Source organism: Ambystoma mexicanum, chromosome 1q, assembly GCF_040938575.1.
Source record: "Ambystoma mexicanum isolate Mex_15411 chromosome 1q, UKY_AmexF1_1, whole genome shotgun sequence".
In the NCBI taxonomy this organism is placed as follows: Eukaryota; Metazoa; Chordata; class Amphibia; order Caudata; family Ambystomatidae; genus Ambystoma; species Ambystoma mexicanum.
Window position 1 is genome coordinate 377,925,742 of NC_090922.1, and position 72,089 is coordinate 377,997,830.

The window sequence follows — 72,089 nt, forward strand, 5'->3', positions numbered from 1 at the left end:
GGATCCCTGTGCCAGTACCTACAACATTCAAAAGATTCCAAGATGTCACTGCATGCCTCTAATGTCTACCCTACCCTCATTAGTTGTGATCATGTAATTACCCAATACAAAAATAAAACAATAACAAAATGAGGGCGATGAATACCCCAGAAATAACCAATCAGACTTGAGAATCTAAAGTAAGATGAGTAATAATCTATTAGGAATGACATTAGAAACCAACTCCCAGTGCATGGAATGTAAAAAGGGCTGGGAAAATGTAGAGGGGGAGGAGAGCATACTGGCAGAGGCAGATATGCCTGCTCATGCCCCCTGCCAAAAGAAAAGACTCCTGAAGGAAGGACCCAGAGGGGGAGTACCACATAGACCAAAGCTATAAGCATATGGAGTGAATTGAAATAATACAGACTGGATGCAGCCCATTCCTGGAGATCCTGGAAAGAGAAGCTAACCAGTGTGCCTGCAAAGTCATTCAACAACCTTGATGGAATTACCAGGCCATAGCCTGAGGTCATCCACCAATGACTCTGGGGTAAATGATAGAGGGAATGGACACATGGCCAGAGGATGAACTATTATTGGCTGCCTGACAAGAATTCTAACTGGGGGTTAGCCATTGTTGCTGTTAAGAACCCTGAACCAAGCCACGGCCTTGTGTGACAAGGTCAGTAACCTGGCCATCACAATGGAGTGTGAGGGTAAGAACCCCTCTATACAGGAGGTTGGAGGGGAGTAATCCAGAGCCAATCCTACCCCTAGCGTGGACGGTGGCTGCAGAGCAGGCCACCATTTTTGACCCTCACCCCCTTGTACCACAATATTTCCGTGCAAATCACTTTAAACTAATGTTGTACCTCAATCAATTGCTTGTCAATCTCCTCTTGTCCTTTGTAAAAGCAACATACCTGAATAGGAAAGCTGAAGAGCCAAGAAGAGTAAACCGCTGAAGAACAAGAGAGAAGCCTCCAGAGGTGGACCTACTATATGTCAGAAGCACTGCAACCAGCAGTGGCAGAGAGAGAGAGAGAGAATAGCCACTTCCCAACACGATAGCAAATCTACCAGTCTCAAAGAACTCCCAAACCACACAAGCAATTCCGTGCACCACCAGAAAGGCCCTGTAAACTACTGGTGACTGCAAAGGGAGAAAGACCCACCCTTTCTAGAAAAATGTACCAACTGACCCCATGGAACATGGCCCTGCAACGGAGACACGAACATTGGCCTTTGCCAGGCCACCAACCTCAGTATGGAGCAAGCTTAACCCCCTACTTATGACTTTTATTTACACATACACACCTCAGGAGGACCAGGCAGGGCACGATTTTCCAGTGAAAGTTGTCCATTCCTGGGACAGATTGAGGGTTATAAGGAGGTGGCAGGAAACTGGAAGTGTAGGTTTTTCAGGAGAGAACAGAGGTGGAGGTGGTGGACTACCAAAAGAACAGCTGTAGAAGGAAAACGTGGTGGACTGTGGAGACAAGGTGTGGAGCAGGTGATGTATTGGCTTAGGAGTTAAAGTGGTTTTGCAGTTTTAGTGTTCATGTTTATTTGGTGAGTGTTTGGGTAAAGTAGAGCAAGGAGCGAGTGGGCTTTTTAAGAGGACACTATGCATTGGCTTTAATTTTCCAATACAAGAAAGAATCTGGAAAACTTGGGGAAAGAGTCCATATTATGTATTCCACATGATTTTGGTCCACTTTTAGTCCAAATTATGCAATTATCTATTTGTACAATCCTAAATGCACCCAAGCATACTATTTAATAATTTTATAGCAAGGGGACACACACCTTTGTATAGCTCTAATCTGTTTTATTGGTTCATTAACAAAAAGAGGCTTCATTTTCTGTTGCATTTATCTTGGGTCCAAGCTTCCTCATCTGAGTCACAGTCTCTGTTTGAACCCCATTCCCTACTTTCTTACATATTCTCACTGTTGTGATAACATTATTTGGGGAAAGCTCTTTATGTACATGGTATGAGGGGTGTACTCATTTGTGTGTTCTCCTGTACTCTTCTGGGTTGTTAATCCAGAATTCCTTTCTAGAGTTCATAAAATATTGCATTTCTAACAGCTAATGTTGAAAATATATATTTGTTCACCCTCCCGGATATCATGAATATCCACTTTTTAAAATAAGCATCCTAGACTGTGTCCCTTGGTTCATAATGTTAACAAGGTAATCAAAATGGTCTCTCTGTTTGATCACATGTTGCAACTCTTGCTCCCTTATTTCATTAAGTGACTCTCTGTAAATATTCTAATTTCACCGCATTTCTCCGCATATGCACTCTTGACATGCTAAGTGTGCCACTCCCCGTCAATTCACCTGCCAGTCCAGCTATTCCACTCTGTCTGTCAGGGAAACCACCTTTTCCCCTTATGCATCCACAGTTTGGGGGATGGGAATCAGTGTATCTCACACCCTGTATATCTTGACGGTGTCCAGGAACACCAATTCCACTAACATTATTCAGGAACTATCTGGACAGTGCAGAGAGTATATTACGTACATAGAACATCTGCACCATTCAATTCTGCTTGTTTCTCTTTGCTATTTAGCCATTCCTTATGAAGTCAACAAGTTTTATTTAATTTTGTATTTTAACTTGACACGTGATCCATTTCAATAATCATGTGTTGCTTACATTGAAGTTGTTGCTCTCTAAAATCAATGAAATTTATCTGGCTGGAGTGACATGGTTTATTTTCTTTTTTTAAATCCCCCTGCACGAATTCTGCTTCATACTGGCAGGCATGCATTTCATTTAATGCCTCTTGATTTTTAGATTTCCAGCTAGTTCATTTGTAATTCAACTTCCCTATTTGCTGAAATGCTTAAGTACAATCTTTCAATGCTTTTTTTCACTTTTTCTTTCAATGGAACATGTTTGTCATTAACATTTGCTCACTCTTGTACAGACAACCTGCCTTGACCTCTTTCTGTGCGTGTTTGGGTCAATTGTGGTGCAGCATGGTGGTTTTTAGAGATATGAGTTTCACTGTACTTGGCGATGTGTGTTCTGTATTGTTTTACTACCTTTTAATCATGCAGATGTTAATCAAACCCAGAATGCAAGCCTACTTCTTTATTAATAAGTTTATCATTTCCTTTATTCTTTCTTTCAATTCTATTAAAATGATCTTGTTATTATAAAAGAAGATATTATTGTATAGTGTCTCATAATATTATTTTCATTGTAAGTTGTCTTGTGTTTATAAAAACTGGTTGCAGGTACCCTTATGCTTCGAAATACATATTCCAGCCTGCTGATTGCTTCCATATGTGATTTATTTTATTTTCCATCTGTTCAATGATGCCAACTTCCACTGTGTAATGTAGTTGTTCTATTTCTTATGTTCTCTGATTGTTCATTTTCTGATCATTTATCATTTCTAGCGTGCCTTTTAGTCAGATTCATGGTATGTTTTACTATAAGCCTCTCAATATGCATTGCTGGATATGCCCAACTTAAGGTGAAAGAATAAATTGGCAGAAAGAAGTGCATACATTAGTTGTGCATCTTATTTTGGTAGTGGTTACATTGTGTTATCTCTATCTACTATGCCTGTCTGTCCCAAATGTATATGTCTACATTTGCTATTGTGTTACTTATCTGATCTTTTCACATTGCCACAGATTTTGTTTCATATTTCTTTTCCAAGGTTCTAGATAAAACATTGGTCTGGTTTGCTTTATGGTAGCTAGGCAATGATTGAGACATTTTTACCAGACATACAACTATGGCTCGAAATTAATAATGGCAAATAAAAACATGTATAATCACATTAATAGTCTACGTCCATAATACTCTTTCCTCGCAGTGCATTGTTATTATGCTGTACTACAGTATTGTTTCTGCACAAACACACCGAACCAATTTGAAACTGAAATAATGGCACAAATCAGTACGTTTAACTAACTTCAAACTAAGCAGTAATAATATCAATATGTTTTGATGTATTATCTTTGTATTTGTATTACAACGTTGCTTGTATATTTTGTGAGATGTTCACCGATGAAACCATCAAATTGGTTATAGTAAATGTCCTGCATACACTTGTGATCTTTTGCACAAATCTATATTAAAGAATGTGCTTATGCTTTACTTACACTGCTGTCCCCATACTGGCTGTAGCACTGCTATCTATCTCCCATCTATCCTGAAACAATATTTTGGCTGCACCCTATTCAGGACAATTTAGAATATCACCCTCAAAAAAGAAAGGAACAATAGTTTATCTTACGTACTTTCTGCGGATATCGGTAAACTCATCAAACAACCCTGAATGTATAACAATTCCGCTGCCACCTGCTGGGTCAAGAAGAAAATATGTTTAATAATATTTCTTTTGATTTAAGATCAAAGTGCATCTCAATATAGATCATTGATAGGTATCTGCCATCTCACAATACAAGGAAATTAAACTGTTAACATGGATTTTCAGAATCAAACCTATGGGCAGATTTTGAGAGGCCAGACCATTTTGGTGAACAGGAAAAGACACTAACGTCTAGGCATACTCTTTCAAGGTATGGAACTGTGATAAAATGACTTCTGCCCTGCAGGAGTACAAAGATGAGTAGTGGCTAGAATGCCTACTCAGCCCTAAAACATCTATAAATCAAGAGTGATCCCAATCATAAAGATGAAACAGGCACAGTTAACACATATAACTGCTTCAGCTTTTGTGGTAATGTGGCCAAAGGGCAGGCTGTACTCTTTACAGTGGTGTGGAAGTGAACCAATAGCAACCAAAACTGCAAAGTACAACAGTCCAAAATAAAGAAATGTCCAATCAAATTCTATAAAATAATATATACTTTAATAATACACATCACATGCAAAAATAACTAAATAGAAAATTACAACCCAAACCCACCCCTGGGGAAAGAAAAATAACGAAAAGATGCAGCCCTCTGGCTAATGAAAATGAAGTGACAGGCAATCAAATACCACAATGTCCTTAAAAGGATATGTCCTTGTGTGAAAATGGAATTAAAGGAGACCAACCCAGTCTTTAGGGCCAAAGGTTGGACCAGGGGGAGTTAGGAGCCAATACTGCATTCTTGCTAGACTTGGTGGTTCAACTGTATTTAACCAGGCTGCTCGGTGCTGTGTGAGCAGTTTAGACCAGGCTCAAGTGCTGCGGGGAGCAAATGCCAAGTCAGGGTCAAGCTGAAGTTCTCTGCGGTTTGAAGCAGTGTACAAAGTGTTAAGGATTTTAAAGAGGCGTCACACTCCAGACCAGGACTCTTGCTACTGGCCAGGGACGCGGCACACAATAAAATGCTTTTATGTTTATTTCACTAAGATTCCATTTTTGAGAAGGCAACCAACTCGTCTAACACCCCCCTTAATGTACACCCCGTGTCGCAATGGACCAATAATGAAATAATGTGTAATAATGAAATATGTATTTTTTTAAATTATGAATACAATTAAACACATTCAATATAGGTGGTGATAATTACACAGGAAAATGATAGAATACACTTAGTTTAACATTCTAACCTACGATACATAATGCACAATCGAAAGAAAGCAAGATTACTTTTGGGTAGTGCTTTTAAATGGCACCACAGTTAAGCATTCCCCCTGCAACACTCCCTCATACCCGTGTTAACCACATTTTGTGTGAGTGTAGAGGAGTAGCAAGGAGTCAGGTATATTATGTAAAAATCAGATTGAAAATCCGACCTACCATCCCTGAATGGGAGCACAAAATCGGATTAAGCTCCCTTGAAAATGAACAAAATGTCACTCCGAATTACTGAATGGTTATTTTACATGTGCGGTTGAACGGATAAGGCAAAAATGTGTTTGGCTGTATCAAAGAGGCAAGAAAACTTGCAAGCTACAAGGCAAGGTACTAACCAACAGGCATACAGTTTAGGAAATCGACTTTGGAAGGAAAAGCAGTGCAGCAGGAATCACACGTGGCGAAATTGCTTCGTTTCAAGGGTATAAAATAGCAAAACGGCTTGGAAAATGAGCTAAACAGACAAAATCGGAACACGGTTTTAATGCAAAGATACAGAGGCACATAACAGGTATGATATGAAAGTGAAAGGGTGACTCTGGATGGGTGACAGTATGGGATTCTTAAACAGAAGGGAAAGATCGGACACAGGAAACACTTTCACAGGCAACTCGGTTTTGTAAGAAAAATTATTTGTTTACTGAGACTATTTTAGTGACTATAATTGGTAAATACACTCAACAAAATCGTTATTTTCGAATAGCAACAATATTGAATGTGGATTTTCAACTGGGAAATTAATTGATTTACTTCAAATAATACTAGGGATTTACACAGATAACTGATTGAGTTTGAAAGAATTTAGCTAACACATAGAGGCTACTATGGATTTTTCTAAGGACAGGATACACAGAGGACTCTAACAATTTAAAAAAGTTACTAGGCTACTTATAGTATTTCTTATAGGGTTTCTTATAGGGTTGGACACGTGGCAAGGTAACAGAGTAAAGGATGCAGTGTTTTGATATTGGGGAGGGGTAATACTTACTAAAAGCACTTGAATGGGGTAGTTTGGACAACCAGCCAGGCCCCGGGACACTGGACAAAGATCTGGTCACTTGGGCAACAGTGGGGCTCTCCTCACAGCGGGGCAACCGGGGTCTGGTCATAGTAGACAGTGGGGTGCATCAGCTGGGCTCTCCCTGAATTATTGGGATATTTGTAGGGTTTTAATTCTGGATCAGTGGTTCTGCCTGCATCTGCTACATCTGGCACTGCAATCCGGAATCTTGCAGGGTGAATGTGGGATGTCTGGCTCTCTGGATGTTGATTTTTTAATGAAAGATTCTTAAATGTTGGATTTTTGAATCTCCTGACTCCCACTAAGGCAGTCAGTCTACCATTTCCTTGGATGTATGCACGTTACTATGAACGTATGCAGGCATTTTGATTGATTTATGTTACGAGCTCCGAGTCAGTGTGGAGACGCTTTCTACTGATCGCTGCGTTTAAAAGTTTTTTGCACAACAGGAGGCGACTGCTTAAGAACAGTGGTTCGATTTAGACCGCTTAAACAGCTTCCCTTGTTATAGGGTGTATTGTCTTACGAACACTGACAGCTGCTGAGAAGGCCATTCGTTTTATACAATTATCATCAACAGAACGGCCGGAGCTCGAGTATCCGTTCACATAGAGTGTGTAAGGACAAGGCAACACCTATTGGTGCATTTTAACAACTTGATTTCATTCTTCTCCGAATACTTCAGACTTCAGAACCTCTGATGAATTTCCATAAAAATAATTAATAATCAAGATGGAAAGAAACATGTCAGGTCTCTTTTTGTTATGAACATGTGATAAACTGATATAATAAGCTGTGACTAGGTTCTCCAGTCACTGGGAACATTATATTTAACAGTGTTATGATTTTTTGCTACTGGTTATAGTATGTTTATTTTGTTAATGAGTATATCACTGTGAGAGATTCGTTTTTTTTGCTACATGATATTAATTTTGCAGCTCTGTTTTATGTATATTCTTTTGATTATATTTAGACTAATAGTATGTATATTATGTTATTGATTGAGTGTAGTATGGATGCAGTGTTTTGGTGAAGTGAATGTGTTTGGGTTTGTTAGATTTTGCACTGTGAAGAGGAATATGAATTAATTGTATATTTATGATGTATGTGTTTTTCTAATAATTTTCTCCAAATTGACATATGTTAATAGATTTTATTATCCATATGGGAGTTTTTATGACTAAATAAATCTATTCTTATAAAATGCATATGGAAGTGAATTGCATTCTTTCACTTCTGAACATGAGATGAACGGTTTTACCATTTTTGGTGTGGGTATGTAATCGTTGCTTTTGTTTTGCTCTGCCTTACACCTAAATTGAAGCAGTTGAATCCCGACCTCTTAGTTTACATAATATATGTGTTTCCCAGGTGTGGTCGGGTTTCATTTGAACCTGGGTTTCCTATTTGTGTTTGATGGTCCCCATAAGCTTCCTTCTTTTATAAACCGGGTGACATCAGAGGATTTTTACTATGTGGGCAGAACCAAGCTAGACCTCCCTCTAAGAAGGCATAGGTCAGTCTGTGGATGTCACCGCCTCCCTCTAAGCAGATTGGACTGAAGGAAGTGACTCAGTTTTAGTGTGCGTGTTTTTTACAATGTGCTTTGTTCTACCAAAGTTACTTTTGCCAAAATCAGTTATGACACAAAACACTTATATTCACAAATGTCATCATCAGGAAAACTATATAGGCAGATACCATATTTCATAAGGCACATTCCTGTCCAAACGCCGAGTTTGTGTGATATTGCTTTGTTCTCCTGGGATTATTTCTCAATTTCTATGAACAATATTTTATCAAAGATCCTACACATAGATACACATGAGCCTAACAGCGTCGGGCATATGTGCATGTAGGTTTCATAACCGTGTCATGTACGCTTTTTCCAAAAATGTCCCTCTACTGTCGTTTACATCCCCCACATGCTAGGATAACATACCTCGTCTCATTTTAATGGTGCAAAATTACATTCAAGCTGTCAAAACTTTATATTACTGCTTCTTTAGATTACTGAAATAAATGTCTTTATATGAAAAGTATTTTCAATCAAATGGACCGGCTTTGTTCCCAAAAGTAGGCAGCCCTTTCAAACCCCCAGCTAATGTCATGCTCTGGTCACCTTTGCCCAGTGTTGCCATGGATTCGCCTTTGATCATAGGCAATTGAAGCTCAGGAGAGGTGTCAGGGGAATTCACAATTGCCTGTGACAAGGCCAATTCCCCTGATCCATTGTTCCTGGCTGAAGAAGTGCTAGTCAGTCTGATGAAGCCGCTAGTTTCTGCACCTTGGCCCCTTTCATGTGCCCAGGGGGTTGGTCCACTTGGGGAAGGTAATTATGTACCCATGGGAGGCAGAGCACCTTTGAGGTCAGTGCCTGCCAAACCTGTTCTGCTGGTCTCAAAGTTATTTTTTTCTTTCTTTAAACAGAAACCAAGTCTTTTTGGGAATAAATTTCATGTCTATTTTAGAGCAACCCCCATCTTCCATCACATTTATGTGCAAGCACAGGGAATGATTTTAACATTTCACTTACAAAAGGCATTTTCCTGCTTGACAAAGCACCGTTTTACACGTGGGTTCATTTTTCTTGGATGTCACTTGTGTGGTTTACCTCGCATCTTTATTCTGAACATTTCCATAGCTCTGGTCAATTTCTAATGCACAGGAATCTGTTCAACACAAGGGTTCATTGCAACTGACATAAGAAAAGGGAGAGGGACAGCTTCTTGTGAAAGAGTTTGGCCTGTGTTACTTTGTTGCAAGAGTAAACGCTTGCCTCACGGCCTGAAATGAGATTTGACTTGACACACAATGCCTTTCGGGAAGGAATAGCCCTCCTTTGATGGTGTTCATCCCGAAGATAGATGGCCATGAATGTGTTTTATTGGAACCAAACTGTGTAATGTTGACAAAAAGAAAATAGCACCGGTGCAAAGTCCTTTTAAATGCAGACAATTTTCTTTTTCATTGGGAAGTTTTGAGCTGGCAGCATAGCAGTGCTGCCTTTGAATTATTTTCTTTGGTGCACATGAAGATAACACTTGCAGCCATTCTCGGGGTGTTCCATGTTCCATGTCGCCCCATATGTGCTCGGCAGAGACAGCACAGCCATTATTTTTGTAACTGCTAAACACAGTTTTGGTGCTAGGGAATATGTGCTCAGCAGACACAGCACAGCCATTATTTTTGTAACTGCAGACAATGCAGTTTGGTGATGTAGGGGAAGTTCTGCTGGGCTGGTAAATGTACCCCACAGAAGAGTGTGGATCATGAGGGCCACCAGGGTCAGGTTGGTGATCGACAGATTGTTCGATAGACAAGGTGCTAGTGACTGGATGCCCAGTTTGAGATGAGTTTGTTTGAAGCAGAGTTTTGATGGGTGCTGTTCGATAAAAACACCAGGGTTGGTTGGACCATTGACTTTATTGGTGATGAAAATGCTGGTAGATTGAAAGGCAGCATGAATAGGGCAAATGCAGCAATGAGATTCTGATTTCAATCCGAGGCAACAATGCCATGAGCTGGAATGGTGTGGTGGCAAACTGGTTTGAAAGTGCAACACGGCAGTTTGACGATCGAGAAAATGGACAAAGGTAGCATAGGGTCAAACTGGTTTGAATGTGTCACATGGGCTTGAAACAGGATTTTAAACAGTTTCATGGTAAAAGACAGGGATCTTAGCTGATCTGGATCTCTGGCTGCTGTGAGTCACAATCCAGGGGATCAGGGACAAGATAAGCACTTGTTCTCATTCTCCCACCAAACATGAGGGTGGCTAGAAAACATCTGCTGGTCCTGAGAACTGATGTATCTGGCAGAGACGCAGGTCTTGGACCAGCAGCAGATCACCCCATGTGCCCTGGGGATGGTGGGTCCTCTACCTTGCATCCACCACCTTCATCTCTCAACTGGAGGTCTCTTGAGTGTACTACTTTCCCAGGTGGGTACAGACAAATTCTTTCAGCTATTATACAATATAGTCCAGATACAAATGAAAGAGTCCACACGTGATTGGACAAAATCCAGCCTACTCTAAAGGTCCCAATCCATATCCTTAAGACAAGTGGTCTTTGCCTTCTTGCATCATACACAAAGTGATTTGTGCTAAGGGAATGAAGGAGAAGGGAAGGAAGGAGAAGTACTGAGAGAAACAAGATGGCAGAACCCATTAGAAATTATGGAGTTTGGCTCATGAGAGCCCTTCCCCTAATGTAGATCTTTAGTACTTTTAATTCTTAATTCATACGTGTTTGCAAGAGTTTGCAGAGAATGTATATGGAGCAGACAAGAGACTTGATAATGAATCACACTATAACACAATAAACATGCGTACTCACCAAACCCAAAGTATCCCCAGGCCGTTGCCACTTACCTTGCTTGAGCTGCTTTATATGCAGTTCATGCACACTTCTGCAGGCCCGCTCCATGCAGCGGGATAATTTATGTAGTCTCTGCCTCCTTAGTCAGTCAGCTTGTGCCAAATGAACTAAAGGGATTCCGCTTGTAGCATCTGGCATCAGTCCCGTATGGGTCAGGTGACCAGCATGAGGGACGTGAAGTGGTAACATTAGCACAGTTCATGTATGCACGCATGAGGGACACCACAATGGCCCGCAAGGGCACATAAGGCTGTTTGTTGACATGCATGCGCAAAACCAAGCAATTCTAAGGGAATACCATCAGGCCCGCGCATCACAGACATGATGCACCTGCTCAATGGCGCCAAAGTCTTTTCCCAACTCAACCTCAACAAAGGATACCATCAAATTGAGCTAAGCGAGGAGTCACAAAACATCATGACTTTCACCACCCACCTTGGGCTGTTTCGCTATAACCGATTGAACTTTGGTATGTCCTCTGCCACTGAGATATTCCAGGAGGAGATCCGGAAGATAATATGCCACATACCCGAGTGCCTAAATTATAGTGACAATGTCCTCATCTTCGGTCACACTCATAAAGCCCACAATACAACACTTGTGAAAGTATCTGTTGCACTCCAGAAGGTCTGACTGACACTTAACTGAGAGAAGCATGCTTTCAGCAAAACCACAGTCAAATTCTTCGTTCACATATTCTCAGAGAAAGGCATCCAACCCGACCCAGACGAGATCAGAGCTCTGACAGAGACACCTCCCCCAACAAACATCGGGCAAGTGCTGTTGTTTCTAGGACTCGTGAGTTATTGCACCCGATACCTGCCCGACTTTGCCTCCACAAGTGTCTCGCTAAGAACACTGACAAAGAAAGACTGCACCTTTGAGTGGAAAGAGGTGCAACAGAAAGCTTTCGACAAAATAAGAAAAGACATCACGACAGCCGTCTGTATGTCCTACTATGACCCAAACCTGCACACAGAAGTCACGGTGGACTTCAGCCCGGTTGGACTAGGAGCCATTCTGGCCCAACACTCAGGAAGCGAACACGCACAAAGGAAAATAGTGTTGTATTCTAGCAAAAGCCTTATGGAGGCTGAACAGAGTTACTCCCAAGCTGAAAAAGAGGCACAAGCAGTTGTCTGGCATGCAAACATTTTCACCTCTTCCTATATAGAAAACCGTTCACTATCATCAGAGATCACCAGGCCCTCTTCACCATTTAGGGAAAACCCACCGCCCAAATGACCCCCGCCCCCCTGGATTTTACAGATGCGGACTCCGCTTGCAAGAATATAGATATGACATTATACACAAACCTGGCAAAGACGAAATTCCTGCTGATTTTCTATCCTGACCTCCCCTCCCGACTCCCGACTCCCCAGGCCATAAAGAACAAAGCAGATAGCTATGTGAACTACATCATTCACCACCTGGTTCCCAGCGCCATACCCATGGGGGAGTTGGCAAAATAAATAGCAGGGGATGCAACCTTGGCCCTGGTAACCACGTGCATCCTCAATGACAGGTGGAAAGCGGTTGAAGAGTCAGTGAACAGCCACCACACACTAGATATATGGTTATTCAACACACTAGCCAAATCCAAGCAAGATCAGAGACGCCGGGCCTGTGAACACACAATACCAGTGGGTGACAGCATATTAGCCTGGCCATCTCACAAGGACACACCACTGTTTGACCGTTGACCATCACTGGAGTAAAGAACAGAGGCGGCCGGGAGACAGCTGGTCAGTGACCCAGAACAGTTCCTTTTTCAGGAAGGTACAAGGAGACTGCTCAACAAAGCATTAAGAATCGAGAAGAGTACCACACGAGAGAAGAATCCAGATACAGAGGGGACGATGAGGACTCTGAAGAAGAGACGTATACTGGGGAGGTCAGCAAACAAATCAAGAGCCTGCCTGCTCCAAGACAATCGTAGACCCAGTCGAACCATCCAGAAGCCCCGGAGATGGATAGAGGAAATGGGATAGGACAATGTTATTTTAGGGGGAGATGTAGAATCCAGCACCGTTCCCGCATGGCTCAGGTGACCATCATGCGGGGCGTGAAGTGGTAACATGACCACAGTTCATGCATGCACACATGAGGGACACCACAATAGGCCGCAAGGGCACATAAGGCTCTTTGTTGACATGCGTGCGCAAAACCAAGCAATTCTAAGGGAATATCATCAGGCCTGTGCATCACAGACATGATGCACCTGCTCAATAGTGCCAAAGTCTTCTCTCGCCTCAAACTCAACAAAGGATACCATCAAATTGAGCTAAGCGAGGAGTCGCGAAACATCACTACTTTCACCACCCACCTTGGGCTGTTTCGCTATAAGCGATTGAACTTTGGTATGTCCTCTGCCGCTGAGATATTCCAGGAGGAGATCTGGAAGATAATATGCCACATACCCGAGTGCCTAAATTATAGTGACAATGTCGTCATCTTCGGTCACACTCATAAAGTCCACTGGGACAATGTTATTTTGGGGGGAGGTGTAGAATCCGGTACCATTCCCGCATGGGTCAGGTGACCGGCATGCAGGGCGTGAAGTGGTCTCATGACTACAGTTAATGTATGCATGCAGGAGGTGCAAATAAATCAGTTTACGCTACCTAGCAGTCTCCTGTGTGGCTGACCTGATTGGGCGCTGATATGCCGCGTGCCCAGAGTGAGGGACACCACATTGCTTTAAATTACTGGGCTAGGCAGTGTAGCCCACTCCTGCTTTTACTGCACTTTGCATGCTTGCTACGCATGGCAAGCTGATTTATATAGTCTCTGCCTCCTTAGAAATTCAGCTGCTACCAAAGCAAACCAAGGCAATTCCGCTGGAAACCACAGCTTCAACTGCACTTCACATGCACTTCTGCATGCGTGCTCGGCACAGCAGGCCAATTTATGTTGTCTCTGCCTCCTGAGACAGTCAGCTGGTATCAAAGCAAACTATGGCGATTTTACTGGAAATCACTGGGGTAAGCAGCATAGGCAACTCGTGTTTTAACTGCACTTCATGTGCAGTTCCACACGTACAGTCCATGCTGTGGGCAGGTGTATGTACTCTCCTTCTCGTGAGTCAGTCAGCTGGTAAGGAAACTAAGGAGATTTTGCTGGAAATCTCTGGGGTAGGTGGCGTAGCCCACTCCTGCCCCTGCTTTAACTGCACTTCACATGCACTTTCATGCGCGCACTTCCTGCTGCATGCTGATTTATGTCATCTCTGCCTCCTGAGTCAGTCAGCTGGTCCCAAAGCAAACCAAGTCGATTCTGCAGGAAATCTCTGGGGTAAGTGGCCTAGCCCTCTCCTGCGCCTGCTTTAACTGCACTACACGTGCAGTTCCCGCTGGATTATAGCAGTACCGAGCACCACTGGTGAATGTCACTCGGAGCTGATCAGAAACAGAAATATCACACCTTTGGTGGAGTGACAAATGCAGACATGCTCGCTGACCTTCATTGATGAGATGCTACAGACTCTGGAGAAGTTCCTGCCCCGAGGCTTAAACAGATAAAGACAGCAAGTGAGGTTTGCTGTTGTGTTTAAGGGCCACATTTCAGAAGATCAATTCAACAGTTGTTTGTAGGAGGACCAGACACAATGTTCCCGCCTGTCAGTATCATGGTTCATTGACTATGCACCCTAAACCTGCACTCGCGTTGGCAAGTGAAGATGGAATTACTTTGGGATCACTTTTGATTTTCTTAATCACAAATTGATTGCAGGTACAGAGCCTGGCCCAGCACATAAACTCTGTTAAAGATTACAGATGACCCTGAAAATACTAACATGAGCTGGGAGATAGGGTACGTATCCATCACTCTGTGGATGGCATTTTAAAATGGCATTCAAATTAAAGAAGACAATAGGCCAGATGGGACTGGAGATTTATGGTAAAGTTCATTAATATCACTGTTTAAAAACACAAAGTAATACGTGATCAGATAAAAGAAGATTTAAGACATTGAAGCAAAATAGTATTGTTCAACACTTATGTCAAGGCTATAACGATGCAGGACAGCACAGAATGGCTGGCAGAGATACGTCGATGGTAATGGAGACCAGGGCAACAGATTAGTTAACCTTGATCTATAACTGCCATTTTAAAGTTACAACTGCCATTTTAAAAATGACAGTTACTCTACTAAAGGATTGGGAAGCGTGGATTACCCTACTGGGGTGGCCTGTTAGATCAAACCAAAATAGAGTCAGAATTCCTGAGTATGCACAATACATTCAGGTATATATATCTAGTCCACCCGCCTAAAAATCCTGGTCCAACTTGCTTATGTGGGAAGTGTACACAGCCTGAAAGATATGTGCCCCGAAATTATGCATGACAGACACATGCACCTTCTGATGGTAACGTATGCCATTCACAGTGCTATATTTTCAATCCATTATAGCGTCTAATAAAGGCCTCTGACTGACTTTAACTGTTGGTGCCTTCCTCACTTGTTGAATCCATGTAAGGCAGAGGATGGAATGGAAGGCTGCGTTGGAAATGCTAGACAAGACTCTCTTGTGTTCTGAAGATGATTTGTGAACTGGCATACTTTTTTCAATTTGCATATGATTTATCCCACATAATGAAAGCTACAAGGACACGCGGGCACACAGACCATAAATTCAATTTCGCCTGCAATTAATTCATAATGCCAAACCTTTTTGTAGTGAGATGCTTACAGAAACTGTCCCCAGCACAATAAATTCTTGCTAGCGCCAAGTACTGCGAAAATATGGATCTCTTGCGAGTGATCTGTGACGTCAAGGCAGTACATAGCTAACCACGAATTAAAATTGTATTATTATTGTTCATTTAATTCATTGTGTCTAGTTCAGTTATGTGGTGAGATGAAGAGAAAAAAAAACAAGAACATCATTTCTCTGTGCTCTAAATGCAGCGCTCGGATTAGTGTTGGATATAGAGCACATCTAGATAATCCATACATTTAATTTGAATGAGTAAGTAATCTTCAGTCAATGCTCATTGCCATGATTCCGAGCTGTTTTTTTTCAGAATTATTATTGAGGTTTCACTGACCATGTAAATGAGTTAAGGTTCACATTCAATCAAGTCTTCTGTCTACAAGTAGGATTTGACATCATAGGGCTGTAATGACGCAGCTTCGTTGTGGTTATAAACTAAACGTTTTTTTGTTTTTTTAAACAATTGATAAATCAAGTTTTACAATTCGAATTTTGTGATAAACTTGAGGGAGAATTAATTCAACATCAAAGCCCTGATATCCCAACCTCGTCATGTCGCACCTCAAATTGTCAATGATGCACAGCGCGTTTTCCAATGGGATCACCCATTGAAAAACGCTTTTGAATCGGGCCCTATGGGCCTGCGGATTTTCATGTCGTAACTCCCGTGACTTCCTTCCATCTAGCACTGGTTTTGCGGCCATGATTGAGGAGGTTGTTAATCATGGAACATTGTCCCTTCCAATGTCTACTGCTAAAAAGAAATGCAAATCACCATCACAAGTTTGGTTTGCGTTAAAGCCTACAGACCAAATCAGCCCGTTCCTAACTCTGTTTACCAACTATTTTTGCAGCACAGCATGTCTGTTTCTGTTTTTCTGGTAACAAAAAACGTGAACAATGTTGGCAACCCGCTATTTGGCTAAAATTATGTTATCTCCTTTGGAATTGCAAAGCTCGCATTAACCGATACCAAGGAATGCCCTGACAAAACGGGGACCCCGAGAAATGTAAACAGCAATGGGTCGGGGAAAACAATAAAACACGGGGGAGGGGAGTCATGAAGCACAGCATTCTACACATCAGGACTTTAAAACAAATATAGAACATAGGCTTGCATTGTGCATACAATGTTCCAAAATATGTCATTGTCACCTTCAGCTATTTTAGATGCTGTTTGTGATAATTTAAGATTAACCAGAGGCAAACCATGTGTTAGCTAAACGCATTTTAAAACGTAAGGTAATTGTGTAAGATTTTAAAAATGCAATATGTTTGCAACTATCGATATAGCGTAATACACAAAATTACTTATGCAAATAACTCTACCCGGCTATTCTAATACTTCACATGTTGAGTTTTTCCTTCAACGTCTATCAACAGAGGCCGCGCACAGTAACAATGAATGAGAGCAGGGTATTGTGCAGCCTTCTCTAAGGCATGAGGCGATTCTTTGTTTTGAGGTCAGGAGGTCAAGCACCATTGCATTAATGTTGCCGGATGTCTTTGTCACAAATTACAGGCCAGGTCATTTGTTTTAATTTCCCTGTTTCTAATTGCATGCATCTTGCGTGGGGAATGAACTCGGTAAACAGGTGGCCGAAATGCTTAAGAGACAATAAAACACAGGAAAAAAAGCACCACGCACAGTAGAAACAGCAACGTTACCATGAAACCCAGTGAAATAGGAGCTGCGTTCGGTACATTCTGGCAAGCTACAGGAAATGCTGCAAACACTGGGCAATTATCGAGGCACGATGAGAGCAACTGCTTAATATAGCCCACGCTTAACGTCCCAGACCACATTCCAAATGGAAAACTCTAAATTGACTTCACTCCGTGTTTGCGCTGTTAGTGCTGCGAGCACTCTCAATCGGGCTGTTATTGCAGAGTGTTTGATTTTATGAAAGCATCCCACGAACAAATGTGTCCTTAATGGGGCATGGCCAACTAAAGGCATGTCATGTCAGGATACACGCCTAATTAGACAACCTACGTTGAGCAATGGCCAGGTGAATGGAAAAACATGGCACAAGGGAAGAGAAGGCGTGATGTTGACCTTTGCTGCTCGGTTTAAAAAAGATATCATATGCTTTGTGTCTGAAATTTGTTGACCAGAGACTTACTACTTTGTGTCTGAAACGTGTTGACCAGAGACTTGCTACTATGCATTAGTACCCAGCGTGGATGAACGAGAATACCGTGTGGTACTTCATTGCTTTGTTTTACTTATATTAATTGATTTGCTTGTTTTTCTTTGTGTAAATCTTATAAATAAATAAATAAATAAATAAATAAAGAGAATACCGTGTGGTGATTGGCTCATTTGCGAGCCATACCACACGGTATTCCTGTCCACGCCACAGCGCCGCAGCGCGAGCCTGTACTTTCGATGCTTACCTGGTGTACGACATCCGTGATTTCCATTGTGACGTTCCTTTCTCGAACGATTACGCTGCCCATCATCCCAACTACAGTGATCTGCCGGCAGCAACTCCTTTCTCTGCGACAAATGAAACGAAACTGTTCACAACAATCACCAGTATCTCGTTACCTCTCCGGAACACAAAGCCATCAAAATGCTTCTATAAATATGAACGCGGACGCCAACATTTCACTTTCTCTGACAGGAAACAAAACTGTCGAAGAGTAGCTAATGGTGGATGATGTAGAAACAGAAAAAAGGACTACCCTTTCCTTCCAATACAGCTCTTCAAATGAATGAAAACACTGGCAAACCTTCAGCAATGCGGCACCAATCACTTTCTCCTGTGGAACTTGACTTACTAGAATTTAATAGATGTGAACAAAATACACACAATGCTGCCAAATGGGCAATATACACCTATAACTAGCCCCGGGGGCATTACCTGGGGCGGTATTAGCCCACCACCTCGTGGCTTATTGCCACAATAATATTGTTTAACTACGCTTTACTTCCACGACCCTCTTGCTCGTCCCAGTACTTACTTTACTTTCCTATATGTGTTAGGTCCTCACTCCAGGTCTAGATCCTACCATATATAACAGGGATGAGCTTTGTCTATAGGACACTGTACGTACATTTCCATGCCCATACAGGATTTTACCTGCTTTGTTAGGTCATGTGGTTACCTTGACCCAGCTCTGTTTATTTATGCTGGGCATTCATCAGAGGTCACTGTCATGGTAGTACCAAAAACCCCAGAAAAAGCTGCATCAAAGCAAGAGGACCCACCAATGTAAATCAATGGGAAACATGGTTGAGACTCTCATCCAAAGAATCTCGACACGAACCAGAGCTATGGCGGTTTAGTATACAACAAAGTGTAACAAACCAAGAGCTACGCGGCTTAGTGGACAACAAAGGGTGACAACCCAAAAGAAAACCAACTGAAATAATGGCTGGGGATTCCCTAGGACATGGCAAGGAGCAGGTCAGGAATGGGTGACGTTAGCAGCTTCCAGCACCAAAGTGGCAAACTCTGGCAGTAAATGGCAGGAAAGCAGCAGTAATACATGTCCCAATAATTCTAGTACAAATCCTAGTGACACTTTACTTCGGGTTAGAACCTCCCTGTGTTAAACACAAACTCCTGAACAGAGCCAACATATTTTATTAATTAATGTAGTGGCAAATTTCATCTAAATCAGAACTGTAATGGTTTTCAAACATAGAGTATATAACTTGACTATAAAGAAATTCACATGGTTTGGTCTCGGGAGGATAGCTCAGGGGCAATGTGCTCGCCTTGGTAGCAAGACAACAGAGCAACACAGGTTCGATCTCCAGGTCCGTGCTTTGAAACCTCTGGGTATAATTGTATAAACAATTATACAACAATTATGGTTAGTTGTGACACATTCATTTCTCTGAACAGGTTTAGTGTGGATAAGTCTTGGGAATCTTTCATGCTAAAACTATCTTTCAAAGTATTTTGGATAGTTGATAACCCTCTTCAGGAAAATCGCAAAACTGTCTTCATAAAAAAACAATTACAGAAATTGTTAATAACTACTTACATCCCATCTACTCACTTCATTAATCTAAAAGGCTCAATGTAGTGCATGAGGCTAGGCAGTGCTGGAAATGGAAAAAATTTACTGGGGGATCGCTCTCATCCTGGTGGAGGGGGATGGGCCGTGGGGAGCATGGCCTAGGTCACGCAATGCAGCATCTCTTCATAGTACCCAATCCAGAGCATCATGGGAACATAAGAATGTCCACAATTTTACATTTGCGACATGTCTTATAGTGATTCCTTAAGAAACCCTTTTGAGCGAATAATGGAAGATGGCTCTGCAGTTTTGATTGGTCACACTACTCATCCTAAGAGAAACATGTCTGTAAATTGCAGGACATATATACTAGCTTTGACAGATGTAACAAATATGTGAGGATTTGGCTGTTTCTGCATTCAGTTTCCTGTGTAGAGTCTACTAGAATTGTCTTCTTGTTGAAACATGGTTTGCTTGTGCATGTGATAACTCAGCTTCAGGACATAGCTCTCATGGAGGATCCTGTTCTGAGGCTGAGTTATCACATGCACAAGCAACCCATGCTCCAATGAGAATACTGCTTTCAGAAGACTTGGCAGTGATGTATAGTCTTCTGAAAGCCGCCCTCCGTGTGACAGCGCTGCTTCAGAGCAGATCTGTAAGATCTCGGGGCAGTGCAATGCTCTGGCAAGACAAGTCTTGCTGGAGCACTGCCATGTCTTTTTCTATCCCATTTCCTGTACTGAGAGTAGGCATCAGGAGAAACCAGAAAGCCCAGATCTGACTTCCAGAAGGAGAAAACCCAAACAGGGCTATGTCCATTCTACTGCGCTCAGCCAATACGGCAAAGTGAGAGTTTAAAATGGCAAAAACAGCATGCTTATGTCAGAAAACTCCTTTTATATGTTGACAGACCTGCTTCTTCCAAGTTCCAGAAAGAAGCAGCAAGAGAGAGAAGCTGGGACTAGGCAGAGCCTTATGTACCACTACAAAAGGGGCTGGCCAAGTGCCAACCCACCAATCAATGGAGTAGGCTGGTGCAAATGGTCAGATCTCGTTGACCTGCTACTCTTCATACTTTGCATTCCTTTCATGGCAAATTAATCTCCTCCCATTATCATAGTTATGCTGATGACACACATATATTTTTCTTATTCCCCTGCTTTATCCCAAAACTATCCTTCACATTACCAATAGTGTTTCTACCAAACATCACTGGAGGGTGCTTACAGCACTACAGTGCCTAATCCTTCTTATAATTAAGGTTTATTTGCCCAGACTTCAACTCTCACACTCTTTCTGGTGTACCCTTTTTCCATTCTCGTGGAACTCCTCGCCCGTCTCCCAAGGTGAGCAACCCAAGGGATCTCTTGGAGAGTGACATAACAATTCTACAGATGTTAGCCTCCATTGCTACTGCTTCCAGGATAGGGACCACCTGAAACACCGGAAACATCAATGAACTCTACCACCACTTAAGTGAGACTCTTCTTGCCACTCTAGTCCTCATCAGTCTGAATTGTTGCTTGATGCTTCTCATCACATCCCCCAATTCGTATTTCCTTCTTAATAAAGAAGTGAGATTTTCCATCCTTTTTTAGAAATTCCAATTATATTTTCGACTCCCTCACTCCACCTACACATGGGTGGCTTTCCATTAAAAAAATGCTCCCTCTACAAACTGTTGCTTCTTCCAGTCTTTAAATCTACCCATGTACTCGCCCTGGGTCTATCTCTTGTCTATCGCCTGTCATTGTACCCATCATCCTCTTTAATTCCAATTCCTTCTAGGACTCACCACTCTGTTTACACTGTGCTCCCTCCTCCATTTGCTCATTCTCCTTCACTTTCCTGACTGCCCAAAACTGGAACTCTTAACCCTGTGACATCACAATGGCCCCCACTGTTGCAGCTTTAAAGATCATTCTCACTTCATCCAAAAAATCCAAAACCCAGCCCACAAGTGCGACCAACTTCAAATGTGGTAAAATGAACAACTGTACTTTTTTTATAGCCATCCTAAGTCTATCTTGGAAATATCGTGCCCGTATATAACGGTATTTAGTGATACCATCTTGTAATATCCAGGCAAAGATTATGCAATTTAATCATCTTCATTCTAAAATCCGTCTCTGATATATTTTAATGGATTTGACCTAGTGTGGGTGTACCAGAGATTCCTCCCAGGGGTTATATGACCATTGCTCATCAGCTGGCATAACTTAGGTATAGTGGAAAGAAGAGAGTGGATACTATTCAGTGCGCCTATCCCTTGGGTTTAGGTATTAGTGAGCGTGAATAATTGGGGTGTCTTGCCTGGCAGAAGAACCCAGCAATTACTGTTATCCACTAGTCAGTCAGGGAATAGAGTACAAAGTAAGGGTTAGCTGAGTTGCTTGCACTTAGTCCTAGCTTAAAGTAGTCATTCCTACAAGTGAGATTCTAAATCTATGATTTTATTGGTTCTGAACCAAAGTTAGATTACAATTGTTAACAAATTGCCACAAATTATAATTATTTACAAAGTGCCAACATACTCCATTTGGAGGCACATACAATTGTTTAACCCTTCCCCAGCCTTTCTCAAGGCACAGTTACAATAGTGATGTAAGTGTTGTAATATCATGAGTGTGATTCAATTGGTACAGTGATTTAGTTGGTACAATCCTTCCTAATTGCAACACAAATACATTTGCCCACTATTTCTCAAAGGCTCATCTCATATTATTCATGTATTAAAGTTTGCATACATAGTTGTACATTCTGCTTTGAACAACTAATTTTCTAATTTCTTTTTGTATGAGAGGAGTGTGAGGGACCGGAGGGCGGGGTCGGTACTTCCACTCTCTATTTGGTAGAGGAGAGGCACAGAGGACCCCTGCCAAGATTCTCAGTATTGGTACTGTAAGAGGATTCAATTCAACACTACAGCAAAGTCAATGCCTAGTCTGGGATACTGAATGGAAACCCTTATTGATATATCTTTATGTCCAGTTCATGAGTTCTGGATGACTACCCCTATATAACACCCCTCTCTTAGAATCCCCCTGACCCCACTGAGCCAAGAAGTAGTTCAGTTTTGCAAGTTTAAAAGGTTTATTTGAGAATTTAAACTATATATATATATATATATCACACTTTATAATAAATTAATATCTGATAGTACACTTAGACATATGATGTTGATCAACAATGGTTAATCTGGCACTAGCACACTTCTTTACAATCAATGAGGAGTTAGTATAGGATGGATAAAGTAGCAAAACTACTTTTATGATTTCAAGGGAAAAGCAATGAGGAATAAAATGCAGTACAGAAATACTTGATATGATTTTAGCAAAAGATAATATAATCACTTTTTCTCTGGCAATTCACCCCCCTCCCCTATGCAATGTAAGAAATGGAAGGAGATGGAAGTAACACACACAGTTCTTAGGAATGCAATTAAATATAATTCAGTTCACCCCAGCAAGCTTAGACCACAGATAGAAGTTTGAAACACAGGCCCAAAATGCTTTTAAAAGGTGACGGCAATGAAGTGAGAAATATGCTGAAAATGGTTTTAATTCCCTTTAGGAGGTTCAGGGGGAGTGGTAGCTACTTGGGAAAAGTTCAGGCTCACTTTAGCAATGATTCAGAGATGGTGATTAAGAGGCAAACAATTTTTTAGCAAGGAAAGAATTGACTGCTGATGGTTACACGTGGCTGGATTTTTAACCAAATCGCAAATCGCGGTAAAATTCGCGAGTGCGTGAATCGTGATTGCGGAAAAAGTATAATTCTAGGCTACTTGGAAAGCTTAGATCATAAGCTTTCAGAGGAAAGTTAAACCAAGTTCGTAGCCCAAACGGTTCCAGAGATACGGATGATTAAATAAAGGTAGTTTTTCGGATTTAAAGTAACTCAAATTGACAAGTGACAGCTATGCAGCTGCAGAATTGACAAGTGACAGTGGTGCAGCTTTACAAAATGACAAGTGACAACTTCTAGGAGGCAGTTCTGGTTAGATTAAAATAGTTTGGATTAGATTATTTTAAACTAAGAGCCTATTTCTGTCACAATTTGACCCAAGTACTCACAATATATTTTGGAAGGACTGGACCTCGTCACGGATCTGATCAATTAGGCTTGTGGCACTTCACAGCGATCTGGTCTCTGGGTCTGCGGTTCTGCACGGTCTGGTCTGGTCTGGCACTGGTCTGGTCTGGCCAGATACAGCGGTCTCTGCACGGCTCCTGGATCTCTGCACTGGTCCTGGCAAAAGTTCTTGGCAAGGGATTGAAGCAGCTCGCCCGGCTGTGAGTAGCTTGCAATGATTTGAGGCCTGCTGCAGAGAACCCAGCTTGTGGTTTTAGGCCTCTGATTTAGGTTCTAAAATATAAGTTCTACGTTCTGGAATATGTAGCTGGAGTCAGTCTGGAACTGGTATCTTCTGGATGTTGTGTGGTCCGGCAAAGCTTCCCGCAAGAAAATGGAAAATGAAGTCCTCTCTAGATTTCAGTGGTCCCTTTTTATCTGGTTTGAAAGTGGGTGGAGAGGTTAGCTTTCTAGGCCCAACCCCTTCAGAGTTCTGATAGGTTGGAGAATTCTTTGCGTTCTCACTGGAGAGCAGGATTGTGTGTCAGAATGATGTCATTTAATGGCTTGCAGAAAGGACACTCCCCTGTCAAATTACACACAAATCTATATTTGATTCAAATACATATTGCACAGATACACAGTTGTTTAAAATTACATGCACCCATCACATATCACATGAGGTATACTCTGTTCAAACTCTGCTCTTCCTGGGGGCTTGCATTCAGAAATGGCAACATTTTGCACTTTTTAACTGGTTTTGCAATATTGGTTTTTCATTAAAATTTATACACATATACACGGCCTGTCCATACATACTCCAGTAAATTCCCATGTCTCTAGCTTAAACACAGAGTCTGTAGTATCAATAAATAGTGGGGTTTTGCCCCAGAACATCACACAAATTGGAGTTTGGGCTTGAATTGTAGGCAAAGTTTACATTTTAAGGTTCCCCACATTTCACATTTCTGTCATCCGGTTACCAAGAGTTATCAGTGTTTCTGTAAAATATATATTTTGCTTTCAATTCAGTTCTCAGAGTGTTGGAGTCCTCCTCCAAGACTTGGGTGGGTCAGTGAACACATGTCTCTTCTGGCCGGCAGGTCTTCGTTGACAGGAAACAGTCAAAATCAACATATTCTATTCAAGTGCAAGAGCCTATTGTGTGGTCTCGAGGAGGCTGCCAGCCAGTCTGCCTTCTATCAATCAAGAGGTCATGTGAGATTCTAACTCCTGGTGTGAATCTCTGGAGGTGAGAGGTTTCCCAGCCTTTTGGCCTGTTAATCAAATCAGATTGTCTCTGGGAACAGCAAGTGGTTAAGTTTTTAATTAAATGCAATCTTTTGATGTCTCAGTTGTCACAGAAGGCAGATTGGCTTCTAAAGTAGCAGTTCTCCTGTCAGAGTTTAGACCGCTAGCTCCGCCTTGAGGTATTTATCGGTACTGCGTCCATTTTTTTGGATCAGTCTTGAATTCAAGCATTTCAAACAAGAGATATTACATGGAAGTATAATATCCAGGTTCAGCACATGGCACTGGTGTGGTTCTGCAGTAAAATAATGTTGTGCCCGTTGAAGGAATGAATTCCCAATAGTTGTGGGTTGCTTTTGGCAATCAGCATTGCCCCTTTTGCAATGGTTTCAGGCTACTGTGTGTAGCCCAATGGTGGTTTAAGGCAGTGCCCTTCTGTGCCCACAACATAGTTAAAAATGGGTGGCACCTATTCTTCATGGATTTTCCTGTGCATTTTCTGGGAAGCTCTGGCCATCATGATGTTTTCAATGCCAGTAATGCACAGTTTTTCTGGTAGGGCTCGGATGCATGGGTAAAAACATCCCACAAGCCCCCCTCTTGCGATGGCCATTCTGTTTCACTGATGGAACTCGCAAGATCTGGGATGTTCTCCTCATCTTCTTCCGGTAGATGGCACAGTTCAGCATCTTTTTCTCCATCCGGTCGGATCGATCGGTTCTCCTCGTCGGTCCTGATGGGAAGATTGGGCGGTACCCCGGGCCCCTCGGGTCTCTGCTCCTGGTCTCCGGATCGTCCTCCTTGGCCAGTCTCCAGGTTTTCTTTCTCCTAGGACGACAAAGGAAGAGCGGCAATACCTATTCATGGACATTTCTCCCCCACCATTGATATAGTGGGGTGGCATATATATTTTAGAACTCAACAGATATGAACATGCACATTTTTTTAAATTAAGAGACAGGAACACATAAACTTGAGAAACACAGAATTTGATAGGCTATATGTAGGATCTTTTAGGGTTGGAATTGAATTACTCTGGAGCGGTACCCTCTGGGATTGCAGAGGACTCCTCCAGTTGCTGCAAAGTGTGCCTGGGATGGCAACACTTCAACTGGTTTATGTGGACCCACTTGTCTTCCCCCTCTGCCAAACCGCCTTTGGGGATGCGGATCTTGTAGGCCACAGGGGAGATTTTGTCTATAATTTCAAACAGTCCCTTCCATGTAGGCAAGAATTTTCGCTGTTTGGCCTGGTTTCTTTGGAAATTGTATAGATAGACCCGATCACCCACCTTATATTCCTTTCGGGTAGTTTTTAAATCATAGTGGGTCTTCATGCTCTCGGCTGATCTTTCTAGATTCCGCTGAGCATAGGCAAAAGCATGCTGAAGGTGTTTCCTTAAATTCGCCACATACTCATGAGTTGTGGAGGCATTTATCCACATTTGCTCTTGGGTTCTGTAGAGCAAATGCTGGGGAAGCACCATCTTGCGTCCAGTCATCAACTCAAATTGTGACATTTTGGTTGCAGATGAAGGGGTAGATCTGATGGCCATTAGGACCAGAGGTAATCGGATATCCCAACTTGGCCCAGAATCTGCCACAAACCTTTTTAAGATGCTCACAATTGTCCGGTTGTAACGTTCCACTGCTCCAGAAGAAGCTGGCCTGTAAGCAATATGTAGCTTTCTTTTGACCTCCAGTATCTCCCACATCTTTGTCATCACTTCACTGGTGAAGTGGCTACCTCTGTCTGACTCAATCCTTTGAGGTAGACCAAAACGGGAAAAGATGTGGTTAATCATCAGGGCAGCTGCAGTTTCTGCCTTGCAATTTGGGGCTGGGAGACATTCCACCCACTTGGTAAACAAGCATGTCACAGTCAACATGTACTTATTCCCCCTAGCAGAGCGAATCACGGGGCCTACAAAGTCAATTTGCAAATCTGACCATCGGAGTGTCATTCCCCTCTTTTGGAGAGGTGCCCGGTGTGTGAGGGATGTTGGCTGAAATTGTGCACACACAAGACACCCCTTCAAGTATTGGTCGAGGTCCTGCCCCATGTGTGGCCAGTATGCAACCTCTCTTAAGATTTCCAGTGTTGTGTGAAACCCCCTATGACCAGCGGTGCCCGCAACATGGGCGTGACTTAACATCAGGCTTCGGAATGAGGTAGGAACCACCCACTGATCATGGCCAGCTTTGGATTTCCTTACCAGCAAACCGTCTTGCATTCGGAACATTTTTGGACATTTCATCAACACTCTTAGGTCCTCTTTCCCAATGTAATCGGTATCCGTCAGGGGAAAGTTCTCAGGGGCCTCAAGGTGTTGGTTAAACTTACCAATAATTGGATCCCCCTTCTGAGCTGTGATTAAATCAGCATCAGGGGTCTCCTTACTCCATTGTGCAGTTGAAAGATCATTGTGAGCACTTGTCTGGGACCTAGTGATAGCGGTGACCTTGATTTCCCCCAACAGGGACTCTATTTCGATTAGATCCCCTTGGATGGGCCCGGTTTTGGCCAGCTGATCAGCTAAGTCATTTCCAGTTTTGTCTGGTCCCTCTACTTTGGAATGACCCTTGATCTTTTTCCAGTAGATGGTCATCCCATTCGATGTGACCAGATCATCAATGTTTTGGATTACCTTCCCATGTTTCAAGGGTTTGTTATTAGCACATAACATGCCTCTGGTTTTCCAATTGACCAGGTGCTCCACGAACCCGTTCCGTACATAATCCGAATCGGTGATTATGACCAGTTCGTGGAGTTGATGTTGGACAGCAGTGAGGATGGCCTGATGCACAGCCATCAACTCTGCCACCTGACTACTTCGGGGACCAATTTTGTATCCAGCGGAGGGTTCTGGGAACTCCTTCACCCATGCATTCCCTACGCCAGCCACCAGTTCTTTCTCCCCGTTGTTGTCAACATGGTAAGAGCATCCATCCACATAGACAGTGGGCATTCCCTCACACTTGTCTTCTTAAAAGACTTTGTGTGGGGAATTAAGGTATGCCTCCATGTTGTCCTTGATTTTTAGACTTTCGTCCTCGAGACAGTTTTCTCTGGCACAATCATGCAAGTCAGCCAGACCTTGCGCGAGGGGACTCTTCTTGTTTTGGCCATATCTGACCTCCACAGGAAAGCCTTGCATTGACAGAATCCAGGAAGTAATTCGGGAATTACTCACATTTCCGGCCCGGATTCTGTCACTTTGGAGATATTGCAGAGGCTGGTGTGGAGTCTCCACTATGATGTGTTCCCCATGGATAAACGGGCGGTAATTCTTCAATGCCCACACCGTTGCCAGGAGTGCCTTCTCACAATCATTGAATTTTTCCTCCAAAGAGGATAAAGTTTTGCTCGCATAGGAGATTACTTTATTGACCTTGTCATGCTTTTGGTATAATACTGCCGTCAAGCACGTATTAGAGAACCCTGTCTCCAGGAAGAACTCCTTGTTTCTGACAGGGTAAGCTAGGCAGGGCGCTTGTAAGAGGCTTCTTTTGAGTTGTCTTACTGCCTCGGCTTGTTCTGGACCCCATTCCCACTTCACCCCCCCCCCTTCAGGAGATGAATCAGGGGTCTGGTGATCTCTGCGTAGCCCTCAATGATCTTTCTGCTGTAATTAGTCAGTCCAAGGAGGCTCCTTAGTTCCCGCAGAGTTGTGGGGTCTTTCAGTTTCTGAAGTGCTTCCACTTTCTTTTCCTGGGGACAGAGACCCTGAGGAGTAATCTCATGCCCCAAGAAATTAACACGGGTTCTACACCACTGTGCTTTCTGAAAGGAAAGTTTTGCTCCGGCGGCCCTCAACTGGGTCAGAACATAACGGATCTCCGCTATGTGTTCCTCCACAGATGAACTTTTGATGAGGACATCATCTACATAAGCCAGGTTACCCCTTGCAGCCAGGTCGGGCATGGCCTTGTGTAGGAAAATGTTGAATTCATTGCCGGAGTTGAGGTATCCGAAGGGAGTCCGGGTCCATGTGTACTGCTGGCCCCCAAAGGTAAAAGCCAGCTTGTATTGGTCCTCCCTACTGACAGGCACAGTCCAGTATCCATTGGTCAGGTCTATTGCAGTGAATACCTGTGACCCCTGGATCTGGGCCAGCCCTTGGTCAATGTAGGGCAGAGGCCATCGGGAAGTATGGACCCGTTTGTTGAGCTCCCTGAGGTCGGCGCAGAGTCTCCACTGGCCGTTTGGCTTCAATATTCCCAGCACCGGATTATTGAAGGTGCTGTGTATTGGACGAATTATTCCCCGGGACTCAAGGTTCTTAATTATTTCAGTAAGGGACTCCATGGATGCGAGAGGCAAATGGTATCGCTTCACAAACACTGGAGTCATTCCAGGGTCCGTGGGAATTGTTGTGGTGTGGATGTCGGTGCGACCACAGTCATATGAGTCTACCGCAAAGAGATCTTGGAAATCCAAGAAAACTTGTTTCAACTTTTGCTTCTGTTCCAGAGTCACACAGGCATCAGCTAGGTTGACTCTCTCTTCCACCATCTGCCTGAAGCCTGGAAAGACTTCTGGTTTTGCTATCTCAGCGGCCTCCTCCAGCTGGGTGGAGAAGTCCCTGGTCAGAGTGCTGATTTGGACCGGAGGCTTCAGGTGGGCAAGGCAGCCCTCATGGACCTAGAGAATCACCTCATCCCCTCTGAAGTCACAAGTCACATCTTCATTACCATAAGGGCAAGAAGTGTACACCAGGAACTTCCCCCCATGCCGGGTGAAAATCCTGTCTGGTGTTGTATTGTCCTCACTGTCACTGTTAAAACAGTCCTTGGGGATTGGTCCTAACAGTTCATTTCCTAAATCAATGGTCATCAACCGCCATTCCAATAATGGTGCCTGCGGCTAGAGTAATACTCTTTAAGTCGCTGTTATCTACCTCTATTAGAATGGTGTCATGTTCTATATTGACTAATGGAGTTGGGTTTACCCCCAACCCTTGCTGTTGGAGAGAAGCGTTTAGATGTATGTAAGCATCAGGGTTTTTCAAATGTTGTCCTCTTTTAACTTTCACTTCCAGGGAGAATTGTCGGGTTCTTTCTGGGATGGTGACTTCCTCTTTAATCTGAATTTCAACCTCATAAGGTAGCAATTGAGCTGACCTAAATGCTTTTTCTGGATCATCAAAGCCCATGGGATTATCCGCTAATCGGGACCAAACTTTGAAGTTTATTAGGTCCAAACTAATGGCAAAGTGATTGAGAATGTCACTGCCTAAGTAAAAGGCGGCAGTGGCGTCTCGCACGACCCAACAATTATGGACTATGTTCTTGTTGCCGATGGAGATTTTGAGCATACACCTGCTTGGCAGGAGCTGTTTGGAATTAAGCAGTAGTTTGTTTGTGCCTACACCTCTTTGCGCCAAATTTCTGATGTAAATGAATAAAAGTACGTAGTCAAGTTTCTTCAAGTATATTTTCTTAATTTATTTGATATATGTTCTGCCCATATGGATGACACGTGTTTCGGCGTTCCATTGGCGCCTTTTTCAAATCCGGGCTGAATGCAAGCGTAACATGTAATAAAACAAAACACAAAATATAACATATGAAATAGCATTTTAGCATATTTTATAACACATTTAGTAGTTAGAATAGTGACTTAGGCTGTGTAGTATATCCTTTTAGCATTCTCAAATTGCATGAACACCTAAAAGTGCAGCACCTCTTAGTTACCTCAAATGGTTAAAAATAAATCCATTACAGTGACTATGTTAGTTTTTTAAAATTAAATTTGTGCAATTTAACCCTGGAACTACCGTGATACACTTCAACTAAAAACTAATTCCCGGAAATAAGGAAAGGGAGATTCGCATTACATTCAATAAGGGTAAGAAAACAAATTCACATGCTTTTCTGACAGCCAAAAATTGTTAGGTCCATGCCATCCCATGCTTACTTCTTTTTCGGATTGCACAAATTTAATTTTAAAAAACTAACATAGTCAATGGAACGCCGAAACACGTGTCATCCATATGGGCAGAACATATATCAAATAAATTAAGAAAATATACTTGAAGAAACTTGACTACGTACTTTTATTCATTTACATCAGAAATTTGGCGCAAAGAGGTGTAGGCACAAACAAACTACTGCTTACTTTACAAACGGAGCTGAGGGACTCTATGTCTCCGTGTTGACCCACATCCTTGCGACACAAGAATAAAATAATAAAATAAGAAAACCATTGCCAACTTTAATAGCACTAACATACGGGTCGCGAGAGTACACCTTATGATATCCCCACTCAAGAAGTTCCTCACTCAGTAGGCTGTTTGGAATTAGGTGCTTCCAGGTCCATTTCCCATTTGTCTATCAGTTTGAATGTGGGAATGGCTGGATCTTTTAGGAGTTGGTGGAACATGGCTTCGCTGATGAAGCTCTTACCGTTGTTCACACACACTCGAGCGAGAACAGAGTCCTTCCCATCATTTAACTGAACAGGGATGAACAACTGCTCTCCAATTTGCTGAATATCAGCCAGGCTCTGAGCTGATTTCACATCTTTCTGGACTATGGGAGTGGGAGTTTCTGATTGTGGATTGGTGAAGAATTTCAGAGTGTTTCCTTCCAGTGTTGAATATCACCTTAAACTGGAAGGAAGGTTGATTTTCAGAAATAGAGAGGACCCCCCATCACCAGTCTGTTGTCCTACTGCTATTACTGTCACGTCTGGAGTTTGGTTGTTCTGGAAGTGAAATTCTACTTGGTCAGATTTTTGTTCAACCATGTGGCAGGTGCCGTTTAAACTAACATGGTTGACACTCTGTTTTAATTTTATTGGTCAGCTAGTCTGGGTCCAGAGGACCTTGTTTACACAATCTATTAGGGGTGACAACCTTCTCAGGAGGTCATTCCCTAGTAAACAAGGGGTGCCCTCTGGAGTCACTACTATGACCGGGTGTTTCACCTTGTGTCGCCCAATTTTGATGTCCAAATCTGCAGTCCTCTCGACAGGAATTTCCTTCCCGTCAAAGTTCTGCAGTTGTCCAGGAAGAGAGGTGAGAGGAATACGGTAATTCTCCCCCCTTCCTGCATTTAGTTCATCAAAGACCCTTTTGGACAGAAGGGTAGCTTGGGATCCAGTGTCCACCAGTGCCAAAATTGTACCCTGCCCTGTACTTGTCCCGGGGCATAGTATCTTCCCTCCTTCTCCTCAAGGGGACACAGATAATGTATATTTTTGGACAACTGGTGGGATAACTTTCTGGTTTTGGACATTTCTAGCGAAGAGATTTGGGCAGAATTATGTGGAGAGCCTTGGGAATCTGAAAGAAAAAGTTGGCAACTGGAGATCAGAGCCATTGTGGGTTCCCCTGGTTCCGGTTCTGGGCCGCCCCCCCCTTTTTGGAGGCAGTCACCAGGATGGGTTTGAACCAGGGGATTTCGGTATTGTCGGTTCTGGGATGAGATGATGGGCGGCGGTAGCTCTGTCTCCACATCTCCCCAGTCTGAATTGACATCCCTTGGGACCCATTTTTCCTTGGGAGGAGTTCCCCCATCTCTGAAGGAGAAGATCCTTTTCCCAGGATCTTCTGAGGATCCCTCTCCCTCAAATTGGAAGACCTGTACCTCCTCCACAAAGTGGGTCTGTTTGGGTCCTTTGTTTCTCCTACCTCCTCTCTGCTCCTTGGGTGGCAGACTTTCAGGGGTAGGAGATTTTGTTTCCGGTTCCTGGTTTTCCAGGGGCTGTTTACAAGTTGGGAAGGAAGCTTCCTCCAAGGCTTTACACCCCCCTTCCCCTTGTGCCTCCTCCCTGGGAACCGGTGAGTTATCGGGGTGCTGCCCCCGTCATTGTTCTGGAGCACCAGGTCCAGAGTTTGGGGCATTCTGCGGTGGCATGCTCATCTGAGGGTTCTGTTGAGCCCTCAGTATGTGACCCAGATCTCGTGCCATATTTTGGACCTGGCGCTCAAGTTGTGAAACCCGCTCAGGCTGATACGGGGCTCTATTTTCTCCCCTGGGCTGATCCCGGGAAGGGTAGCTATCCCTTCTCTGGTAGTATCCCTGGTTAGGAAGATTTTGGTACCCCTCCACCCTTGGCCTCCCCTCTCCCGGATTAGGTTGTCTGGGCTCAGGGAATTGGGGAAAGAAGGATGGATGATTTTGGGGCTGGAAATTGGGTGGATACCTGGGGAAAAAGTTCTGGCCAGGATTTGGAGAATTTCTGCCCTCCTGGGGGAAGTTTGGAGGGAAGTTCCCCGGGTCAGGTGCTTGGCTGGATCCCCCCCTTGGGCTGGAGGAGTCCACACATAACCCAGGATTGGTCGGTTTCCCTTGTAGCAGGGATTTACATAGTCAGGGGAGCGGGGGACACCGTTTGTGGGACTACCTCCTCGGCTCCCTGTCGGTGACTGGCCCGAGGGCCTTCTGGGCTGTGAATTATTTGGTGCAGGCAGGTTTTTAGGCCTCCCCATCTCCAAATCTAAAACGGGGGCAACCTTTACCTCTGCCACCTTGGCAGCAGCAGGGGTGCTGTTGGTTTTGGGGTTTTTCGGCACGTTATTTTTATTTTCGATAGGCTTCTGCACCTCATAGATCCGGGTAGCCTGTTCAATGACCCAGTCTAAAGATCTTTTCTCATGAAAATCTCTCACGAGCTGGGTCATTATATATTTCGGGAGAGCATGGAAAAATGTATTGACAAACTCTTTGGTGTCTGTGCGCACCCTTCTGGTGGTCTGCGCAAAAGCACGCTTTAATTCTTGCACAAACTCTTGTGGGGCCTGATCCTCCCCACATTGCAAATTGTAGGCTGCCTTGCGAGCCTCTTGAGGATTTCTGTGAACAGAAAAATGTTTCAAGATGGCCGCCTTATAGGTGGACCATCTTAAATGATTTTGGTCCTCCAGCCCCGCAAACAAATTGGAGTATTCTGGGGAGAATGTCCATTTGACGTACTGGATGCAGCTACTGCTGTCCTTCAAATGGAAAGTCTCCATCATTTGCTCATAGAGCTCCAAGTGTTCCCAAACGGAGTACTTGGCGTTTTTATGATAAGGCGTGATGAGACTCCTTATTGCCTTTATTTGCTTCAATGGGTCCTTAAGCAAGGCCCTTTTTGCCTTATTGGCCTTTTTGGTTCGGGTAACCCTGGTCCATTCATCCTCTGACTCAGAGGCACTGCTCCCAGGGGTTCCTGTCTGCTCTTCCAGGTTTTCCCGGATTCTGCGAGCCTGGGAATGGCTGGCAGAATGTGGGGACCTGGTCTCCTGTGTCCTGCGCCGTTCAGAGGAGTCTTCAGATTCCTCCTTGCTGCCAGGTTTTGATGGGTACCCCCCCACTGACCTAACTGGGCAGAAGTTTTCAGGATGCCCTTAATGGGCCTACTCTACTGGGGTTCTCCACTAAATTGCACTGTGCTTGGGTGCCCATACCCGGATGCCCACCCCTCCATTCCTGGGAGGTACTGGCCTATGAGCCCCATACTTCTGGTTGGATAGTAATCTGCCAACCCCGTGGCCCTGTGCTCATGTGCGCGAGGGGACATGGGGGTGCAGAGTCCAGGGACTGAGAGATATGAAGGCCTCTTGTACTAGGGCTCCTGAGGTTATGCTCAGGAGTCTCCCTCTCCCAGCGAACCTGGTCTCTATCCGCCCCTGCTCCCTGTTGCAATGCAAGAGCCTGCGCTTTCAGTTCCTCAGTTAAGGCCTTACTAGACTCTATCAGTCTCTCCTGCATCGCTACCTGTTGTTGGAGCCTATCATTGTGCTGACAGAGAGCCTCATTTTCTCTCTGTGCCTCCTGATTGGACCTGGAGTACTGGGCCAGTCTTTGCTGCAGGAGGGTTACCTCCTGAGTCCCTTCCCTACTGGCCTGCTCCTTTCTTGACAGAGCCTCCTCCACCCTCCTGGTGTGCTCTAACAAGTTCTGGTGTTCTTTTTGGAGGTCACCCAGTCCCTGGAGGGCCAGGTGATTTTCTTCCATTTTCCTTTTTAAATGGCAGACTTCCTGGCCTAAGGTGTCCCTTTCCTGACTAAGAGTCTGCATCTGTGCCGCCAGGTCGTCTCTTTGCCTTTGGAAGGCACCAGCTCTCTGGCGCTCCTGATCAAACTCTGCCTGGGTATCCAGGTCTTTCAGAATCAATTTATTGCTTTCTGCCTTTTCCCTACCTAGGTGACTTTGCAGGGTGACTACCTGCTCAGCACATATCCTATTGAAATCTAATTGTTGCTCCAGCTTTTTCTGGCTCTGTAGTAGGGAGTCCAAACCTTCTTGGTACTCCTTTTGCAAGGCCAGAAATCTGGTATCCTGGTCAGCCTTTTCCTGTTGCAGGATGTCCATATCCTCTTTTATTTTAATGATATACTGCCTACTATCATTTTCTAACTCCTGGCTCCTCTGCAGCCTCTGCTCAGAAGAGACCAGGTCAGATTGGACCTTCTCTAATGCCATCTGTCGCCTATTTGCCAGATCTTGGCTTTCAGTACATTTATCCTGCATGTCTCCCATATATAGGTACAGGTATGCCGCTATCCTGGCAATCTTATTGTGTTCATCTTTGGCTTTAGGAGCCATATATAGTTCACTCAGGGCCACATGTAATGGACCCTGATCTCTCCATGTGTCTGACCCTGTTTCAGTGACCTGTTGCGCGATGGCCTGCAACCAGACCGTTTGGTCCTGGTGAGTCCACTCACCTCTCACAAATAGCTTATGTAAGAGGTGCTCCCTCGCTATTTTCATGTCTACCAAGGTCGTCATTCTAGACATTGATCTCTCTCCTGACTTACAGAAATTAGTATTTTATTTTTTTTGCAAAACAGACCTTTTCCTTAGAGTGTCCCTTTGAAGAGTGCCTTACAGCGTAAAACAGCGTGGTGATCCGACCGGATGTATGTATCCCGTCAGTTAGCACACTGTATTAAGCTGCACAAGTGATAGATCTAACCCAGACGTCCGGCTCGAGCCCCCAATTTGTAAGAGGATTCAATTCAACACTACAGCTAAGTCAATGCCTAGTCTGGGATACTGAATGGAAACCCTTATTGATATATCTTTATGTCCAGTTCATGAGTTCTGGATGACTACCCCTATATAACACCCCTCTCTTAGAATCCCCCTGACCCCACTGAGCCAAGAAGTAGTTCTGTTTTGCAAGTTTAAAAGGTTTATTTGAGAATTTAAACAATATATATATATCACACTTTATAATAAATTAATATCTGATAGTACACTTAGACATATGATGTTGATCAAAAATGGGTAATCTGGCACTAGCACACTTCTTTACAATCAATGAGGAGTTAGTATAGGATGGATAAAGTAGCAAAACTACTTTTATGATTTCAAGGGAAAAGCAATGAGGAATAAAATGCAGTACAGAAATACTTGATACGATTTTAGCAAAAGATAATATAATCACTTTTTCTCTGGCAATTCACCCCCCTCCCCTATGCAATGTAAGAAATGGAAGGAGATGGAAGTAACACACACAGTTCTTAGGAATGCAATCAAATATAATCCAAATCGCAAATCGCGGTAAAATTCGCGAGTGCGTGAATCGTGGTTCTAGGCTACTTGAAAAGCTTAGATCCTAAGCTTTCAGAGGAAAGTTAAACCAAGTTCGTAGCCCAAATGGTTCCAGAGATACGGACGATTAAATAAAGGTAGTTTTTCGGATTTAAAGTAACTCAAATTGACAAGTGACAGCTATGCAGCTGCAGAATTGACAAGTGACAGTGGTGCAGCTTTACAAAATGACAAGTGACAACTTCTAGGAGGCAGTTCTGGTTAGATTAAAATAGTTTGGATTAGATTATTTTAAACTAAGAGCTTATGTCTGTCACTATCTGACCTAAGTACTCACAATATATTTTGGAAGGACTGGACCTCGTCACAGATCTGATCAATCAGGCTAGCGGCACTTCACAGCGATCTGGTCTCTGGGTCTGCGGTTCTGCACGGTCTGGTCTGGTCTGGCACTGGTCTGGTCTGTCCGGATACAGCGGTCTCTGCACGGCTCTTGGATCTCTGCACTGGTCCTGGCAAAAGTTCTTGGCAAGGGATTCAAGCAGCTCGCCCGGCTGTGAGTAGCTTGCAATGATTTGAGGCCTGCTGCAGAGAACTCAGCTTGTGGTTTTAGGCCTCTGATTTAGGTTCTAAAGTATAAGTTCTAGGTTCTGGAATATGTAGCTGGAGTCAGTCGGGAACTGGTATCTTCTGGATGTTGTGTGGTCCGGCAAAGCTTCCCGCAAGAAAATGGAAAATGAAGTCCTCTCTAGATTTCAGTGGTCCCTTTTTATGTGGTTTGAAAGTGGGTGGAGAGGCTAGCTTTCTAGGCCCAACCCCTTCAGAGTTCTGATAGGTTGGAGAATTCTTTGCGTTCTCACTGGAGAGCAGGATTGTGTGTCAGAATGATGTCATTTAATGGCTTGCAGAAAGGACACTCCCCTGTCAAATTACACACAAATCTATATTTGATTCAAATACATATTGCACAGATACACAGTGTTTAAAATTACATGCACCCATCACATATCACATGAGTTATACTCTGTTCAAACTCTACTCTTCCTGGGGGCTGGCATTCAGAAATGGCAACATTTTGCGCTTTTTAACTGGTTTTGCAATATTGGTTTTTCATTAATATTTATACACATATACACGGCCTGTCCATACATACTCCAGTAAATTCCCATGTCTCTAGCTTAAACACAGAGTCTGTAGTATCAAAAAATAGCGGGGTTTTGCCCCAGAACATCACACAAATTGGAGTTTGGGCTTGAATTGTAGGCAAAGTTTCCATTTTAAGGTTCCCCACATTTCACATTTCTGTCATCCGGTTACCAAGAGTTATCAGTGTTTCTGTAAAATATATATTTTGCTTTCAATTCAGTTCTCAGAGTGTTGGAGTCCGCCTCCAAGACTTGGGTGGGTCAGTGATCACATGTCTCTTCTGGCCGGCAGGTCTTTGTTGACAGGAAACAGTCAAAATCAACATATTCTATTCAAGTGCAAGAGCCTATTGTGTGGTCTACAGGAGGCTGCCAGCCAGTCTGCCTTCTATCAATCAAGAGGTCATGTGAGATTCTAACTCCTGGTGTGAATCTATGGAGGTGAGAGGTTTCCCAGCCTTTTGGCCTGTTAATCAAATCAGATTGTCTCTGGGAACAGCAAGTGGTTAAGTTTTTAATTAAATGCAATCTTTTGATGTCTCAGTTGTCACAGAAGGTGGATTGGCTACTGAAGTAGCAGTTCTCCTGTCAGAGTTTAGACCACTAGCGCCGCTTTGAGGTATTTATCGGTACTGCGTCAATTTTTTTGGATCAGTCTTGAATTCAAGCATTTCAAACAAGAGATATTACATGGAAGTATATTATCCAGGTTCAGCACATGGCACTGGTGTGGTTCTGCAGTAAAATAATGTTGTGCCCGTTGAAGGAATGAATTCCCAATAGTTGTGGGTTGCTTTTGGCAATCAGCATTGCCCCTTTTGCAATGGTTTCAGGCTACTGTGTGTAGCCCAATGGTGGCTTTAGGCAGTGCCCTTCTGTGCCCACAACATAGTTAAAAATGGGTGGCACCTATTCTTCATGGATTTTCCTGTGCATTTTCTGGGAAGCTCTGGCCATCATGATGTTTTCAATGCCAGTAATGCACAGTTTTTCTGGTAGGGCTCGGATGCATGTGTAAAAACATCCCACAGTACGTGGTCGAGCAATCAAGGCCTAGCTTCTCAGGAAGGTGATGCGGACTGGTTCTTAAGTACAGTGTAGTCCCCAAGCACCCACAAAGGAATGCCTGCACACTGTATCGGTTAAAACACAGTCTTTATACAATTCATATTCAAGGTTATATACAATATCACGATAACGCTCTTTGTACTCGGTTATCTATAATGGCAAATATATCCAGTTCTATGTGGTACCACAGTTACTATTAGATCTCTTTAAAGTGCATCAACTGTGCGGTGAAATGGCACACAAATCAAGTCGTAAAAGAAAACCAACAGTAGAGAAAAGAGGAAAGCAGTTGACAAGACCAATTGGCAGAAATGCTGGTCACTACCATTAAACACAGCTCTGTGTGGAGATCCCCCCACCTGGGCAACCTGTAGAATAAAGATACAAGCCCAATCCATATGTTGTTCATAAGAGACCTCCCAATAGTTCTGCAACCCCAAAGTACCTGGCGTTGTAGCGTCCCTCGTCGGGGAATCAACGGCCCTTCTTGAGTGTCCTCCCTTTAAGGCAGGAGTCACGGGTCATTGAACGTCCGACGGAGAACAGGGTGAGTTACGACGGTGAAGGGGCAGCTTCATTCCTAGCGGTGCTGGTTGACGGGGAAGCGTAAACGTCCTGCAAGGAAGAGGCATACAAGGCACCTCAGTGTCGATAGTTCTGACCGCGAAGAGTTTGAAGAACTATGACCCAGCAAGGGCGTCGAGTCATGGGCGTCTCTGTGGTCCTTGGGTGGCGGGAAACCCACCGGTGGAAGCTCCTCGGCGCGTTGATGGTCAGGCCTTCTCCAGCGGGATAAGACGGCGGTGATGCAGACGAGAGCGTACTTGGATTTGAAAGTTCTTAGGCAAACGGGAGCATGGCGGCTCTGGTCGGCGATGGCGGTCGGCGGCAGTGGCGGACAACTGTCCGGGCGCTTCTCCTTGGGAGTCCGCAGCAGTTGCCGTCTCGGGTCGGCAGCCTGTCTAAGGTCTGTCTACCAGGGAGCTTTGGCAAAGATCAGCTGGTGCAGGATGGTCCCTCATAGCTCGGGAAGAGGGCGCCTTACCAGGTCCTCTCTGGGTCAGTGCTTGAAGAAACAGCAGCTTTCAGATTGTGAAGGAGAGCAACAGCAATTCTTCTCGTCCCGCAGGACTTCAAGGTCAAGCTTCAGTTACTCCAGTTACTCCTCGGAGTGGACTTCAGCTTCTGAACATGATTCCTAGCAGTGAGAGGTCCCCAGATATACTGTTGATCTCCCTTTCATTCTGCTGGGGCATACTCAAGCATCCAATTACGGCAAAGGGCATTCATGTAGGTAGGCAGCCAATCAGGCACACAGTGCATTCAGGCAATTCACTTCTCTCCAGACACTCACAACAAGTTATGTGTATTGTGACAAGTACCGAGCCATTCAACACACCACACTGCATTCATACCGGTTTCATTCAGGCAGGGCTGTCTCAGTCATTGTGTCAAACACCAGATACTAGACACCCACAACACAGAATGCATATTCGTCACACACTCCATTCACCCAGGTCCCACCCACAGGCGTACCCACAACATACAGTCGTTGGGAAGGCTCCAGCCAGTCTGGTCAGCACTTCCCCATACTACCATATATGAAACTTTCACCCAACCACCAGTCAGGGGGAAGGGACAGAGTCAGGGCTTCCCGGGACTTCAGGAAGATCAAGGTAACAGGCGATGGAAGGCAAGAGGCCATGTGGGCCATTTTGTCTCCATCAGGAATCTACCGATTCCATTGACAGGTCCTGGGCATTCCAAAATGGAGGACGCTCAGGGCACCAATCAATTCAGCACGGAGCTGCCACCAGCCCATACCCTGCTCTGTGGGCCACCCACAGGTGCCCAAAAACATTCACTAGGGGCACAGGGTTGCAACCCTTACCCATGGGTGCCATAAGGGTATCCCATGGATCCGTTCACCAAAACCAAAAGAGAGAGCTGCACCGCCAAGAGTCCCACATGAACTCCTGCGTGGAAAACACGACAGAACACACGATAAAAAGCAGTAAAGGACAAGGATACGGAGGCCCTGTCCCTCCGATGTATTTCCAGCATCACAAGGAGCAAGTGGAAAAGAAGGGTAGAAGAAGTGTAAGTAGAGTTAGGTTAGTTCAGTCACATTGGGTAGATCAAGTGTTAGATCATGTAATGTCAGAAAGTGCAGAGATTACTATTTGGGTCTTAACTATAAGTTTGAAGTTAAAGACTGACAATTTGCCACTCTTATCATTATCGATTTATATTTTTGCTGGTTGTTATCCATAAGCTCTTTATAATGCTGCTTAATGAGGTTGCCACAGAATCCCAGTATCGTAGGTTTGACAACGGTTTTTAAAAGAAATTGCAAAACCAATGGTCACTCTATTCTCTTTCATAGTGGAGCAGTCCATCTTTTTCCTAACAGAGTGGTTATATACTATTAGTACCCGGCGATGGCACAATCAGAATGAAAGAGCCATTCTGATTGGCCCTCGCTGAGTTGTTACCAGGCCGGGAATCCCTCCGTCGGGATTTCACGGCCTTTGTCCCCGGCGGGGGGCGTGGCAGCCCCTCAGCCAATGAGGAGGCTTGAAGCGGGGCCATCCCCGCTCCGAGCCTCCCCAAAGTTGAGAGGCTACCTTCGCCCCCCGCCGGGGACTCGGGTAAGTCTTTTTATTTTTTTAAAATTCCCTTCCCTCCCACAACTTACCTTCTTGTTCCTGTGTCCCCAGTGGGGGACGAGGGAAGCCTCCAGTCGTGTGGAGACTTGGAGCACAGCCATCCCCGCTCTGCGCCTCCACACGGCTGGGGGCTTCCCTCTTCCCCCGCCGGGGACACAGGTACATTTTTTTTCCCTCTTCCAGGTCCCACTCCCGCCCTCCCAACCCCACTTACCTTCTTTTTGATCCTTTTTCGGCAGCGGACGCCCTGGGAACACCTGTTTCCCAGCGCGTCCGCTCCCGATGGCCGCCATGGAAAGGGAAAACGGACTCCGTTTTCCCTTTCCATGGCAGCCATTTTCCTGGTCGTTTCATTTGTTTTTTCTGTCCCAATATGCTGCAGCGTTTCGGGACAGAAAAAAATTATTTTAGTGCCCCGATCACGCACATAATGCGGGCTGGGGTACTAATAGCAATATGAGACTCACGGTGAGGCATTACCGACTCAGATAATGCCCTGGGGCCTTCGGTAAGGCCCTCGCTTCACTTGGGGCCTATAACTATGGGCCCCGGGGCATTACCTGAGTTGGTAATGGCCCCGCCGCTCGGGTCATATTGCTTAAATGTTAAAGATTATCTCACGGATTATCTTGGCTTTTAGTAAGCACTGCCTCTCATGGAAAGTAGTTTTGATGTATCATCTTAGTTCTAATTGTGGAGACTCATTCATCTATTCTATCTGTGCAATAGTCAGAGTTTTTTAGGCTGGACTCTCTAGCATCACATAAGTTATCAAAGATTAGCATTCATTTGTAAAGCTAGTTGGCTGCAGTTTACGTTCAATTATTAGTATTGGTCATCCGGAAGGTCTCCCTCGTGTAGTTCCTTTTTTAATGTCCCTCTTAGGGGTGGTTCTGTAATAAAGTGGGTGCTACATTAGCATTAAGTATGTGGTAACATTAAGGGAGTAGCATGTCCCAAAGGATGTCAGTTCTCAATATGGTGCCAATACCATTTCCATGTATTCAATAAAGTTAAATCCTACATAAAGCAGGTAAGGTGATTAAAAACGAATTAACATGAAATGATGTCAAATTATCTCTTGGCGGGGTATCGTAAGGACTAATTCTTAGAGGCATTCAGTTAGTTAGAAAAAAATACCTATAAATCTATACAACGGGTTTAAATTTGTGTGCAAGTTGGGATTCAACATTATGCCGCCTTACCTTGTAGAATGAAGCTTGTTGCTTTGTTTGGCTGATATTCTTTCAGGATGGCAACGTTCTGCTGGTTGCTGGTTCGCCGCCATCCTGAAAGTGGCCTTTATTGGGTCGTGAGCCACACAAAAGTAACATTCCTCAATTTACACATCTATTTAGAAGATGGAAACCTCCACACTAGAACATTTCGCAAGAAAACGGAGGTTAATGCTGCACTACATGTAGACAGCTCTCACCTGAAAAGCACGTTCAGAAATATAACAATAGGGGAATTCACAAGCGCCAGAGGAAATTGTAGCAAAGACAGTACATGTAACACAGAATGTAGCATCATTAAAGAAAGATTCCTGTCCCGAGGCCACCCAAAAGAATGTATAAATAATGCCAAAACGAAAGTCAATAGCAAACAACGCTTGGACTATCTAACCCCCAAATACAAAGAGACTAATGCTGATAATGATAAGGTGAGAAGGATCTCACAATATTCAAAAAGAAATCAAACTATTTGGAGTATATTCCAGAGGAATTGGCATCTACTGAGATTGGACCCAGACATTAGGGACTATATCTCAGAGAAACCAATGATCACCTACTTACACCAAAGCCCCACTAATGAGAAGTAAACTAAGCCCGAGCTTTATGGAAACTACCAAACCAAAACCTCATTCCAGTTTACTTAATGGAATTACTATCAAAGGCTTTTACAAATATGGAAACTGCAGTATGTGCAGATATGCTCTAAACAACATGCACACTTATAATACTGCCAATGGAAAGAGCATCAAGATACAGGAATTCATAAACTGTAGAACATCCTAAGTGATTTACATTGTTATATGTTTGTGTAACAAAATATATGGGGGAGCTCAATCTGGGAGTTTAGGATAAGGATTAGGAAACACTTCTGGAACCAAACTGCACTAACAGAACACTGGCAAAAGGAGCATGCTGGAGACAAGAAAGAAGACATCAAATTCTTCGGTGTGAAACAAATCAAACTGGATGAAAGATTGGGAAACAGAGAAAGGACCCTACGGCAACAAGAAGCCAAACTAATCTCCAATCTAAGATTGATATAAGAATGCCTCAATACCGATAATAAAATGTAGTTCAGGTGCAGGTAAGTGGGTTGAAAGTGAGAATTAGTGTAATCTAGACCTCAGTGACAATAGCATTAGGTCACATGAAATGTTTGGAGCTCTTGAGAACCTATTATCTGCTCTAGTGGATACATTTGAGAACATAGAAAGAAAACTTGATGTGCAATCCTTACTACTTCCCAAAAGCATCAATAGAGGCAGAAAAGTGATGAGAGACTGTAGTATGAATACGGAAAAGAATATTGCGCATGTGAGAGACATACCTGGGAATGGTGTGAAAGATGTGCCACAAGAAAGTGTGAGACAGATTGAAATGGAAGAGGAATATAATGTGAGAGAATGTTGCAGGAATAAGACAATACGCATGAGGAAGAACATAACAAAGTCCTGTAACAGAAATAAAGATGAAACTGGCAAGAGGAATGGGAAGAAAATCTCCCAGGCAATCATGTATGGTGGGCGAAGGTTCACTCAAACTAATAATGGGTGTGTAATCTCTGACAAACATGTAGCACTCGAAGAAGGAAAAAGGGTGAATGTAATCTCGCTCACTAAAAATAGAAGAAAGGGCAGATGGACAATATACCATCCTGTAAGAAGATTCAATTCAACACTACAGCTAAATCAATGCCTAGTCTGCGATACTGAATGGAAACCCTTATTGATATATCTTTATGTCCAGTTCATGAGTTCTGGATGACTACCCCTATATAACACCCCTCTCTTAGAATCCCCCTGACCCCACTGAGCCAAGAAGTAGTTCTGTTTTGCAAGTTTACAAGGTTTATTTGAGAAATAAGACAAAATATAGATACCATGCTTTTATAATAAATTAATAATCGATATCGCCCTTATAAATATAATGTTAATCAACAATGGGTAATCTGACACTAGCACACTTCTTTATAATCAATGAGGAGTTAGTATAGGATGGTTCAAGTAGCAAAAATACTTTTATGATTTCAAGGGAAAAGCAATGAGGAATAAAATGCAGTACAGAAATACTTGAGATGATTTTAGCAAAAGATAATATAATCACTTTTCCTCTGGCAATTCACCCCCCTCCCCTATGCAATGTAAGACATGGAAGTAGATGGAAAGAGGAGCACACAGTTCTCTGGAATGCAATCAAATACAATACGAAATTCAGTTCCCCCCCCAGCAAGCTTAGAGAAAACCGGTATGAGTTTTAAAACACAGGCCCAAGTGCTTTGAATGTGGTGGCAATGAAGTGAGAAATATGCTGAAAATGCTTTTAATTCCCTTTAGGAGGTTCAGGGTGAGTGAGAGATACTTGGGATGAGTTCAGGCTCACTTTAGCAATGATTCAGAGATGGTGATTAAGAGGCAAACGAATTTTTAGCATGGAAAGAAATGACTGCTGATTGTTACACGTGGCAGGATTTTTAACCAAATCGCAAATCGCGGTAAAATTTGCGAATGCGTGAATCGTGATTATGGCAAAAGTATAAGTAGCAAGTCGGTTCTAGGTTCGTTGGAAAGCTGAGATTCTAGGCTTTCAGAGGAAAGTTAAATTTCGTTTCTAGCCCAAACGGTTCCAGAGATACGGACGATTAAATAAAGGTAGATTTTCAGATTTAAAGTAAATCAAATTGACAAGTGACAGCTATGCAGCTGCAGAATTGACAAGTGACAGTGGTGCAGCTTTACAAAATGACAAGTGACAACTTCTAGGAGGCAGTTCTGGTTAGATTAAAATAGTTTGGATTAGATTATTTTAAACTAAGAGCTTATTTCTGTCACAATCTGTCACATCCCGTTTTTACTGGAAATCGCCATGGCGTTTATATGAGCGCTCTTCAACACACAGAGCCCGCTAAAACTACAATTCCCATCCTCCTGCTATGTTAGTCACGTGACACGCACGTACCACATTGCCGTGCCTTCTGAAGACCGTATTTAATACTGTCTGTTCGAGTGCCAAGTGCTCCTAAACTGTGTTAGTTCCGAGCGCTGTTTCCTGACTCCTGTTTGATCTTGAATCCTGTGCTTAATTCAAGCCTCCACCTCTGCCTTTTCCTTCCCTGTTTCCGACGCCCGTCCCTCCTCGACTGCTTTCCCCGGAATCCTTGAACTCGGCTTGCAACTCGACCTCCACTTGTTAAAGTCCTCTGGCTGTGACACTTTCTCACTCGAAAACTATAGTAAAGGAACCTAGCGTGGGGTAACGCTTGTTTCTTCTACCTTTATTTTTGTTTGCTTAAACATTTTTTTTGGCACTGTTTATTCTGGACGCTTTGCTGAATCTGCAATTGGATTGCTTTGGACATATCTGGACGCTTTGCTGAATCTGCAATTGGATTGCTTTGGACATATTTGGACGCTTTGCTGAAACTGAATTGGATTGCTTTGGGATATTCTTTGGGACGCTTTGCTGAGTCTATTTTTGAGCACTGTGGACATCTTCTTGGGACGCTTTGCAGCACTGATGTCCTGATACACTGGTGCACTCCTCCGTTCACCGTTGATATAAGCTTTCCCCTCTGTGTCCAATACTAGTAGGTTACTGGTACATTTTCCTACGGAACAGGTAAGAGTGGGTACTTGGGGGTCTTGTTTGCTGTTCATTTGGCAATACCTGGCTGCATTCTGAACGTCTGCTCTGCTCTTCCCTCCTTTAGCTCTGCTGAGTCTGCTCCTGCCTTTTCACTCAAGCCCTCAGCCTGACAGGTGGAATAGATTCATGTAGGCTGAGCTCTTGGGGGGAAAGTCTTTGGCCTATCACGTTAGAGACTTTTCGTGTTCGAAGAGAGAAGGATACTTTTCCATAACTGGGAGAGTGTTATCTGCGACAACTGGGATACCATACCTAGGCTGTGACACAATCTGACCTAAGTACTCACAATATATTTTGGAAGGACTGGACCTCGTCACGGATCTGATCAATCAGGCTAGCGGCACTTCACAGCGATCTGGTCTCTGGGTCTGCGGTTCTGCACGGTCTGGTCTGGTCTGGCACTGGTCTGGTCTGTCCGGATACAGCGGTCTCTGCACGGCTCCTGGATCTCTGCACTGGTCCTGGCAAAAGTTCTTGGCAGGGGATTCAAGCAGCTCGCCCGGCTGTGAGTAGCTTGCAATGATTTGAGGCCTGCTGCAGAGAACTCAGCTTTTGGTTTTAGGCCTCTGATTTAGGTTCTAAAGTATAAGTTCTAGGTTCTGGTGTATGTAGCTGGAGTCAGTCTGGAACTGGTATCTTCTGGATGTTGTGTGGTCCGGCAAAACGCTCCGCAGCAACTGGATTTGAATGTCTCTACCTGTCCCAGCAGTCTCTTTTTATGTGTTTTGAAAATGGGTGTGTGCCTGGGCCTAGCTAAGCCTGCCCCTCTCTACTTGTCATTGGCCCAATTCTCCCCTCTCCCATGACTGGGGGAAGGAAATGTGAGTCAGAGTGATGCTGTAGGTTTTATGGGTCAGAGGATCCTCCCCTGGTCAGTTTGCCCACAAATCTATATTTGATTGAAATACATCCTTCCCAGATATACAATTTGTTGAAATTATATGTGCACATTATATATTCCTTATGGTCCATGCTTGTCCGCCTCTGATCTTCCTGGGGGCTTGCATTCAAAAATGACAACATTTTGCACTTTTTAACTGGTTTTGCAATATCGGACATTTACCCAAATTTACACACATGTGCGCAAGGAGTATGGACATTAATTGATGAAGTGTCAGATTTTTAACATGCAGACATTTGGAGTGAGAACCTATTTTCTGCTAACAACCCCCCAGAATACACCACAGGGTCCTAACGCATCTCAAAATGTTCACAGAAAAATCACAAAAATAATGATATTACTTATATAATTCTGACAAGTCCGCACTTTAAGTTATCTATCTTTTTAAAATTATGCCCTGGTCAAAAAGGGGTGTGGCTTCCCACATCACAGGGTGGAATAACTGGTTTATCCACTTCCCCCAAGCTCAGCTGCTAGCAGAGGCACTGCCCCTCCCAGTTTCCCCTAAGAGGAAGCCACTTTACGGCCCCCCAATATAACATTTGCCTGAGTCCAGGACAGGCCTTTGTTCAACTCCCTGTAGTCCCAGCTGCTCCACCCCTAATCTAATCAACAGGGCCATGTGACCTCAGGATGCAGCCAGGCCTGGCAGCCAGGCCTGGGAACACAGCTGTTGATCCAGTATCAAATCCTGTCTTGGGTAGTTGTCAGGCAGAATTCAGTTTCATTAAGCCAGGTTTCAGCTAAATGTCACTTTTTGTCCCCAGTTTTCTACATTTACAATTTTTACATATACATTAAATAATTACTTCCTTCAAGTCATTTCAGAATATAGTTTTACATTGTATCCACCTCTTAGCAAGTCTTTCCTTGGTCTGGTTTTGTTTCATTTGTTCAGTTTTACACAAAAGTCTGGTGGTTTTAAAACGCCGGCTTTCTGATAGTGGTGAGTACTGGTAATGCAACCATTTTTGGGATTAAGAAAATGAATTCCCCACAGTTCTGAGTTGCTTTTTTTTTTGAGTGGTCTCGTGCCAACTGCGCAGTTCTCCTATTCTGGCGTGAATGTGGGCGGCGATAGCTCATCCCCACATCCACCCAGTCTATTGATTTAGTTTGTTCTGGGATAGAATAATGGGCGGCGACAGCTCATCCCCACATCTACCCATTCTATTGATTCAACATGGGTCAAAACCCATGACAATCCCTAGCGTGCAGAAATAAGAATGAGCATGTAGTAGTGATTCATAATGATGAAGAAGCAGCGACAAATAGGCAGAGAAAGGGAAATAAGCAAATAAATGACATACATCATTACATGTCAGGATCAATTGAAGACGGTCTAAGTTCACAACCCTCAACTTGGCAGGGGGTGTGAAAAATAACAGAAAATTGAAAGAAGAAAGCTAGGAACAACCATGGAGTGCAAGACTCGGTCTTAGATGCCATTCAAGCCATCTTCATGCAGGCTACTGACATGGATAGAAATAGTGAGAGTATTGAAATAGATAAGATAAATTAGAAGGAAACCAAACGGTTTAGTGGAATGTCTAGAGAGGAAGAAAAAGAATGCACAGTTGATTGGGGCAGACAGCAAATGACAAAACTGTGCAGCACAAAATGATGGTTCCACGGAAAAGAATGTAGAGGCTAGACAAGCACAGAATAAAATAAGAGCCTTACAAATTCAAGCAGTAGACAGTGACAACAACAAGGTATTGTTGAACATGGGGCAGGTTATAAAACTTCTCCACTCAATCGTTCCCCCATGGACCATTACTTCTGATGATATTCATCAATTAATGGCCACTGAGGCAATGACAACTAATGTCTGGTGCACTACCTTATCTTCTTTGGAGTGCATAATGCAATATCAAAGTGAGTTTCTCAGACTAGACTACTCTTGCAAAGAGATATTAATGAACAATGTTAAGTATGATCTAAGTGGAGATCGGTTCCAAAAGAAGAATGAGAGTGGGTTTACCTTTGGAGGGCAGCACAGAAAAGGGGGAATTGGTGAAAGACTCAAGAAAGGCAGGGATGAGCAAAATGAGATAGGTAAAGAAATGAGCGACAAAGGTAACAGTGAGGAGCAGGGGGAGAGCCCAAAGTGGGAGGCCAGAGAGAAGGGAAGAAGGAGTGAACAGGGATCCCAATTGGAAGGATCACAGTTTTGCTGGCAGTTTGCTCCAGATTTAACTGTTCATTCGTTATCCCTTTAAATATCTCAGGATAATAGTGTATCTCTGTTTAACTTTTTTCATGCCCTCTGCTATTGACCAGCTGGCCCGACCCGTTACCTAACTTTGGCAAATGTTGTTGCAGTCTCTGGGTTGTCATGGGAGTTGAGCAGGGCTTCTGCATTGCTTCTTCATTCGGCGTTCTGTCCTCGGTGGCTCCACAGCGGTAATCTCTCTCTTGCGTACCCGGCTCTCATCTTACCTTCGCTTTCGCTTTGCCAGTTGGGTTTCTGCTTTCCCCGTTACCAACCAGGCACCCGCTCCATGGAGCGTTTACAGACACTCATTCCTCCTCAGCAGCGTCTCGTTCCCTGCTTCTTGGGTCTCTTGCCACACAACCGGCATCTGGTTTCCCCCTCTTCCAGGGCTGGCTTGCCCCGACTTGGCCTGACAAGGTACACAGTTGGTTATATGGTGGACTCTGCCTCCTACTTTGATCTTCTTGGTGTCAGTGACTATAGGCACTCCACCTGGGGAAGCCTCAGTCCTCCTCATCCCAGTGTTATGTGTATGATCAAAGTCCTCTATTCTACAGGGACACATAAGGGTGTTGGGAACCACAGAGAACTGAGTAGGGGGAAAGGAAGGAGGGGACACAAATGGGGGTGAATACTGAATTCTCCCAAGGTGATCATTATTTGTCTCATGGAGGGCTTCCCTCCCCATGAGATCCACCCACTGAGTAACACCCCCAGGGGGATTCTTCAGTAGCAGCTTCACCTTACTGGCCTCATGGGAAGGGGCCTTCCACATGGACACAGTGACGATGCCCTGGGATTCCTCACACTACCTACCCTGTGAATGTTCTGTGTCTTGGAATAGACCATCGTATTTGATACACTACCAGCATGCATGTCCCTCCGCTTCTGGTTTTGTGGGTCAGGTGCCATTGGGTCGGTTTCCTGTTCTATATACTTAGGTCAAGGAGGGGGTTGTAGAAGACACCTAGGTTTACTGCTTATAAATGCCTGTTCCCTAAGAGATGGGTATCTCACATAGGGTGCTCGTTGTGGGAGTGGCATCAACCCCCTATTGATTCTTTCTCCTCCTGTTTCAGCCTGGGGGATCCTTTGTCGGTCACTTCACTTCATTCCTCTGCCCTCCTTCCACACCACCGATGACTGTGTGGTGGGAGTGTTGGGCGGTGAGGACTTAACCACATAAGCCATTCTATACAGACCCTGAAACTGAGATGCTACAAACCAAAAGAGGGCAGGGCTAACTGGACTTTTTGAAGCCTTTGAAAATCCTTCCAACTCCCATAAAATAGAATAGGCAGTAAATGGCCCAATACAAGAAAGGGTCAAGAGGTCCAATGGGAACCGGGAGGTCAGCAGCATGTGGTAGGTTGTATATAAAAACACAGTCAGTCCAGACTAGAGTGAAATGTGTTTGGGTGAGCTTAGGAGCGGAGTTAGTGGAGCAAAAGGCCAGGCGGGGGAGAGCAATGGTGAAGATCCCTGCATCACCAATAAGACTCAGAATAATGGACACAACACAGTAGGGAATGAGACCAAGAGATTGGTTGGGAGAAGCAAAAAAGTCTTTATGTAAGATTTCAGCATCCAGAGAACTCTCCTGTTATGAGAGCGTTCTGGCAAACAATCCAGATACAATACATTTTAATGGGTTACAGCGTCATCAGTGACATTTTCTATAAAGTCTACAAGTAACATTTGGATTGGTGAGGGAATGGGTCTGAGTATGGTGCTTTAGGGGCCAGCTCCACGAGATTGGCTGGTGGCTTGTCAGAATGTCGAGCATCACATGGTTTACCAGCTGGGCTGGTCCGTGTGAGGTGAAGGTCGGGTTGGGTCCAGGAGAGGCGGCTGGTACTGGCTAACTAATCTACACGCTATCACAAGACATACAGTAAATAATAACCATTACTACACCTTTGTTATTAAGAGAGCCAATAAATTGTACACATGTATTTACATCATCTCGCTTCAAATCCTTGTCGAGGTGAGAGATGTGGGGGTCTTGCCCTCCAGGTGACATGTTGGAGGGTGAGGTTAATAGCTGTCGGGTCTGGCACATCAGGGCCAGAGGGGGTGGAGTGACACATGTTTGTTTAAGACAGAATATATAATGACAGGAGTTTTGTTTTATTGGGGGCCCTCTAGGGTGGTCAGCAAGGAAGGGTCACACTTCTGCTACATCAAAAGAAGAGCTTTGGAGGGGCACAGGGTTGAACAGGCAGTCATTTTCCAACAGTGGGGGTGAGAGGTGCAGGAGCGGGTTTGTTGACACAGATAGGCCACAAGTCATGATTCGGCCGGGCACACACAGGGCAGTGATCTCAATGGAAGGATGAAAAGAATACACTGTTTACTTGCAACAATTCGCGCCAGAGCATCCATGAGAAATGTACTTGGGAGACACAGGCGCAGGAGGAAAAAGGTGGGGGCTGTCAGTGCTTGCTTTGCGCAGCGCTGCTGAGGGGAGAGGAGGCTTCACAGTTATCAGAATGCGGCCTAGTCCAAAGATGGAGTTGGGGGTACACAAAATGGAGTCCAAATGTGTCTTGCAATAGCCCCACCTCTGTATATGCCAGTGGCTTATCCACTGAGGCCACAGAAGGGCAAGGAAGGCGTCCCTCCACTAGTGCAAGAGCAGGTGGTCTCTTTCGCGTAGAATGTATGGGGGGTAAAACCAGAACCCACCTTCCTTACATTCCCCCCTTTCGTTACATTTAAAGTAACAAATAATTTTATGGTATTATTAGCATTCCTGTAGTGCTCCGCATCCAGCACCACCTCATACCAAGCAGGTGTCCCTTTTATTGGCATTCATGCCCTACAAACACTTTGTAAACTGTGACCCCTTCTAGCATATTAATCAGGTGTGCATGTCATGTATATGCCCCCATCCCCATGCAGATCCACCCATACTTCCTTATACCATTCCAACTCTTGGGGTTCTTTGATTGTTGTATAATACAAACCATCCACCCTGTCCCCTGGGTTACGATATACTGCGGTCATACGATATTTAGGGTTACTAGGTTCCCCGGTCTGCATTTGCGCATACTTCATAGTTTGCACCTTTGTCGGTTTTCCCATCGTCACCATCATCATTGCAGAACTAGGCATTGATTTTGCACAACATCGAACCCCTACCTGGCACACACAAAAAATCAGTAACAGGAAAACTATAATTAGAACAAGTATTTTCATCACAGTTCCGAACCAGGAAGGGATCCAGTCAAAAATGTCATCGAACCAGTTGCTTGGTTCGATCCCCCCTTCTTTCTTCATCCTTTCACCAAGGTTGTACACTGCAAATATCACATGTGATAACTTTCCGTTGTCAGCATCAGCAGAAGGTACGAATGTACAACATGCAGCCCCATTCTTTTGGCAAAGAAATGCCGTCCATTGCTGTGAGGAGGTCCAGGACTTACCGGTTTTGCATGGTCATCAACTGCAGAGCTCGTAGTTCCACTTTGATCACGTTGAATCCAACCTCTGTGTCATTGACCAGCTGAATCAACTCCAAGCGGATCATTTGCAGCCATTTGGTATTTGCTTGAGCCTGTATACTAGGCACAAGGTATACAAAGAAGGTTTCTGCTGTGTTAAAGAGTCTGTATTGGTCGGGGATTTCTGCCAGGAGGTCTGAGGACTTGCTGGAGATATAGTTTGATGATCGCCTCTTGCGGGACTTTCTTTCCTGCAACTTATCTTCTGAACGGATGTCGTATGTGGGGTGCTCTTCAGTTGCTTGCTGGGGTGCTGAAGACGTTTTGGTTGGCACCCTTTCCCCCTGTTATGAGAAAAGAGTGGAGTCAACAGCTACCCTTGTCATTGACGCTCTGGTAGGATTCTTTGATATTTTTTATCAACTCCTGAAAATGTAATAAATCACAACTTTTTATGTTTGTAAATAATCTAACTTTCTTGTGTTCATGTTAAGAGCTAATTGATATGTGCTAAAATTAGCTCCACTGTTTTTCTAAAAGAATCCTACCAGAGCGTCAATGACAAGGGTAGCTGTTGACTAGACTCTTTTCTCATAACCTTTGCCTTACCCTCTGGAGTCAAGCCCCCTTCAAAAAAAGAGGGTTCCTTGCCTTATCTAATACAACCCTTTCCCCATGGACATGGCTTTCCGGGATCACCATCAGGGCCGAATGCACTGTGGCCATGGCACAAGTACCTCTCCATGATGGTGGCAGGTGCAGGTACGCTTGCTTGCTCCATACCCAGTAAGTGTCCATTCATGCTGCTGTGCCTTTCTGCATGCCTGGGAGGATGAACGTTTTGTTGCAGTGTTTGTTTGAGCCCATGGACACCTTCCCTTCTCTGTGGAAGCAAAGTTTGTGCAGTATTTCTCATTGTATCTTGATTGGTTTTTTAAGGGCTGTCACCCAGGTCAGTTTGGCGATGTGTTGGGACCACGTTGGAGTACATATTCGTTCGACCCATTTATATTTTTATTCCAACAGTCCTCGCAACGCTTCTGCTTTCCATGTTATTGTCTCTTCTTGCCATTTGTTTTCAGTGAACATTGTCCCTTTGATGATGAAGAATGGCTCTATCACGCAGAGTACACCTTGAGGTTTGCTATTACATGTTTTCTCGTTCTGCAGCATTTGTACTGTTACGGTGTGTGCCTGGAAGATACTCCAAATCCTACAAAGGGCTAGATGAACAAGACACTGGGCATCCGACAAAGGCGTTTCTTTGAGTATGAGAACTTTGGGCGTTCCAGAGGCATTGGATTGATCAGGGTGGCTGGGGTCTTCTACAGCATCTAACCCCAGGCCATGGTAGGTATCATACCTCTTGCGTTCTGCCCCCCTTTTCCGTGTCTTGTTCCCCCCTAGCCCATTACATACCTTTTTCACCTTCCGATATCATATAGGAAAAATGTCTGTCCATATTTCAACGTTGTTTTCACTACCACTATGCCAATACTGTGAGGTTGGGTATGTTTGCACGGTTGGGGTATGGGGCTTAAAGTGCATATTCTCGCCATTTGAAGTAGGTTCCTGGTTGTGTGCATATGTAAATATGGCGACTCCATTACATCGAACATTGGAGAGTCAACATTATAGTGGTTCGATACTTTATTAACATCATAACCCATAGCAGCATATGTAAAATTGGGCGTTTTGACAGTTCGGTTTTTGTGCAGAGTGGTGAGATTGCCATTTAATGAAGCATTGTGAAGCATTTAAACCCATTCCAAATAAGGCTTGACCCATCTTGTAATAGTTTGACCCCGTCAACCTAATCACCTAATATAAAAGTGAGGCTCCAATACAGCCCTAGACAAAACAACATTACAGAGAAAACAATGGCTACAAAATATAACCCACAATCATAACTATAGACCCTAGTAGCACTAATTTCTTCCCTATTGCCATCTACATTTGTAGTGTCGTTAGTGAGGGCCCTCCTTTTTCACCTGAAGGATGATATAAATGGGTTAAGTACACACAAATAAATCAAATACTTTCATTTATCTCCTTAACAGGTAATATAGTTACATGTATTTGAGAATTAACAGAGAGAAAGAAAGAAAGAAAGGAAGAAAGAAAGAAAGAAAGAGAAAGAAAGAAAGAAAGAAAGAAAGAAAGAAAGAAAGAAAGAAAGAAAGAAAGAAAGAAAGAAAAAGAGAGATTTACATTTGTTAAACAATGTTCTCAGTGTCTACATATTCTTAATAATATTGTATGTCAGTATGAAATTTTCACATTCAGTTTTCTATTTTTAATCCTGTTTACTCAAACTTTTACTTTTGTAAGCAACCTTTTTTACATTATGGAACTACACTCTCCTGCTCTTGTGGCTGTTCCCCATGGGGTGCTGTGTCATCAATGACATTTGTGATGTCATCTTTGATGTCCTGGGTGTTAGGCGTGGCATGAGCAGGGGCGTGGGGGGCAACACGAGGTAGACACGGGGCATGAGCGGGGGGTGGGTGGTACAGGAGGGAGACACGGGCATGAGCGAGGGGTGGGCGGTAACACGATGGAGACACGGGGCATGAGCGGGGGAAGGGCGAACAGGAGGGAGACACGGGACATGAGCGGGGGTAGGGGGGTAACACAAAGGAGACACAGGGCATGAGCAGGGGTGGGGGGTACACGAGGGAGACACGGGGCATGAGCGGGGTGTGAGGGGGAACAGGGCAGACACGGGGCATGAGCGGGGGAAGGGGGGAACAAGAGAGAGACACAGGGCATGAGCGGGGGGTGGGGGGAACAGGAGGGAGACACGGGGCATGAGCGAGGGGTGGGGGAACATGAGGGAGACATGGGGCATGAGCAGGGGTTGGGGGGCAACAGGAGAGAGACACGGGGCATGAGCTGGGGTGGGGGGTACACGAGGTAGACACGGGGCATGAGCCGGGGGTGGGGGGTACACGAGGTAGACATGGGGCATGAGTGGGTGTGGGGGGAACACGAGGGAGACACGCAGCATGAGCGGGGGGTGGGGGGATAACACAAGGGAGACACGGGGTGAGAGCGGGGGGTGGGGGGTAACACGAGGCATGAGCGGGGGCTGGGGGAACAGGAGGGAGACACGGGGCATGAGCGGGGGTGGGGGGTAGGGGGAGAATGGAGGGAGACACGGGGCATGAGCGGGGGTGGGGCGGAACAGGGGAGACACGGGGCATGAGCGGCGAGTGGGGGAAAGGAGGGGGACACGGGGCATGAGTGGGGGGTGGGGGGAAAAGGAGGGAGACACGGGGTATGAGCGGGGGTGGGGGGGAACAGGGGAGACACGGAGCATGAGCGGCGGGTGGGGGGAAAAGGAGGGTGACACAGGGCATGAGCGGGGGGTGGGGTGGAACAGGGGAGACATGGGCATGAACGGGGGGTGGCGAGAACAGGAGGGAGACACGGGGCATTAGCGGGGTGTGGGGGGCAACACGAGGGAGACACGGGGAATGAGCGGGGGGTGGGGGGTACAGGAGGCAGACACGGGGCATGAGCGGGGGGTGAGGGGAACACGAGGGAGACACAGGGCATGAGCGGGGGTTGGGGGGAACATGAGGGAGACACAGGGCATGAGCAGGGGTGGGGGCAACAGGACAGAGACACGGGGCATGAGCATGGGGTGGGGGGGTACACGATGTAGACATGGGGCATGAGCGGGGGTGGGGGGTACACGAGGTAGACACGGGGCATGAGCGGGGGTGGGGGGCCCGGGAGGGAGACACGGGGCATGAGCAAGGTGGTGGGGGGAAAGGAGGGAGACATGGGGCATGAGTGGGAATGGGGGGAACGGGAGGGAGACACGGGGCATGAGCGGGGGTGGGGGGAAAGGAGGGAGACACAGGGCATGAGCAGGGGGTGGGGGGAACAGGGGAGACACTTGGCATGAGCGGGGGTGAGGGGGAACAAGGGAGACACGGGGCATGAGCAGGGGGTGGGGGGAACGGGAGGGAGACACGGGGCATGAGCGGGGGTGGGGGGGAACAGGGGAGACACAGGGCATGAGCGGGGGTGGGGGGAAGGGGAGGGAGACACGGGCCATGAGCGGGGGGTGGGGGGAACAGGAGAGAGACACGGGGCAGGGAGTGGGGGGAACGGGAGAGAGACATGGGCCATGAGCGGGGGGTGGGGGGAACAGGAGAGAGACACGGGGCATGAGCGGGGGGAACGGGAGAGAGACACGGCCCATGAGCGGGGGGGTGGAGGGGAACGGAAGAGAGACAAGGGGCATGAGTGGGGGTGGGGGAACAGGAGGGAGACAAGGGACATGTGCGGGGGTTGGGGGGTAACACAAGGGAGACACGGGGCATGAGCGGGGGGTGAGGGGGAACAGCACAGACACGGGGCATGAGGGGGTGGGGGTACAGGAGGGAGAAACGGGGCATGAGCGGAGGGTGGGGGGAACAAGATTGAGACACGGGGCATGAGCGGGGGGTGGGGGGTAACACGAGGGAGACAGGGGGCATGAGCAGGGGTGGGGGGCAACAGGAGAGAGACACAGGACATGAGCGGGGGTTGGGGGACTGCACAAGGTAGACACGGGGCATGAGTGGGGGGTGGGGGGTACACGAGGTAGACACGGGGGATGAGCGGGGGGTGGGGGGGAACAGGGTAAACACGGGGCATGAGCAGGGGTGGGGGGAACGGGAGGGAGACACAGGGCATGAGCGGGGTGGGGGGAACAGGGCACACACGGGGCATGAGCAGGGGGTGGGGGGGAAGGAGGGAGACACGGGGCATGAGTGGGGGTTGGGGGGAATGGGAGGGAGACACGGGGCTTGAGCGGGGGGTGGGGGGAAAAGGAGGGAGACACGGGGCATGAGCAGGGGGTGGGGGGAACAGGGGAGACACGGGGCATGAGCGGGGGGTGGGGGGTACAGGAGGCAGACACGGGGCATGAGCGGGGGGTGAGGGGAACACGAGGGAGACACAGGGCATGAGCGGGGGTTGGGGGGAACATGAGGGAGACACAGGGCATGAGCAGGGGTGGGGGCAACAGGACAGAGACACGGGGCATGAGCATGGGGTGGGGGGGTACACGAGGTAGACATGGGGCATGAGCGGGGGTGGGGGGTACACGAGGTAGACACGGGGCATGAGCGGGGGTGGGGGGCCCGGGAGGGAGACACGGTGCATGAGCAAGGTGGTGGGGGAAAGGAGGGAGACATGGGGCATGAGTGGGAATGGGGGGAACGGGAGGGAGACACGGGGCATGAGCGGGGGTGGGGGGAAAAGGAGGGAGACACAGGGCATGAGCAGGGGGTGGGGGGAACAGGGGAGACACTTGGCATGAGCGGGGGTGAGGGGGAACAAGACAAGGGAGACACAGGGCATGAGCAGGGGGTGGGGGGAACGGGAGGGAGACACGGGGCATGAGCGGGGGTGGGGGGGAACAGGGGAGACACAGGGCATGAGCGGGGGTGGGGGGAAGGGGAGGGAGACACGGGCCATGAGCGGGGGGTAGGGGGAACAGGAGAGAGACACGGGGCAGGGAGTGGGGGGAACGGGAGAGAGACATGGGCCATGAGCGGGGGGTGGGGGGAACAGGAGAGAGACACGGGGCATGAGCGGGGGGAACGGGAGAGAGACACGGCCCATGAGCGGGGGGGTGGAGGGGAACGGAAGAGAGACAAGGGGCATGAGTGGGGGTGGGGGGAACAGGAGGGAGACAAGGGACATGTGCGGGGGTTGGGGGGTAACACAAGGGAGACACGGGGCATGAGCGGGGGGTGAGGGGGAACAGCACAGACACGGGGCATGAGGGGGTGGGGGTACAGGAGGGAGAAACGGGGCATGAGCGGAGGGTGGGGGGAACAAGATTGAGACACGGGGCATGAGCGGGGGGTGGGGGGTAACACGAGGGAGACAGGGGGCATGAGCAGGGGTGGGGGGCAACAGGAGAGACACAGGACATGAGCGGGGGTTGGGGGGCTGCACAAGGTAGACACGGGGCATGAGTGGGGGGTACACGAGGTAGACACGGGGGATGAGCGGGGGGTGGGGGGGAACAGGGTAAACACGGGGCATGAGCGGGGGTGGGGGGAACGGGAGGGAGACACAGGGCATGAGCGGGGTGGGGGGAACAGGGCACACACGGGGCATGAGCAGGGGGTGGGGGGGAAGGAGGGAGACACGGGGCATGAGTGGGGGTTGGGGGGAACGGGAGGGAGACACGGGGCTTGAGCGGGGGGTGGGGGGAAAAGGAGGGAGACACGGGGCATGAGCAGGGGGTGGGGGAACAGGGGAGACACGGGGCATGAGCGGGGGGTGGTGGGAACAGGGGAGACACGGGGCATGAGCAGGGGGTGGGGGGGAACAGGAGGGAGACATGGGGCATGAGTGGGGGTGGGGGGAACAGGGGCGACATGGGGCATGAGCGGGGGTGGGGGGAACGGGAGGGAGACACGGGCCATGAGCGGGGAGTGGGGGGAACAGGAGAGAGACACGGGGCATGAGCAGGAAGTGGGGGGAACGGGAGAGAACAACAGGCCATGAGCGCGGGGTGGGGGAACGGGAGAGAGACACGGCCCATGAGTGGGGGGTGGAGGGGAATGGAAGATAGACAAGGGGCATGAGTGGAGGGTGGGGGGAACAGGAGGGAGACACGGGACATGAGCGGGGGGTGGAGGGTAACACAAGGGAGACACGGGGCATGAGCGGGGGTTGGGGGGTAACACGAGGGAGACACAGGGCATGAGCGGGGGGTGGAGGAAACAGGGCGACACGGGGCATAAGCGGGGGTGGGGGGAACAGGGGAGACACGGGGCATGAACGGGGGTGGGGGGAACAGGAGAGAGACACGGGGCATGAGCAGGGAGTGGGAGGAACGGGAGAGAGACACGGGCCATGAGCGGGGGGTGGGGGAATGGGAGAGAGACACGGGGCATGAGCGGGGGGTGGGGGGAATGGGAGAGAGACACGGCCCATGAGTGGGGGGGGTGGAGGGGAATGGAAGATAGACAAGGGGTATGAGTGGGGGGTGGGACGAACAGGAGGGAGACACGGGACATGGGCGGGGGGTGGGGGGAACACGAGGGAGACACAGGGCATGAGCAGGGGTGGGGGGCAACAGGACAGAGACACGGGGCATGAGCGTGGGGTGGGGGGGTACACGAGGTAGACATGGGGCATGAGCGGGGGTGGGGGGTACATGAGGTAGACACGGGGCATGAGCGGGGGTGGGGGGAACACGAGGGAGACACGGGGCATGAGCAGGGGGTGGTGGGCAACAGGAGAGAGATACGGGGCATGAGCAGGGGGTGTGGGGTACACGAGGTAGACACGGGGCATGAGCAGGGGGTTGGGGGAACAGGGGAAACACGGGGCATGAGCGGGGGGTGGGGGGAATGGGAGGGAGACACAGGGCATGAGCGGGGGGTGGGGAGGAACAGGGTACACACAAGGCATGAGCGGGGGGTGGGGGGAACAGGGGAGACACGCGGCATGAGTGGGGGGTGAGGAGGGGAAAGGGGGAGACATGGGGCATGAGCGGGGGGTGGAACAGGGGAGACACGGGGCATGAGCGGAGGGTGGGGGGAACAGGAGGGAGACACGGGGCATTAGCAGGTGGTGGGGGCAACACAAGGGAGACACGGGGCATGAGCAGAGGGGAGGGGGGTACAGGATGGGGACACGGGGCATGAGCAGGGGGTAGGGGGTAACACGAGGGAGACATGGGGCATGAGCGGGGGGTGGGGGGAACACGAGGGAGACACAGGGCATGAGCAGGGGGTGGTGGGCAACAGGAGAGAGACACGGGGCATGAGCAGGGGGTGGGGGGTACACGAGGTAGACACTGGGCATGAGCAGGGGGTTGGGGGGAACAGGGGAAACATGGGGCATGAGCGGGGGGTGGGGGGAATGGGAGGGAGACACGGGGCATGAGCGGGGGGTGAGGGGGAACAGGGTACACACAAGGCATGAGCGGGGGTGGGGGGAACAGGGGAGACACGCGGCATGAGTGGGGGGTGAGGAGGGGAAAGGGGGGAGACATGGGGCATGAACGGGGGGTGGAGGGAACGGGAGGGAGACACGGGGCATGAGTGGGGGTGGGGGGAAAAGGAGGGAGACACGGGGCATGAGTCGGGGGTGGAATGAACAGGGGAGACACAGGGCATGAGCGGGGGGTGGGGGAACAGGGGAGACACAGGGCATGAGCAGGGGGTGGGGGGAATGGGAGGGAGACACAGGGCATGAGCGGGAGGTGGGGGGAACAGGGGAGACACGGGGCATGAGCGGGGTGTGGTGGGGAATGGGAGGGCGACACGGAGCATGAGTGGTGGGTGGGGGGGAACGGGAGGGAGACACAGGCCATGAGCGGGGAACGGGAGAGAGACACGGGGCATGAGCGAGGGGTGGGGGGAACGGGAGAGAGACACGGGCCATGAGCGTGGGGTGGGGGGAACGGGAGAGAAACACGGGGCATGAGCGGGGGTGGGGGGAACAGGAGAGAGACAAGGGCCATGAGCAGGGGGGTAGGGGGAAACGGGAGAGAGACAAGGGGCTTGAGCGGGGGGCGGGGGGAGCGTGAGGGAGACACAGGGCTTGAGCGGCGGGTGGGGGGAACAGGAGGGTGACACAGGGCATGAGCGGGGGGTGGGGGGAACGGGAGGAAGACACAGAGCTTACTATGCAGCGCTCTGATGCAAACGATAAACAAAGATGGCGGGCGTCTCTCACAATATGACGCACTGCACGCTTCCCCGCAGCCAATAGGAAAGCACGTCAGATGTCCCCGGACATCACGCAAGCCGCTTGCCCAATCCCCATCCTGTCCGCGGAGCGAACAGGGAAGTGTGTCCGTGAAGCGGACACAGATATCACTAATTTTTTTCACTTACATTTTTGTCATTTTTAAAAAAACTACTGGACGGATTTACACCAAATAAAAAAAAGCACGCTTTCGGGAGCAAGCCACCGCTCCAGCCGCAAATTTGGTGTAAATCCGTCCAGCGGTTTGGGCTGTAGGCCTGAGCAAAGTTTTTTCCCATTATGTCTATGGGAAAAAAAGAAGTTTTGGGACCCCCCCTATAACTTTGCCCCCCCTGGACCAAACCTCACCAAACTTTGCAAAGAAATTCAGAGTGGGCCATATACTTTTCATGCACAGTTTGGTGAGGATTCGTCCAGGGGGAGCGAAGTTATAAGCCATCCAAAAAGTGCTCTTCCTATGGAAACAGCAACTTAACCATAACTACATGGCCACTACCGTGGCTATGTAATATATATATATATATTCAGTGAAAAAAACTTTGTTAAAGGGACGTTATGGTTAAGTTACGCTACTAAAAACCTATGAAATTCAGTGAAAAAACTTTGTTAAAGGGACGTTATGGTTCCAAGTAAAACCGAAAAACCCTTGAAATTCGCCAGTTATGGTAAGCTAAGCAACCATTACTCGCGCCACCACCGTGCACTGCTAAGACTAACACCCAGGACATCAAAGATGACATCACAAATGTCATTGATGACATCACTGATGACATCACATGTGTATGTACTTCTCATGAAATATGTGTAGAAGGGATTCTTATTATGTTGGGAAAAAATGTCAAGAATAATTGCAAGAAATATATCCTAATAAGTGCATTGCAGTGCAAATGCAGACACTGTTCGTGTCCCCGAACAATTTAAAAGTACATTTTCAGTTAATCCATAATATTTTTCAATAAAATCTCACCATGGCACAAGTCCCACATAGCAATCTTGAGTTTCTATATACCTTTTGAAACTTTCCGATCCTTTTTTTGTGTTCGATCTGTCCGCGGACAGTGAGCATGTCCGCGAACCGCGCACAAGCACCCCTATAAAAGACCACGCCCAAGAGCTTATTCCCATTGTGTTTCTGGCTATTCTTCAGAACACAGTTATTTTTGCTGCCACCTGCAGACTACACCATCATCGAGATGGCATCCTTGGCTGCTGAACTGCCACGTGGTGCTGCACCTGCTTCAGCACCACCCCCACCCCCTCCACCACCACCACCTCCCCAAGGGCCTGAAGAGGGGAACAGGAGTGAGGATGCGGAGGAGGAAGAAGAGAATGATGAGAATGAGGTAGTGGAACACCCTACTACCCGCACTAGGCGTGAGTCTTGGGTGTGGCGGTTATTTACCATTCATGGTAATGTTCCTAAGGCTCGTGCGAACCGTGTTACCTGCAATGAGTGCAAAATGATACTCAGTCGCGGGAAGCACGGTAAGTACAGCTTTGGGACCACTACTATGAAGCGACACCTGAGGTCATTTCACTCTGGGGCTATTCGCAGGGTGGTACCTTGCGAAGAACGTAGCAGGTTGATTTCCTCTACTTCATCCTCTGTTTCTGTTCCTGTCACCACAAGGACCACCTCTGTGGGACAGCGTCTTCCTCAAGCTGCCTCACAGGCCATACAGAATGCTGATGACCCTTACCTTTCGAGGGTCACAGTTGTATGTATGTACTGTTACACAGTACTCTGCAGGGGGGAGCGACTTCAGAGTGCTTTTGAGACTATCGTCTCAGAGCACGAGAAGGCCTGCTCACTACCCAAATAAAACCCACTCTACATCTTCCTCTCTCAGCTCGCCCTTTCTTATCCCTGTGGTTGGTGTCCCCCCCTTTACCCTCCTTTACCCTCCTCTCCTAGTGTGTCGTGTCTGAAAAACCCAAAAAAATACAAAATTACAAAAATCAAAAAAAATAAGGCTCTTTTCAGAGCCGCCTTTCCCAGTTAAAAAATAGAAGTGAAAATAAACGAAGCAGGGCTCTTTGTATTTTTTAGAAGTCCGCGGACAGGTCGCGAACATTAAAAAAATTGGGTTGCTACTCCATCACAAACATTGTCATTTTCTCTGGAAAGAAGTGGTGGCTCTGAAAAGAGCGTTTGGGTGGTGTTTGTAAGTCAAAAATTGTAAATGCTTAACATCTACTTCAAAATCGTTGTTGTAATTCCAAAAAAGGTTGCAATGCATTTTGTACATTTCTCAGAAAGATCTGATTGCCAGCATAAGTAAGATGGACTCCATCTCTGCGAAACATGTATGTACTACAAAACATAATATTTTCATTGTGAAAAGAAGACATGCCAAAATCTCTTAGAAAGGCACAAGCAGCCTTATTAACATTGCGCCTTGCTTTTTCCATTTGTGGACCAAATGAAGAAGAACAAAGCCACATTTGTCTCTGCGCAATCCGTGAAAATATCACAAGAGAATTAGAAAACATGTCCATAACCTTCCTAAGTCCTTCTTTCATAGCAAATTGCAAAAAAAATCCAGTCACATGTCCTAAACTGTTCCCTCCACAATGAATTACAATTATGTCTGGATGTTGCTCTGTCTCCAAAGTAGCACAGAGAGGTAGCAAGTCCAACCACTTCATTCCACGTACTCCATGCCAGTGTACTTCCACATGTGGGAATCCAAGATCTACAGCTACTCCACAGCTTTCTGCATGCACCTTCAACCAATGTATCCACGAATCTCCTAAAATCCAAACAATCTGTTTTCTGAAACACACAGCCATAGCTATCTTTTGTTCTCTCAGCAAAAAGAGTATCTGAGAAAATCTCTCCTGGAACAACACACCCACCAAACTTTCCTGACCAATCCCTTTCAGTGCTTATTCTCATTTTCATGACTTCTGAACCCAAAAATCCCCGGATGTAACTCCCGATGTCCGCGATCTACCGCCATGTCCGCGGACATATCGTAACATGAACAGCCCTTCTACCCTTTCCACTACACTCTCTCTGCCATTCCCTCATTGGATGTACCTCAAAAATCACATGACCATGCACCAATCACATTCAAGACCTCTACATCTAACTGCATCATCATAGATCAGCACTGCAAATGTACTCTGAATCTCTCGCAGTACAAGTGTCATATCATTGGCAAGCAGCATCTACCAGAAATACTGTACAAGTCTTCAAGATTTCTACTTGCAGCTCCATGCATATCCATATGCATGAACACAAACTTCAGGTATGCATATTTTCTGTATAGTAGATGGCATAGCTCTCAACCATTTTTGTTTTACAGGCGGGTGAAATCACCCGATTTTGTTTTTGGCGGGTGAGACGCCCATTGGAATGAATGGGCGTGCAGGAGGCTTGGCGGGTGAGTCTGCCCTTTACAAGGCGTGTGACACCCGCCAAAAGCGTGTGAGTTGAGAGCTATGGTAGATGAACACATTTTCAAACAGACTTTTACCTTGTAAAATCTGTAAAATGAATTTACTGTACTTTTTTCAATTTCCTAAAATCAACTATCACTTATAAACCTATTTACTTTCTTTATACACACACACTCAAATCATGTTAAACTAACATTTTTTAAATGAAATATATAGACTACATATATTTAAACAAAATTGCATGCAAACACAATCTATGTTTAAACCTTTATAAAAATACTTATACAATTTCATATTTTTTGTTTTTATTTATTTATTTACTTAATTACTTTAAATTAGACATCACATTGAGGCGCTATTACCTAGATCAGTTTACTTACAGAAATAGTGGTATTCACTAATATATTATAAATTTCACAAGACATAGTAAAGATATATTTTTTTTGCTACAGTTAGTCATTCAATACAATTTGTTCATTAAGAACATATCATATGTACTGAACTGATGCAATGTATCTTATGTAAATACATTTGTTTAATGGTTTTACAGAAGGCACTGAGGATTTCAATTAAAAAAATCAATATCTAAATTAAAAACAGTGCTATATACAAACAAAGTTACTAATTTGAAGCTTTTACAATTGCAGTGAAGACCAGTTTCCTGAAAAGAAGCAGCCGAATTCGAAGAAGAAAGAAAAACTAAGAAGTTATCTGTTAATTTAAAAAAAAAGTAAGTAAAATATCACCATAATATTTGTATTATTAATCAAATATACTATAACGTTAATACGAGCTATTTCGGTTTCTAAAAATAGAGATTTTGTACCATTTTGTCCAAAAATGTCCATGTCTTAAACAGCGATTTACAGCCAGAATGGCCCACAAATTTCTATTTTTGGACACACAAATTACCCAACTGAACCACTACAATTTTCATATTATAGAACAAACAACTGTTTTAATTGTATACATTAGATTTACTATTTGTACTTTTCCACACCACTAGCTTACTTTTCTTTTTGTCATCTGAACCCCAGTTTAGTCACACATAAATTCAAGAATACCTATCCCTACTAGTTTTAGTTCCCAATGCACAATCACACACCATTACATACATCTTTATCATCTTACTCAAACACTCATGCACACAGCACACATACATTCCAGAACACCCCAACCCATATCTTCTTTATTTTTTTCAACAGACCCTAAAGAATGCCTACCAAAAGTCAAGTCCGTAGAAAGCAACGCAAAAGTAGAGCAAATGAAAATAAAGATGTCCAACATAAGCATCCATCTCTAGCAGAATTTGTAAAAAAAGTTGAAACAAAACAGCTAATACAATCATTTAGTGAAACACAAGAAGTTTCAAGTACAACAACTTTGCTTCCTCTATCAAAATGTAAAACAAACCAAAAAACAATTAACAGAAAATCAGCTATCAGTACAGATAAAACTACTTCTTCAAATTTTAATATAGTGCAAAGTAAGCATACCAAGAAAAGTATTTTAGCCAAAAAATACCGTCACAAAGTCCTTCAAAATCTTATAAAAACAGGAGAGAAATCAGGTTCAAAGCTTAAAACCTATCGTAGGAAATTCATCTTAGAAGCATTGATGGACAGTGCAATTCTTCTGAAAAGAAATGTATTTATTTTACTGTTAAACAAAATGCAAACCACTAACAAAACTAATAACTAAATTACAAAAAAGACTTCTCAATAAGCGAAATATCACAGAAAGAACTTCTTAAGTATCAGCGGAGGTGAATGGAATCACACTTCAAGCACAGAACCATATTTTAATGAAGAAGCGTACAAACAAAAGCAAACAAATACAATTGCCATACATAGCAGTGGTCGAGGTTATGAAAAAGTGAATAATACCATAATGGAACAAGAAGTACTTCTCACAAAAATATGCCCTGAAAACTTAGAATTACCCCTCCATTCAACTGAATCAGAACGTCTAGTGTACAAATGGCCATGCACGTCAATGTGTAACATTCCCAAACAATGTTTCAAATCTTTACGCCAATTCCTCAATAAATATATAAAAAGCAAAGACAAAATCAAAATTAAATTACTGCAAAATATAAATACATGTCCAGTGCGCAAGTACACAGGACTACAAGGACATTCATTGGCCTGCATTACAGGACCTACTTGTAAAACCACTTTCCATGATATCAAAAGGATATCAACACATCATTCAACTATAAGAAATCTAGTCTATAAACTGTACTATGCTAAAAGTCCTGCTTTAGCACTAGCAAAGTTAAATAACATCCTTCTACATGGTACAGCAAAAGACCTACTTGAAGAAATTCACTATATCCAGAAAAAATATTTTGGAAGTGAAAGCCATTTACAGAATGAAATAGCTTTAAACCAATTAAGCAACAATTCTACACATGGCAACCTTTTGCTAAACACATACAAAAAAGAAATACTAAAATTTAAAAGTACATCAGCTGAAGTACCAAACCATGTATGTGTATGTTGCCGTAGAATTTTTTATAAAAGTAACACAAAAACTGTGGACCTATCATACAAAATAGAAGACAATGAAGATTCTAAATGGTTTGAATTAGCTCTCTACCTTGTAGCAGAAAACAAATATGAAATAACTGAGCCCTTAATACTTTGCAGTTATTGCACTACAAAACTTGACAACAACCAAACTCCTTCACATTCTATCACAGATAATTTGGAATTATACCCAGTACCAAAACCTCTACAACAACTTAATTTATATGAGAGCATCATAATTCAAACAGTACACCCATTTCAAGCAATAATACGCCTTCAACCAAAAACAGCAAAATTACCTCCCTCTGAATTGGTAAAAGGCATTCGTGGAAAAGTAGTTTATTTACCATTAAATCTAAAAGAAAATGTGCATACTCTAGGAGTGCAACGTCCAATGCAGCAATCTTTAATTATATTAGTAAATGGAGTACCTACAAAAGACAAAAAAATATGGTAACAGCTGGTAGATTTATATAAAGTTAGACAAGCCTTCCAATATCTTAAAGAGAATAATGAATATTACAAAGAAATTAATATTGAAGAAAACTTGAAAAGATACAACTGAAATAATTCAAGAAACACAAGAAGCTGGTCAATTTGAGCTACTAGATCCTGCTACAATATCAAATACTTTAGACCATTATACAATTCATCCTTTGCATTGTAATGACACCGTACAAGATGTACTGGAAACTTACCAAATGGGTCAAACAAAAGGATCACCAATCTGTATATGGGAAAAAAGTATAGAAGCACGTGCTTTTCCTCTACTCTTTCCTACTGGCAAAGGAGGAAGGTATGATGATAGACCTATTCAAATATCAGCTTCAGAATACCGCTCATTACGGATGTATTCTGAAGATCCCAGATTTAGACAAAATGTGGAATACATATTCCACCTACTCTTTGAAAGTGAACTAGCAACTTTATGTTATGGAGTTGCACACATATTAAAATCAGGATCACACTTTCAAAATATGACAGCTACACAATTATTAGAGAAAGTGCAACAAAAGGATGAGGTTTTACAATCAAATATTACAAATTTATTAGCAAATATGCGTGGTACTAAAGAGTACTGGTTTCGACGTCATGGAGATGTACGTTGTATGATCAGAAACCTTGGCCCACCCACTTGGTTTGTTACATTAAGTTGTGCAGAATATGCATGGGAAGATTTACATGATTTCCTACGCATATCAAATAAAAACAAAACAAACATAGATATTCTAACACCTGAAAAACTTTGTTCTTTGGATCCTGTTAATGTTTCAAGATATTTTCACCATCGCTTCACTGCTATGCTACATTTTATTTGTAATAAAACTGTTCCTCCCCTTGGAGAAGTGCAACACTTCTTTTGGAGAAAAGAATACCAAGCCAGAGGAGCACCACATATCCACATGCTTTTATGGATTAAAGATGCTCCTAAATTTGGTCAAGACAGTGATGCCACTGTTTTACAGTTTATTGAAAAATATGTCACTTGTGAAATTCCATCAGAAGCCACAAATAGTGATCTTCATGCACAAATTTTACAATTTCAAAGACACAAATGTGGAAAATATTGTCGTCGCAAATACAAAAACAAAGGCAAACACTACACCAAATGCCGATTTGGTTTCCCTAGACCAGTTACAAATACAGGTCAAGTAAACAACCTCATGTCTTCAGTTAGACATAGTGTTAAAGGTAAGTCACCTAAAAATACATATTACATAAAAAGAAAAGAAGAAGAAAAATATATCAATGATTATAATGCAATCATTGCCCACTTATGGAATGCAAACATAGATGTGCAGTACATTGCAGACAATTCTACTGCAGTTGCACGATATGTCACAGCATACTTAACTAAAGCAGAAAAGACAGAGCTCCAAGACCTCTGGAATGACCTGTCATCAGATAAAACAGTATCTCAGAAATTATACAGCTTGGGCATAACAATGCTCACCCATAGAGAATGTGGATCTTATGAAGCAGCTGATCGTTTAACTGTTACTTCATTGTATGGTAAATCTGAAAATATAGTATGGCTAAGTCTTGGTCCAGCTAAATCTAGAAAAAGAGTTCTAAAATCATATGAAGATATAGAAACAATAGCCAAACATGATCCCAACATCCAAGACATTTTAAAAAACAATTTATTGGACACATACTACCCAAACAGAAGTAATATTTTGGAAAACATGTGTCTATACCAAATAGCCCAAAACTACACATACAAAAATAATATGAAACCTGATGAAAAAAAAGGTAAATATAGAGTGACAGACTGTGAAGGCAGCTTAGTTAAACTCACTAAACCAAATTTAATTAATCATATCAAATTGTCATTGAAGACTCCTCAACATAAAGAAGTATATTACATGTCCCTGCTACAACTCTTCAAACCATGGAGAAAAGAAGAACAATTACTAGATAACTATGACTCATATGAGGATGCTTTCAAAGCAAATGAAAGCACTATAACTGATGTAAACTTTACACAGTAAAAAACAATGTTGCACAATGAACAGCAACATGAAGAAGAACTCCAAGCCCAACTAGATAAGGATACTCCTGACAGTAGTCATATTTGCTTATAACTTTAGGTGAAAAACAAATGTATAAGGAACAAAGGTGTTAGATACTATGGATGTGATATGCTGCTATAGTTGTCCTTATTATTGTATACTTACTGTTTGGTCTAGTAATGGGAGTCCATGTTTTTCTTCTTCATTTCTGTGATAAAAGAAAATAGCATGTTAGTATTAGTATTTTGTAATGACTTATTACATTGTATAAGAAATATACTTTTATTTTTTTCCGACCCTCATATTTAGAAGAGTACAAATCAGAGTACTGTGCAATTTGCTCAGTTTCTGTATTTGTTGCTAAAATCATTGGGTCTGAGGGAGAAAAAAAAATCCATGTTGGATTAAAAAAAATCCCTGTTTCTGTTATGCTACAGTTTATTTGTTTGTTTGTTTTCAGTGTTCACTTGTTGTTTCTGGCTAATGCTTTATACTTTGCTTTGTTGTATTTTTTTTGGAGCAGTAACAGATTCTTCATTTGTTTTGATATTATAAAATTTTGGAGCAGTTAGATACCATTTGGCGTATTCTAACTGTCTATTTTTTTAATATATTTTAGTGGTTTTGATTTATCTATTTGGATATTGTTAAATTTTGGGACAGTTAGATACCAATTGGCGTATTCTAACTGTGTATTTTTTGGCCTAATTTAGTGGTATTCATTTATCTGATTAGTTGTTGTAGAATCTTTGAGCTGTTAGATAGCTTTTGGAGTATTCTAACAGTTTATATTATTTTAACACAAATTTATAATTTTGGGACAGTTAGATACCAATTGGCGTATTCTAACTGTGTATTTTTTGGTCTAATTTAGTGGTATTCATTTATCTGATTAGTTGTTGTAGAATCTTTGAGCAGTTAGATAGCTTTTGGAGTATTCTAACAGTTTATATTTTTTTAACACAAATGTACTTAAAGGTTTAAATACAGTTTATTTATCAAATTTTGGTTTTAAGAACATCAAATAAGCGTTTGTAAGATTTGCTGGTAATCTCTGCTTTAGAGTAATGGTACTATCATTACATTCAAACCATCCACATTTCTTTTTTATATATGCCGTGTAGTGCCCTGAATTGGTTGTGGCTCCTGCGTGGTAGATTATACCTTTTGTTGTGAAGGTTTTCTTACCAAGTGATATTTGACTATGTGTGAATCCAGTCAGCTTGCAGTTGTTTTTGGTACCATCTGCATTGTAACGTAGAAGCATTAGTATTACGTATTTACTATGAGTTTGTATTACTTACGTGGAGCGATTATCTGAATTGCAGGTAGAGCATAATCTACCATGGTTTGCATTTTGTACAAGTTGCTGAAATGGAATGGATTCACAATTTGGTATTGATATATATGAAGCGTTCATTGGGAATTTCTTCTTGTGTCACATTGTTGCACAGAGTGCATGTATGTTTCCACATGTATGAAATCTGGAAGATTTCATTTATAGGTATGTTTTTGTTTTCCAGTACTAATAGTAAGTACATTAGAAATTCTTGTGGATCTTCCTGTGAGTTTATAGTGAATTTCACCATTCCAGCACAGTAGTCCAATTGTCGTCTTATTCCAAAAACACTATGGGGCCGATTCATGGATCAAACGTGCGCCGAAAATCTTCGCGCAAGCAGGCGCAAGCAGGCGCAAGCGGAAAAAAATATGGAAGTCCCTGCGCGTGTTTTCCTCGGGATGTGCGCCAAACCCGTGCATGGCGCACACGTCACTGCAACATCCCGAAAGACGTGCGCGACGCGCACAGTGAAAGCGCACAACCTCGGCGCATACACTAGAAAGTGGGCGAAACACGGGGCGTAACGCGCGGAATGGGGAACAACTCGCGAAAACAAGGGCGTAACTGGGGATGTACTGCAGGGAAGCAGACGGAACACCCACACGCACCCGAACCACACGTATTCATGGAATCGAATAGGGCAAAGCCACGCACAGCGAAAGACACGCACAAGCCGAAACACGTCCGCCACACGAAGGCAGGCGGTAGCGTCCCTGTGCATTACAAAAGTGGCAACATACAGCAATTGTGCGAGCGGGGCACGTGTAT